Consider the following 71,278-nt stretch of genomic DNA (forward strand, 5'->3'; position numbering starts at 1 on the left):
GAAATTTTGTTTTCAAAATTTTTTTATTTTTTTTTTCCAAATTTTCTTTTTATAATTCAAAAATACATTTTGAAACTGTTTTTTAAATTTTTATTTTTAATTTTTTAGTATTTATTTTTTATTTTATAAAATTTTAAACCCTAATTCCAAAACCCCACCCCTTAACTTCTAAACCCTAAGGTTTGGATTAATTAATCTAATGGGTATAAGTGTATATTTACATCTTTAATGAAACCTATTTTTGTGACTTTGAGCCTTGAGTGCTAGTTTGGGAACAAAAACTTGGATTGGTGATATCCTAGTCTTTTTCTCATTTATATATGGTATATATTTAATATTTTTAACTTTAAAATAGTAATTAATTATATATATATATTTAAATATGACAAATACAGAGAAAAGGTAGTCTGTTTATAGTAGTTAATTTATAATAAAAATAGTTACATCTATTTGTAAGTTGATGTTAAAAATCTATATATGTGATATTATCCAATGTCCATACTATATAAAAATTAATTATCATATAATTTACTAACCTAAACTATAATTTTATTATTTTTATACATTAAACTATATTGTAAAACGTATAATATGATAGCTGACAAAAAAACATATAATGTGATAAACAAATATATTTATCTAAAGCGTGAACAGTTTTAAAATTAAATAACTATGCTTTCATTTCATTTATATGTGATGTATTATTACTTTATCTAAATGCATAAAATAATTATTAAATAATTATATTATCATTTCATTTCTTTTCTGAGCAAGATGTCTTGTTTTCTTTTTTCTTTTCTGAAATGGAATGGCTAAAACAGAACGAACAAACAAGATGAGAAACCAAGATTATACAATTTAAAATCACCTACCTCATGTATACTTGTGTTTGTCTTAAATATCCATACTATATAAAAATAAATTATCATATAATTTACATAATCTATACTATAATTTTATTCGTTTACATTCAGTAAACTATAGTTTTAAAACATATAATATGATAATCAAATATACTTTCTAAAGTATGCACATCTTTATAATTTAGTAACTATACTTTCACTTTGTTTTGATGTATTGTTAGTTTATTTAAATGCATAGGTTTATAATTAACTAACTATATTACCACTTAATTTAAATAGCTATATACTAAAATAATTACAGTTAAAAACTTATGTTCTTTCCGAGAAAATATTGGCAAAGTGGGTCACTTTCGAGTTTATAATTCGGGCTTTGGGCCGCGCCAAGTTTTTATTCGGCAAATGGGTCGCGTGTATTTGTGACCCTATGCAACTTGAAAGCAAAAGACGAAACGATCCTTTCTCCAGCTGCGGAATATCGGAAGTGCCACTCCCCTCTCGCACGTGAGAATTTTGGCGACTTTCCCGGTTCCCGAAAAACACGGGTCATTAACTTCGTCGTCTTACCTACACTGGGCGGTAAACGACCTTCTGGTAAATTCTTTTACTGTGAAAGTCTGAGAGGACTGTTCGACTTTCGACCTAGATCCACCTGTATTCTCTAGCCATCCGCAGCCGTTGGAGAATCTTCCCCGGCGATAATTAGACCCCAGACGACGCCTGCAGTGATGACGAAGTCCAAGCTAAGTGACACAACCGTTCGTCGTCGGACCAGATCCTCTGGCGAGGAGCTCCCGGAGCGCCCTCCTACGAAACAGCAGCGCTATCCGGGTATGTGTTTCGTCCACCTCCGTTCATGTGGATTCCGTCTTTGCATGTCATCGGACAGATTCTTTAATAATGATTAGTCGACACCGTTTTGTGTTCGAAGCCATTTATTTGAGTTATCGATTTTTGTTCTATTTGTAGATTCTGGATCTGAGGACGGCCCCGGTGGTGGTGATGCCTCAGGGGGACAATTATCTGATGGGGTGCCCTCATCTGTGTTGCCCCGGAGACTGTTCGCATATGGTGCGTACCCGACAAAGTTGCGAGTAAACATCTACTCAAAATCACACGTCATCGGTTATGTTGCTGCTGCTCTAAGGGGGACGGATGCGATGGACACTTTGATGGCTTCCCAGTTTTGGGGGCTGTTTGAGCATCCCGTTGTACGCTGCCAGAACTCTACGAAGCTCATCGGCTGCCTCCTCAGCCGACAGCTAGTTACAGCTCGCAGACACGAGTTCTGGTTCACCTTCGGGCCCAATCCACTCCGTTTCTCGCTGGATGAATTCCGAGACGTTGCAGGTTTAAACTGCGGAGCTTTCGATGTTCAGGATTCGGAAGCATCTGAATCTGTTCCTCCGACGATGTGGAACAACTCTTTGATACGGCTGTCGGTAAGTTAACAGTCCTGAGTGTACTGCGCATGTTGGAAAATGAATATCTAGCTGTGGAGAAACGGCTCCCTTTGGCTCTGATCGCGTTGGTTGATGGTGTTCTCTGCCCCAGTAGCAAAGATCTTAAACTAACGCTCAGGTACGTTGAGATGCTGTCAGACGTTGAGAGCTTTTTAGCGTATCCGTGGGGTCGAGAGTCGTTCTTGACGACCGTGCCGCGTTTCCTGCCTCCCCTTGTTGTCGCACCAGGTGAGAACCCACTGCAAGTGATGCGTGATCGGCTATCGCAAAAGACAACAGTTTGCTATGGGTTTCCACTTGCTCTGCAGTTATTCTTATTTGCTGATGTGCCTCTGCTTTTGGAAAAAATTCCCGACGCAGGGAACACCGCCACTTTCATTGATTCCCCCGGAGCTTGCTCTTCGCCGTCGACTATTCTCACATTCAACGAAATAGTGCTGTCGAGGAAGACCCAGACGTAAGTTTGTTTTCCCTTTGTTTTAAATACAGCGGATGCAAAAATACAGTTAAGCAAAATGGTTACGGCTTCTGGTGTTAACGTGGCTTCCATTGCTTTTTGCCTGTCTGCAGCTCTCTGTCCACTTCACCGTGATTCCTGATGAGGAACGGCTGCTGTTGGTGGACCAGAATGAAGATAGGCAAGTAACTTCTTTGCTGCAGAAGTTGCTTTGTGGGGAAACATTCAAACCTGAGGACTTTCCAGGTGGTGACGAGTCGTTTTTCCCCAAGTTAAAGGTTCTTGACGCTGCGCAGGAGGAGGGAGCTTGTCCCACTCCTGTACGCCAGAGAAATTTGCGACCGCGAAATACAGCGCCCTTTGAAGTTGAAAATATTTCTTCTTCTGGAAACAGCGGAGAAGAGAATCGTCAATGCTCAGAGAGGTGTAGGCATGAAAATTTAAAACATTGGATATCCCAGCGGTTTGAGGGGATGGAGAACAGTATTGAAGAGTTGCGGACACTGATTTGCAAGAGTTTGGGTCTGCCCGAGGGGAGCAAACGCAACGCTTGGAAGAGGAAAGCGATGGATGATCCGCAGGTGCGTCGCACTCCGTCTCCTGATGATAGTATTGTGAGTGAAACCGAGGGGCGAAACAGGAAGGGGAAAAAAAGGAAAACGGTTGGCACTCGGCTTGTTGGGAAAAAAACGTTGCCTCGACGTCGATCTGGAGGTGGAAAGGAGGTGACAAAGGTTGTACGCCGAGGTTCTTTTTTCGCATAATATACAAATTCGTGGTTATTTACTGTCCTGACACCTTTGCCGTTTTCCAGGAAGTGAGTAGAAAGAACCCACCCTCATCAGAGAGAGAAAGTGGTCACCAGAATGATGATGATCATGCAAAAGAAAACGAGTCTGACAATGCACGTTTTCCACCATCCGGCGGAAACAAAGGCGATCAGGTAATGTGATAGATAGTGTTATTGTTGTGTTATTGCTTAGACTTCTAACCCAGCGCTGGGGGGATGGTCAGCAGCAAGAAACACAATCGAATGCTCTCGTCCTGTTTGGAGATGTATTAGATGTTGAGCCTGAGTCCTATGTGTTACCAGCAGAGGTTCGTTTGCATCTTAATTAGTTGTGTAGTGTTTGGCTAAGTAGTGGTAATAACAATAGTTGTGAATATTTGCGGATTTCTTCTACCTTCCAGCATGCGGTAACCTCCCCGGGGGCATGGCAGAAAAGAAACCCAACGTACCGGTATGAGCAAGGCTCCCCAGTCGCATGGGAGAAAACAAAGCCGAACTGTTACAGTTCGGTTGGTAGTGTACGCTCCTTTCATCCTTCATGGGATGGAAACCCCTCCTCGAAATCTAAGGTTGCATCCACCGGAATTGAAACGTGTCCGCTGCTGTTTATATCATAGACAGTTGTTATATCTGTCACATTAAGTTTGGTCTGTTATTGTTGTACATTACATGAAGTGCGTTATTAACGGATTTGATGCAGGGAAAAAGTGCTCCCGAAGGTGGGGAGGGCCATCAAAAATGGGTAGGTGCTCCACCGGTGGGCTATGAGTCCGGTCAAACATCAAATCAGAATGATGGAGAGAGGCTTGAACAAGTCTCTGCTCCTATGGGGTTTGTTGAGGCACTTGTGAAGGAGATCAACTCTGAAATCCCGGGGGCGGACGAGGTAGTTATATCTTAGGCAATGGTTTAGGTCTGTTGTTGTTCGACAATTCTCAGAGAACGTAATTAACTGATTTGAAATTTCAGGAAATAAGGGCAACGAGGGGTGGGGAGGGTGCACAACCAAAAGAAAACGAGTCGGTGGCTGCCCGCATGACACCAACGACTGGGATTGACTTTGCGCAGGTGATGTGCATTTTATTATTGGTGTGCACATCCACATTTTATTTTTGGTGAACACCTGTTGACATAGGTTACTGACTCTATCTAGAAAACGGGTGCCGACAACGGTGGTGAGTCCGGTCAAACATCAAATTAGAATGATGGAGAGAGGCTTGAACAAGTCTCTGCTCCTATGGGGTTTGTTGAGGCACTTGTGAAGGAGATCAACTCTGAAATCCCGGGGGCGGACGAGGTAGTTATATCTTAGGCAATGGTTTAGGTCTGTTGTTGTTCGACAATTCTCAGAGAGCGTAATTAACTGATTTGAAATTTCAGGAAATAAGGGCAACGAGGGGTGGGGAGGGTGCACAGCCAAAAGAAAACGAGTCGGTGGCTGCCCGCATGACACCAACGGCCGGGATTGACTTTGCGCAGGTGGTGTGCATTTTATTATTGGTGTACACATCCATATTTTATTTTTGGTGTACACCTGTTGACATAGGTTACTGACTCCATCTAGAAAACGGGTGCCGACAACGGTGGTGAGTTCGTTGAGGAGGATCCTGACAGTGGTGAAGAAGCGAGGACGGCAGACAAACAGCCCCAATCTGTTGACTCCGTTGAAACATCAAATATGGAGTTTTCAAAGCCTGTGGAGGCGGTTGGAAAAGTTGCTCCTCCCAAGGCGGGTGTTGAGGCAAGTGTTAAGGAGATCAACGCTGAATTACAGGGGACGGAGGACGAAGAGAGATATGACAGTTGTAAAGACGACATGTCCACTGATAGCCAGATACAAGAGAACCCACGTGATCTGTGTGGTGAAACGGATGCGGACTCTGAAGATGTGGGCAGTGGTGGTAAACGGCATCGCATGAGATCCAGCAGGATTTCTGGAGTGTACACCCCTGACCCAAGGGTGAAAAAGTTGTTTAAGAGCGAGGAGAAGGTTGAGTATAAGCCCATTGCCAAAACGAATCGAACACAGTTTAAGAAGTTTCCCGAAATTTTGAGGGAAAACCCCGAGCAGTAAGTTACTAACTCTTTTTAAGGTTATATACATACACTCGTGCATAAGTTCCTGATTGTTGGTTAAATTTGCAGGATGTGGGATATCGCTACCGGTCACTCTGTGTGTAATCACTTCTTCTTTGAAATTGCTGAACCGGGGAAATTGATGTCTGACGAGGTACTATTAAGCTCTGCATCGTCGTCACATTATACCTTTGACAGTTACCTTATGTAACTAATATTTGTTACATATTTTTTTGGGACAGCACATGCATGTGATAATGAACATGTTGTGGAGGCGTCGCGGGATTTATCTACAGAAGGAGAGGATGGTGATCTTGGATCAGTACTTTATAAAAACCATTCAGTCAAACTGGAGTGCCTTTAGCGCAGACAATGATAAGCTGCAGTTCGAATGGGGGAAAAACGTAGCACAGTATGTGACAGGAAAGAGCAAGGGGCAGAAAATGAAGTTGGGACTTGGCCGCGATGTCGACACCGTGTACACCCCAATGAATTGGGGTGGAGATCACTGGGTTGGTCTCTGCATTAAGCTGATTGAAGGTCATGTGACGGTATTTGATTCCTATGTTCCTCATACTGAGATCGAGGTTGCGGAAGGACATATGTGTTCGGTTGTACAGTCGTTGCCTTATATATTAAAAAAATATGCAGGGCATAAATTCTATAAGGTGAAGGAAGGTCTTCGAATTTACTCTTGGAGCCGCGCAGAAGGCATTTATCACAACAAAAGGGGTGGCGACTGTGGGCCATGTGCTGCCAAGTTCATAGAAATGCATGCTGCCGGCTTAACGGAGGAAATGAGTCGGATTACCGACAAAGATGTTGACAGATTTCGAGAGCAGTATGCAATGGACTGCTATGAAGAATTCTTGGGCGATGCTAAAGTAAACAATGAGTAAACTTGAAGTTGTTTTCTTTGTCAGAATGTTGTTTGAACCCAATGGTACTTATGTTTGTGTGAACGAAATGGAACTTAATGGTATATTTATGGTGTGTTTGTGTGATTATGCGTTTATGATCATCGAGAAACAAAAAAGTTTATCGGTATTGACTTTGGTATTTCTAGATATGTACACCTGAGTTAAAACGCTGCACACCAACTACATGTGTTGACTTTGGTAGACCTTGTAACCTCGGACACCGTTGTTGTAATGTTGTTGTAACTACGTGAAGGTATACATCATTGAACAAAATGATTGCGAATGTTATTGTGTTATAATTAGAATTTTTCGTGATGTTTGATTGTATTATATAAAGTCACATCATTGAACAAAATGAACTACATGTATTGTCGGTAGTAGACCTTGTAACGTTTGGTGTACAATATTAAGTGAAACGTTTTGTTTGGTCTTTAAAAATCGTACACCATTGGCGTAATGGTGCACACCAAGTCTGACATTTCACATCAACCATATGTATTGACTTTCTTAGACCTTGTAACGGTTTTTGTATTATATTATGTAAAACGCATTGTTTTGTTTTTAAATCTTATACATCGTTGTTTTAATGTTGTACACCGAGTCTTATCTTTTCATAATAACTGTATAAGTAAAGAAACGATAGACCGATGTTGGAGTTTGTCTCCTTAGCTTTGATGGTATACATTACTTTCCAAAATAACAGCTAATGTTATACTCGACAACGGAATTAGAACAATGCTTAATGTGGTAAATGCATTACAACAAATAATAATAACTGCCAACTGTCGAAGGGCGGAAACTCGTGGCGCAACGAAAATCCCGGAGGAAAAGACCAACCTCTTTTATCCAGAAGCATCGGTTACACATGTCTTCAGTCTTGCTTAACTTCATCTGCCACAGATCCCAATCGAAATCCAACGTAGGTGCACAGGGGCAATTATAAAACAAGGGTCGATCTATTGACATGAACATGAACTTCTTTGTTAAGAACCCCTCGTTAACGACCGGCACCCACGGAACATCCTCCATTCTAACAAGCCATCCAATTGTACCAACTGCTTCTCTCGTAAAACTAGCGAAGTATTCCTCATCATCCCAGTAGATTTTGCGAGTCATTGCATAGGTATACAACGCTCGTTCGTATCCAGCATCCGCTGCTCTCTTCATCAAAGCAAGACCTTCTTCGTGGCGTTTTAGGGTGTAGAAATACTCAACACCCTTGATGTAAAGAGTACTTGGGTTTCCGACATCGTAGCATTTTCTCAACAACGTATCACGCAAGCCTGTCCACCAAGGGTATTTATACAGATCAAACGAATAATAGACGTCAGGCGTGTCTGCCAGCGCACGCATTGACTTACAAGTAGATCTGAGTCTATACAGATCTTGAAAGGAATTTTTTGCGACGCAGGAGACAATCAATTGTTGGATTTCTGAAGGGAGATCTAGAAAAGTCGTCTCTGCCATTATAGCCAGATTGTGTTTTCAGCGTTGTGCAAATGATGTCCAAAATTCAGTAATTATAGTGAGCGGACGGAGGCAAGCGAAGGGTTGTCTATTTACGATGGTCACGCCCATATAAGTCATTATATCGAGGAGACGCATTGACCCTATACCGAGACAAACAAATTAATGGATTTTTTATTGACCCTTTAAAACATGATTTGACAGTGTTAGGTTTCAAATGTAGGTGGGACAATAAATTCTCGTATTAACCTCATACGTTTTCTCTACAAACCTGTCTATTAAATTTCTATAATCCCTCTCATACCTACCATAAAACAGACCACAAAAAAACTCCAACAAGTGACCCAAATAGTATGGAAGCTCACGTACTCCCAAATCTTCCCCAGGAAATTGTGTGCAAAATCATTGAGCTTGTCGGAGATGAATCATTTTACAATCTTGGCCCTTTTCTGCGGGCTGAAAAACGCGGTTACGCCCTCGCACACGAACCCTCAGTCTTGAAGAAGTGCGATGTTGGTGAAATGGAGGACGGGTTCGTCACATGTCAAATACGCCAAGGTTGTCAGTTCCGGGAGTTTCATCTCAAGTGTGTCAGTGCTGGCAACAGAAAGGCAATCTACTATGAAGGTCTCCTTACAGCACCGAGCATAGGACTTGAGGAGAGTATTAAAATATTGGAACCAAATGTCCCAATGCATGGATTCTCAACCCTAGCTGTCGACATATTCAATGTTTGTCTTAGCAACGACAAGGAAGCGAGCAAAGTGTTTCAGCTATTCGCAGCATATCACCATGACCTTCGATCGGATGATACTTGTGAAATGGGAGAATCCATAGAGAACCAATTGAAAGCCTTTGGAGCAGAAGACCTGAACTGCAACAAATATGGGGAATCTTTCAAGTTCCCGGATGATGGTGTTATCAAGACACCCAGGTGCGTGTATGGCCATGATTACGCAGACAACTTAGAAGGTGATTGCAAAAACTGCAGGCTATTTTGGACTTGCGTCAACATTGCAAACATCCTTTAAATATTATTGACAGGGAAATCTCTCTGGTTTTCTCCTATGTCATTTATGTTTTAACATCTGTCGTTTCCTCCCAAATGTAGTTCCTCGATCCCAATACTACATATAATTTCTGTTGGAACAATACCTTTGCAAATTTAAATAACTAATTCATAACTAATTCATAGGTTATAACACGTTTACAGCAGATGTTGAGATACCAAAATACAAGCTTGCAGGACAAATTAAACATCTCTTCACATATTTAGAAACCCGTTAATGATTTCTTCCTCTATTTCTGCATTTTTGCCCAAATCACTCTGGAGGTGCGAGATGGTCTTTTTCAATTCCATGATAGTCCGCTTTTGTTCAGAAATTTCGTCTCTAGCTTTAATCAGAGCTTGCTTTTGCCATCCGAAAGGTTCTTCCTCATCGATCCATTGGAAAAACCCACAATCAAGTGGACTCTACAAGATAAACAAAATCAAACCCCTTCGATAAATAACAACACAATACTACTATTCTACCTTCCAGCGTTCACACCCGTAGAACCTCCGGCCAGGATTTTTGTCCGTCCAAGATTTACATTTCTTCGCCGGCAACGCACAGAAACAACGCACATCGGTTTCATTACCCTTTCCCTTTCCCTTTTCCTTATAGCTCGATCTGCCACCGAATTCCATATCTCTTCCCAGTTGGAGAAAAATAATGAACACCAAAAAAGGACTGAAATCGAATTGGAGAAAAGAATTTTGGGAAGAAATGTAAATGGGTCGGGTTTAGGGTTTTGAATGGGCTGGATTTTTGGGCAACCCGGACCGAAATTTCAATTTAGTTTAATTTAAATTTTGAAATAAAATGCACAGTGACGAGCACTTTCTCCAACTTCGACCTAATAATATCTCCCTTTCTCCTTTCTCCAACTTCGACCTAATAACATCTCCCTTTCTCCTTTACCAGCAAAATTCCCTCGATGTCGACTTCCAGCAGCTCGGATGGTGCCTTGTATGTGGACATGCTTTACGCTGTGAACGACTCTAACCTTGGAATCCCGGATCATTGTCCTTGCGGAAGCGCAATTATCATTCAGATCTCTACAGAAGCGGCAGCCATTCCGAAGAAATACTTTGTATGCAAAGATTTTAAGGTGAGTTGTAAGCTTTTATGTAATTGTTGGCTTTGCTTCCAAAGATTTAAAGGTAAGTTGTAATCCTATTTCCAGAATGACGGGTTGCACAGAAAGCAAGAATGGACCGCCGCTATCAAAGACGAAACCCGACGTTTGAAGAAAACAGTTGACGACCACGAATCCAGGATACGTAGCTTAGGTCGTGTTGAATATCGGATCGATCGAATTGACGAAGATGCCCAAAAAAACGACGGTGAGAATGCAAACCTTGGTTATCAGATCCATGAGATGGAGAAAGTCTTGAAGAAAAACACTGAGGAGATTGCATTACTCAAGGAAATTATTGAGAAACTTTAATATAATATCTTGTTGCATCTATTTTGTAGTATCTATTCCGGCAGACATATGGTGTGCAACTTTTATATATGGTGTGCAAGTTTTATATTGATGTAATTGTATCCAACGTTTCAATTGACATAATAGTATCCTACGTTTCAATTGACATAATAGTATTCTCTTCAAAAGATTAGAAATATTTGTTGGTGTGCAACAATTTAACAACGGTGTACGTAGGATTGAGCAGTGTGCATGCAGATTACCACCATCCAACAAGTCTTAACGCCACGTTGCAAAGTTTGGATAACCGGTGGATGCCATGAAGTCGCGTAGAAAAATTCCAACCTCTTTTATCCAGAAGCACGGTTACACATGTCTTCGGCCTTCCTATTGTCGATGTCCCATAATGCCCAATGTCCCTCCAATAGAGGAGAACAAGGACAGCTGTAAAATATCGGTGCGACTGTTGATATAAAGACGTGCCTCCTTATGTGGAAGTAGTCGTTATGGTCCCAATTCCACAATCCAGCCGAGGATCTTACCAGCAGTCCGATCTTAGCGACGTAGTCTCTTGAAAATCCCCTGAAGTGGTCGCCATCATCATCCCATAATTTGCTTGTCATGGCGTAGGTATACGAGGCTCGCTCGAATCCAGCATCGGCTGCTCTCTTCGTCAAATCAAGACCCTCAACGTACATATTTCGCCTGTAAAAATACTCAACGCCCTTGATGTAAAGTGTACTTGGGTTTCCCTGGGCATAGCATCTTCTCAATAGGTAACGGAGCCTAAACCCGCCGAGCCTCCACGGGTATTTAAACAAATCGAACGAAGCATAAACGTCTTCATCGTCTGCCAACGAACGCATAGCCTTGCAAGTAGCGCGGAGTCTGAAAAGATCTTCGAAGGAGTTATGTGCCACGCGTTTAACGACTAACCCCTGGACCTCAGTCGGGAGGCTGAGTATAGGGAATTGTTTCATTTTTAGGAGATTTCTGTTTATATGTTACGACTAGAATGTGTCACCGCTTCCAAAAATTGAATAGGGTCAACCCTATTTATAATCGAGGTTTACATAACAAACACAGATGAAATGATGTGACTAGCAAAGGAGTATCATGGGGACGAAACGAAATGATGCAAGATAAAAATACTTAACCGTTTAACGGGTATGAGGACAATTAACCGTTTAACGGGTATGCCAATTGTTTACACCAACTTTCATTCTTCAATACCAGTTACATTGGGCCGAATGATGCGTCGGTCTTACAACAGAAAGAGTTCAGATACATTATTGTGGACTAAAACTGTATTTCCGTTTGACTTTCTTATTAAAGTCTATCCATGTATACCACATACTTTAAATAACTAAACGTGTACAACTTATTCTAAAGGGTGTACAATTCATTGTGTAGCTAAATTGCAGACACTATCTTTTTGTGTTTATATATTATATTTATTTCAGTATATGGTTAATGTTGATAGAGGTACGTTATGTAAGGATATAAGCGGCAGGTGTACGAGTTTATGATTGAAATCTATGCAGGTATACCCATCTCGGTAATATGGTTAATTATGATTGCTTTTAAAATTTATAGTTAATTATGATTGCTTTTAAAATCTATGCAGGTATACCCATCTCAGTAATATGTAATACATAATTTAGTTCATATTATCAAAGGTGTACATTTTTTTGTTGTTAAAGTGTAGAACATATTGTAGCACACATATAAATCTAATACATATAAATCTATTGCCATATTTCTGATCACTTGGATTCTCGACTTGACTCGGACTCGCTCCTGTGATGTTCCTCAAGATACTCCTTATAGTCTTCAAGATCAACCTTACTATCGGATTCCTCATCGCTCCCTCCGACCCCCTGCGGAACAGACCCGTCACTGTCGTTAAAAGCATCATTGTCATCCGCCTGGTCGGGATCTTCTTCCTCTCCGTCTAAGTTCTCAAGAAAATCTTCTCCAGTTCGGGCTTTCTTCTTCGGCCGGTTCCCCGATTTGTCAGATTCGGTTGTAGAGCCATCGGTATCACCCGACGTCTCACATTCTCCGCTTCGGGATTTCTCCTCCGACCGGTTCCCTGATTCATCAGATTCATCACCCTCTTCAACATCTAAAGCTGCCTGCATTATGTCGTCAATGGTTGAGAACACGTGAACCCCAAGCTCTGCCCGTATCTCCTCGCGTAACCTATCTCGATACATCATTACCAAGGTCTCCTGTTGGTGTATTTCAAGGAGTCCGAATTTTAGGAACAATGTATTGTATTCTCTAACTGTAAAATCTCCTTGCTTCATATTAAGGTTGTGTGTTCATAAACAACCGAACCATTCGTTCTATTTATATGTTTCTGCGAAATAAGTTAAACATAGTTAGGCACTGTTTCGTGTTATACAACTGTTGTATATTGGATCCCACATACATTACAAATCACCCACCGTAAATGACACAATTGTTCCCTCAGGGAGTGCCTAGGTTCTCTTTTATAACTTGGCTTGCTGTGAAGAATAGACTATCTACGGGGGATCATATGAGGACTTGGGGTCACACCCAGGGCTGTATCTTTTGCGGTGAAACGAATGAGACTCGGGACCACCTCTTTTTTGCTTGCCCTTACACGTTTACGGTTTGGATTGAAGTGGTAGGCACGCTGTTGGGAAGAGACCCGGACCCGGACTGGGAGAACACGCTGGATCACTTGACACACCACCGGTTTGATTTCCTTACCTCAATCCTCATACGGCTAGTGTTCCAAGTTACTATCTATATGGTTTGGAGGGAGAGGAATGATAGGAAGCATATGAAGAATCCGAGACAGGCCGGCCAATTGGAAAAGGTCATCGACAAGACTGTGAGGAACAGGATCACATCCACAAAGTACACTCAGAAGCCACGCTTGAGAGGCCTACTTCAGCTCTGGTTCACAGCCCACATGTAGATTCATAGCTCCGAATTAATTTTTTTTTTCTGATTCTTTTTAAACAAATATGTAAAAAAATTCCAAAGCTTGTTTCCCCTTTTTGTTGCTCACCAAAAATAGGTGTGAGAAAACATTACCACAATCTTGTGTAAATATTACATAAAAAAATATAATATATTTTTATTTGTTTTATAAATTAGATTCAATTAAGTAAACACATGTACAGTACACATACCATACCTTTTTTCCTTCTACTGTGTTTGATGTGTGTTCCTTTCTTCCCACACCTTTTTTTTTTGTCAACTTGTTCATTTCATTAGTCCAACAGGACAAATTGGATCGGTTTACAAACATAATTTAAGCCCATACAGAAATATGAGAAAGGCCCAACATCATACTTAAATAAAAGAAGCGATCCAGAAAAGCTTTGTCTTCCACGTATCTTTATCGAAGCTTCAGAACGCACAAAACAATAACACGTCTCTCACACGTGTCGTTCATGCATTGAACGGCAATCACTGCCGCCGAGAAGCTTCACCGCCGCAATTCTCTCTGTAACCGCTCCTCCATCTCTGTCTCTCCACCGCCGTAAAGGTTGAAAGCCTCACTGTAATGGACGTAGATGCCCCATTCACCGACTCCAAAGCTCCTAACTTTCGCCCAAGCCGTTTCGTTTGGTCAGAATTTCTATCCACCATCAGATGATAAAACTGGGAAGAACTCAGATGCTTCAAGAGGAGACCTTATCAGACCATCTTCACTATAAAAGATGCTGACTTTTCTAAATCTCCAACTAAACAACTGAGATTAATCCACTACCACATATTCCTTTCGTAAAGGGTACTTCACTCCAAGCCGATCTACTGGCCCCACCTCAAAGGAGGGTGAAGGTTGATTCCCATAAAAGGAGTTAGTGCGTATCTGAGAAGAAGAAGATAACCCAACGCTAAACAAAACGGGATATGAAATAGTTTGCGAAAGAGGAGAGTTTTATTTAAAACTGAACCCAAAAAATCAAAGAAAAGCGAACATCCATGAAGAACAGCTTTGATTTTGAGTTTGGAGACACAACAAAAATCGCCTATGCGAAACATCAAAATCGCCAAAGCGAAGACTGATCCGCTAATCGGAAAACATAATCGCCTAAGCGAACAAAACAAATCGATCTTTCGATCGAAGAGTTATTTTATATCAAAACATAAGGCATATCTCTTTTTCCCTGTGAAAGATATGTGTTTGTGAACAGGGAAAGAAAGAGAGAATTATCTCTCTCTACAGAAAAGAGAGAGAGAGCCTCGTTACATATTCCCCACACCTTTTATATTTATTTTTTATATACAATTTATCAACTCAAAATTATGTTGAATGGAAACACATATTTGGACCACTATGTGCGTATTGGTGATCCGCAGTTGACATTCATAGCCATCATAACAAAAAAAGTCAAGACATTAATATGTGAGGGCACGTGCCTCTCAGCTTTGCATGCTGAGATAGAATAATTAATTTTGGCAGCCTCATATATGAGAGGCAGAAAGATCACTTCAGTAAGGTTCGAGACGGACTGCTCAAACTTAGTGGACATGACTACAAACATGATGGACTGGCCAGCATTCACGACAGAGATCGTGGAGTTCCAGAGGTTACATGATGACTACGAAGATGTGAGATTGTCTCGTATTTTTCGAAGTCGGAATGACCGGGCAGACGCGTTAGCAAAAGATGCAAAGACCAGAGGCTATATTTTCTCCCTTATATATCAAACCCAGACAGATGGAGATGCTGTTCGGAAAATCGGCTCGCCTGTTCTCCACTTGATCTAGATGGGTAGACGACAAAAAAAAATATGTGGGCACCTGCCCCGCCATTTAAACAAGTAGATTCGAACCAATTATCGACGAAATTAACGGGCAATCTATATATAATACTAGCGAACATGTTTTTCTTTTCCGCTGATGTCGTCATTTTGTATAGGAAAAAATGGTTAGATCCGACAGATGAGTTTATCACAATTTTGTGATTTAATGGGCAATATTAATCTATATTATCTATATTATTAAAGTTGAAGTACACATTGAGATTGTTTGGTAATATGAATAGTAGTTAAAAATAGTACTGTTTGGAAACATGAATAGTAGTAAGTTAGAAAAAAAAATAATGGGCTTATGTTACTAAAAATTTGGAAGTCCATTACATTATATTAAAAAGTAATGGGTCTATATTACTTGATAATATATATATTAAAATCAAAATAATAATTTAAAATTGATTTATATCAAAAATTCATTCAAAAATAAACATATATTCAAAACTTGATTTTTACTAACATATTTTTCAATAACTATTATAAAAATATTTTCAATATATATAAGAAAAATATAATACAAAGCCCAATTTCAAACACCAACTTAAATTATGGTTTTATATTTCACATTAAATTTAATAATATAATTTATGTGATTATTTATATGATTGTACGTATAAAATATTATTAATTATAAGAAAACTGATTTGATGGTACGTATAAAATATGATTAATTATATGATAACACATATTTTGTAACCTATGATGACACATATAGGATATATATATAGGATATATATATATATAATAGTGATTAGGGGTGAGCGTTCGGGTTCGTTTTCGGGTCTTTTTGGGATTTCGTGTTCATTTCAGATCTTTGAGGATTTGGTTCGGATTTGGATAATCAATTTAAATAGGTTTGGTTTAAATATTTGGTAGAGAATTAATAATTATTTAAGTATTTTTGGAGTTTTGAGTATATTTTAACTATTTAAGATATTTACGTTTGATTATTTGTATATATTTTCAAGCATTTAAGCAAACTTAAAAGTATCATATATATTTTGGATGTTTTTATATATATAAAATCTAAAAATAATTAATATATATATGTATATAAATATATTTTGGATATCCAAAATACTTCAGTTCGGATCGGATTAGATTTCAGTTCTTCAAATACCAAAATTTTGAATAATTTGGATATTTAATCAATTTCGGTTCGGATTTAGTACTACTTATTCGGATTGAGATCGGTTCAATTTTTCGAATTCGAGTTTTTTGTCAAATCCTAAATAGTGACATAAAAATCAAATAGCATCATATTTTCTTTAAAAAAAATACACCCGCACGGGCGTGCGGGTCAAAACCTAGTTTGTTTTTATAAAATCTGACATCACCAAGACATCAACTATATTATTAAAGGACATGTCCTTTCGACGCATACCTTAACCTGTTTCTTTTAATTTCTAAGCGATGTACCCTTTAGTATGTTTTTAAAAATTTCTGAGCAACGCAATTTTCACATGTGCATCCCCTATATATTAAATGAGAATTCATTTTAGTGATTTCTGGTGACGTGTCGCTCATAAGTGAAGTTTCAAAAAATTGTTATAATTTGATTGGTTGATTATTTTTAATTTTTATTTATTTAAATTAGATCTAAAAATTTAAGGTAAGTCTAAAAGTATTTAACATTACTTGCCATATAATCTAAAGAATATTACAAATAATAATTTATGGCAACTAATTCTCGAAATTATAGAAAGATTAATAATGTTTTATTTATTACTTTTAATATTTATAAACTATAAAATATAATGAATGAATTTTTTATATAAGATAATTATAATAGTTTTATACTCTAGTTGATGAATTGTATTCGAATATAATTATATAATAACTATTTTAAATGTTACAAAATCCAAACATGTCTATTAATATGATTTTTAAATTATTTATCTTTGTTTATAGAATTAATTTATCAGAATTTTAAAATTATTTATATAATATTATAAATTATTTATAAAAATATAAATCCTACTATATATTGATTGAGAAGTCACATAAGTCATTTTTTATTACGTGTTGATCATAAATGAACTCTTCAAATTGTTATAATTTGATTGGCCGATGATTTTTAATTTTATTTATTATAATTATATCTAAAAGGAAAGGATAATTCAATTACCACTTTCCAAATAATCTACATAATATTAGAAATAATTATTTATGGTAACTAAATGTTGAAACTATGAAAGAGTAATAATGCGATCAATTTTTATATATATATTTATAAATTACATAAAATAATAAACAAAAATGTTTATTTGAATTGATATAATGATTTTATATTTGTATAGAAAGAATTATATTTGTATATAAAGTATCATAATAACTATTAATGTCTAATAATTCAATGCATGCTTTATAAATCATTTATAAAATTATAAATATATTTATAAAATTATTTATATTGGCTTATCAGATGTTTTAAATTATTATAAGAGGTTCTAAGCCATTTATAGAAGCTTATACATTAATTTATAAAATGTATTTTGAAAATTTACCTCTTATTACAATATTTTGAATTTTTTTCATTTTTAATGGTAAAATTCCTCAACTATGTTAACTTAGTGTAGAAACCCCTAAACTAAAGATTTACTGGTAGTAATGGTAATTATGATCTAAAGAGTTTAATTCATTAAATAAAGTTAGTTTATGGGCTTTTTTTTGTTAAATACTTAGTTTGGAGGTTTTTACCCAAAACAAACTTAGTTGAGGGGTTTATACATTAAAATTCCTTATTCATTCCTTATTATCTATTATTTAAATTCTTATAGTGGGATTTGTTTTATCAAAAACCAGTTGTAATCAACTGACGAGATATTTTCTTTTCTAATATCATGCATTTAATATTTAAATATATATATAGCAAGATTTGAGTTACCAAAATTATGTATATATTATAACCTGAATATCTTTAAAAATTTATTAGAAAATATTCTATCTCATAGCTGAATTAAATTTTATTAGAGGATATTTTATCTCATAGCTTCTCTTGAAAGCTAGGTCATTTAGAAACTTAAACTAATTTGCTATATAAATATCACACCACCCCATTAGTTTCACGCATCTATCTTTTAAGTTTTCATTTGTTTTTGATCGTTCTAATTTAAATTCTACTTTTGTGATCTTGCGCATGTGTATGATAATCAATAAGTAACTCATAGACGGGAACACCATTATTGGTAATTTTATGAGGAATTCGTCTTCTCCGTTTATTTTTGTTATCTTCCTCTCCATGTTGTATGTCATCAATATTTTTGCATCAGTAGTGATTCAACTAACAAAAAGAGACGACTCTGTTTATCCAGGAACTGATCATCCCTTTCGAAAAAGATAATTCTTTTTTTTTATAAAGTTAAATCACTTAGCAAGAATATAATATAAGATGTGTATGCTAATCAAGTGTAATTTATTTATTGTGTGTGATCCTCTTCAGGTACATCAGAGAGCCAAAGGTAATCTCAAAGCTTTTTAAAACTTTGAAACTCATTGACGTTGACCTATCAATTATATAATCTGTTATCTTTTGGGGATTATTTACATCTTTAAATATTTTTTGTTAGAATTAATTCTTTTCTGACTCAAGGCTTAGAGAAGGAAACCGTAAATCATCTATGCTATTACAATGAAACCAATGATAATAAATCTTAGGTAATTCAAATCTTTCTTTTATATTTCATGGCTGATTTTTTATTGGGGTTATGCGTGAAATATTTGTTTTTTTTCTCAATTATATTTTTCTGATGTTTTAAGATTAGTGTTAAATGTGATCGTTTGAAGCATAATACATTCTCATAACACACCTCCATGATAAACACTTCTATGTAAATTGTGTCAATTATATTAGTGATTTTGCATCTGAGTATTGTGATTGATGTTCCAAGAGAGAAAACGTATCATCTCAAACCGAGATTGTTGAGAAAGGTAATTGGTTTATAGATGCAATTGGATAATTGACATCTAAAGGATACATTTTATTAGATAGTACCAAGCAGTCCTTTTAAACCTTTTGAACTCTAACTTTTTGAACTAACAGAATAATCATGCTTAACCTATAAGCAGTTCAAAGAGTTATGTATCTAAAGGATACGCTTTATCAGATATAAATGATACGTTTTATTAGATAGTACCAAGCAGTCCTTTTAAACTCAAACAATGCCATGTTCTGAGTTGTACACATTGTATTGACTGTTTTTTTCCTTGCGGTGTGTATTCAAATAGCAGTAGTGAAGTACAGATATGAAGTAATATCAACCAAAATTAAGAAAAGTCTTTTAAAAGCAGAGATAATCACATGGGCCTCTCTTGAACATGGCAAACAACCAGCAGTTTTGTCAGACCCGAATTTCTTAAACAGGTTTTCTACTTTTTATTTTCTTATTATTTAGTTTCACCTGGTGAGAAGTTTGAATCACAGACTCTTGACATTTTAAAATTTATATTATTTGTTTGTGTAATGGTGCCGAGGTTTCAATGAGACCGGCTTATCATTATTACAAGAAAGTAAAGGACTATGACAAGCTTGAAGCTGAAGTGAAGAAGAATAGAAGGATGATAAGCTTGAAGGAGACACTGCTTTGAACAAGTTCTTCCGTGAGATATATTTGAATTCTGATGAGGATATGAGGAGTGCTAGAGCAAATCATTTGTGAGTATCTATCTATCTATATTCCTATTTAGTCTTTCTTCTCTCATGGAGATTACAATGTTTTTGGCATTTTGATTGACTTTTTTTTAGTTTTGCACAATCAACAGGGGGAATCTATTGGGACAGTTCTTTCAATTGATTGGAAGATGTTGGTGCTAAGAAAATCGAGAGCACTCTTCATGATAATCTGGCGCTCAAGACATAGGAAATATGATCTTATATGATGTGTGGGTTTTATCTTAATATAGACAGAACTCGAAGCCTTGGTCTTAAGGTCTGGTTTCTCTACTTTATGGACTTAAGGTACTTTGTATTTTCTATAACTCATATTGTTTATACGAAACACTGAAATTTTTAATCTAAACGTTCTAATGTATTCTTTGTTCATATGAACATAGTATAAATATCAATATGTAACATCGAATCTTTCATATTAACCACATACATGTAACATAAGTATTATATAGTTGTAAATATGTAATTATCAATTTAATATTAATGTTAATGCCCGCACATTCGTGCGGACGGTCCACCTAGTTTTAATTTAAAAGCAATGCATCTTTTCACACATTTCTTTAATTTCTAAGTGAAATACCTTTTAGTATATCCTAAAATTTCTGGAGAAAGAGTGTTTCACAATAATATAAATGTGTGATCTCTTAAAACTCAATGTAATTTTAATATGAAAAGACATATTTTGTAAAAAAAAATATCTTTATGATCTTTTAAAACTAATGCAATGTTTGAGATGAAATTTGTATTTCCATGTTTATTGAGATTCTTATTATTAATAAAAGATACATCTCTTAAAAACTGATGCAATGTTTAGGATAAAAAGTTGCATCTTTTTAAATTTTTGAGATTTTACTATTAATAGAAAACACATCTTAATCCCCTATATATTAATTGAGGAACATTTGAAAAGATGTAACCTCAATTTTGTAATAATTAAAAAAGACACATTACTTATGTGTCAATTAATTAGGTAGTTAATTAGTCATACATGTCAGCCTCACATTGAAATTGAAAAACATGTTGGTCCAATTCAATTCTTATATCTCACTAGAAACATTTAATACCAACTATATGATATTAACTAAAGCAAGGTGGCTATTTATTATATATTATTTCCTTAAATAAAACCTACGGAATTACCTAATATGATTATGATATATATAGTAATTAATGATTTTAAATAATGAAGATTTACTAATAATCTGTATATTTTTTATCATTTTTGTTTAATTATTTACTATTAAAATAAATTACACAATTACATTAATCATATATTAAAAATTTAGATTTTTTTGTATATATTGTATTTTTAATTTTTCAAAACGACTAAAAATTTTGTGATCAATGTTTAAATTTTTTTCTATAATAAGATAAAATGATAATAAAATTATATAAATAAATAATTTTATTTTAATAGGTGTTTATGTTACTATATATGTTAATATATATATATATATATATATATATATACTTCATATCGTTTAATTTTAAGTATATATCATATACGATAGATAATATTGATTGTTTTGATTTATTTATTCTAAAATGATTGCGAATAAACAAGAGCAGTCATTTGATTTATATGTGAAAGCCAATTTATTACATAATAGTAACTGTTTTCTTTGTTATTTAATATATAATTATTATTTTATTATTTCATAATATGCAGAAAAATATAAAATAATTATTTATTCTACACAAAAGGCGCATATCTTAAACTAAGTATGTATCTCTTTAATAGTTTTGAATCTTAAACATTTTCTAAATCTAAGGCCAAAATAAAAGAAAGAAATGAGAATAAACTCAAAAATCAATTTTTATATCGAGCAATAACCAAAATGACACAAAATAGAGAAAAAAAATCGAAGATAGATAGGAATGACACGTGAACGTAAACTTCTCATAACCATAATTAACTTTTAAATTTTTAAATCATAATATAAAACCGAGCTGACATAGTTTCCTTGTAAATTTTTTCTCTTTTACTTGTATTATGTCACTGTAACCTTTTAGCTTATGGAGTTAATGATTGACATTATTGTGTAGGGATTAACCATTTTCACAATACACCTGATCGGGAATGGTTTGAGACTGATGCTGTCTTGCGTGTCAGCTTAGGGAACTTCGTTTTTTTTCTCGATTTTATAGGTTATGATGATTGGTGTGAAGACTCAGAAAGACCCTCGTGATGGCATACACCACGGTGGTTGGATGATGAAAGTCATCTGAAGAACTGATTTTGGGTCTTGCTTAGAGTTATATAATTTGGTTGTAAGGTCTTTCGAGTCCCTCCAAGCTTGAAGCCCCTTTAGTCTTTCCTCAAATGCAGCCATCACAGTTGGCCCGTGCTTGCTTCTTAGTTCCTGCAATCTACTTTCGTTTAAATCTTGGTAACCCATGCAAGCCGTGAAAACTAGCTGGCTGCTATCAAACGTTGAGCCAGTCATTGATTGAAGCAAAGTAATCGCATCTCCAGTGTAGGACCTGTGTTTACTGGGTTTGTTTAGTAAGTCCATAAGACTTAATCACATTATATATCAATATGGACACTGACTGAGGTTTAACCGAGTACCATAAAACTCCAAGTGCTGTTCTGAAAAGCATTACACGGTTTCCTTCAAACAGAAGCACATCCCACACTCTGAGAACTGTTATAGCAAAAAGAAACGTTAGAAAAAAATAAAGAACTGATCAATAAAAAATCTGGCAAGATCAAGTTTGGAACCTGACCACTTTCCCATGGAAGCATATTGATGAAGTTGGAAAGAAACCATGGCGCTGTAACACAAGAGTTTATAAAGAAATTTATTAGTTTTTATAAGACAATTTATAGATTATATATAACGGTTTATAAATCTTTTATTAAGAAATTTATAAGATTTTATAAAACAATTTAAAGATTATATATAGGGATTTATAAAACCATTTATTAGGTTCATAAATCTATTTATAATTGGTTATCAAAACAATTTATAAGGCTTTCTAAATATCTTTTAAAGTATAATTCATTTATAAGACTTTATAAGATCAGTCTATAAGGATATGTATAACAAACTTGAACTTAGTTTTCTATAAGGCTATATAAAGATTATAAATAATTTATAAATGTTTATGAATCATTTATGAAGATTTATAAATCATTTATAGATGATTTTTAACTTATTTATAAGGGTTTATAAATCATTTATAAAAATATATTTATAAACTGATTTATAATGGCTTATAAGTTGGTGTTTCTAAAACCTCTCAGAAAGACTATGCACACAAAAAAGCTTTGCAAAACATATACGTTTGTATCATCCCATGTGAGAAAAATTCTGTGAAAATCTCAATGCACGTTTCCATGTATTTAAACACAATCATCTGTACGACCATAAGATAAATTAACTATAACTTCGTTATCATTATTTTGTTCTAAAAAGATAACACATAAGCACTTTCTAGTTTCTTTGGCATTAGTGCAAGCCAATCTGAGCACACGACAAAAATTTATAAAATTTATAAATCAGTTTATGGACACTTACAAATCGATTTAAAACCATTATAAATCAATTCATAAACGCTTATAAATAAGTACATATAACTTTTATAAATTAGTTCATAAGCCTTATAAACCGGTTCACAAACCCTAATAAACATTCATAAACCTTTATACTCATTTATGATTTATAAGCCTTTCTAAATATTTATAACTAATTTATAAACTTTTATAAAATTATTTATAAATTATTATAACTGAATTCTAAGCTCTTATAAATGATTTATAAATATGTATAAACCCTTATCAAATAATTTATAAACTCTCATAACTAATTTATAAACTCTCATAACTAATTTATAAACTCTTATAAATTAATTATAAACATTTATCAACTCTTATAATATTATTTTTAAACGCTTATAAAATTATCAATGAGCACTTGTAAATGATTTATAAGACTTACTAGATCATTATAAATTTTCTTAAAGGCTTATAAATTATTTATAAGACTCATTTTAAATATTTATAATTGATTTATAAATCATTACAAAATGATGTATAAACATTTATAGCTGAGTATTAAAATATTTTAAATGATTTAAAACTCTTATAAATAATTTCTAAGTCTGTATAAATAATTTATAAGCATTTATAAATATTTATAGCTAATTTATAAATCTTTATAAAAAAAGTTATAAACCCTTACAAATTGATTTATGAATCCTGAGAAATGATTTATAAACCTTTATAAATCATTTTATGGTTTCTTTTGAATTTAAATTACCCAAATCCCTCACATATGTGCAATTCCCAGCTATTCTGTACTTGAAAACAAAAAATTCTAGTTCTACTTTCAAGTAAATGGATGCTCGTTATTATATCTCTGATAATCAAAATGATTTGTTCATAACCTAAAAATATATTAGATTACGCACCAAAAAACTATTTCATAAAGAAGCATATGAATACAATAACTACTAAATATTCCAAGGCCACATGTTCCAGTGCATAACCAAAAGTTCGGTTTCATCTGCAAGCTTAGTCGTTTTCTCCTACTCTTCCACTGCTGCTTTGGCAATGTTTATTTTATTCTCCGCCTCTACAACTTTACATGCACCGGTTATTGCTGCTTCGTCGATCATCTCTTGAGAAACCAAAGGGGGTTGATTAATGTATGAATGCCGGGGTTTTGTGTTTGTCTCCTTTGGTTTTGGGGTTGGGGCAGGTGTTGTTCTATTTGTTGTTTCTGATCCATCTGGTAGCTTGTAGAAGTTCAGTAACTGTTAAACAAGATATATTTTAGAAGATGTAGACAAGGCATGAAAGAAACAAGAAGTCTTAAAAGAAACATGTGACAGAGAAGAAAGAGAGGAGGCGTGCTTCAAAGACTTACAGGTTTTGAGTTGCTAACCTTTGGAAGTTTTCCCTGAGCTGCAAGCCTCCTCAGTCTTGAGCTAAGGACTCTTCTAAAAGTTGGCGGCACTTCATGACTTGGCTGCTCTTTCCACAAATAAACCACAAGCTCCGTTAGGAAAGGTTGTAGCAACCAACTTAAAAGTAGAATCAAGAGAACTATAACAATGTGAAAATAACATAACTAGCTCTCCCTTATATGTAGATGATTAAGTCTCTACCAAACTGTTTATCAGTTTATGAGGTTCTGACTTCTGATCAATGCAAAAAAGAAGCGCAAAGAGAAACTTGTCTCTACCTCGATGAAGCTGAAGATGGAACCGACATCAGATCCATTTGGATCCGCTAACTCAGAGATAGCTTCAAATATCATTGCATCATACCTGAAAATAGCAACTCATTCAGAAGATTAGCAATGCATGAATTAATCTATTTTAGGATTGATAGGGTATATCATCTGAGGACAAACCTGAGAGCGTTCTTGTTATCCACAACAAAGTTATCAATGCTAAAGTCAGAAGAAGCACTGTGTGGAAGGGAAGTAGCTGGCGAAGAAGAAGAAGAGTTAGCATAAGGAGGTGGAGTAGCGGTAGCAGCAGTAGGTGAAACATAAGCCAAAGTAAAGAACATCTTGAAACTGCTTTGTAACCTGGAAGACCATTGACAAACAATTCAAATAACCTGATCTCACAGTAAGAACATCTTGAAACTGCTTTGTAGCTCCCATAAGTTTTGTTTTCAAGTCATCACAAAATGTTTAAAATGTTTATAATGATTTATAAGAATTTATAAAAGGGTTTACAAAATCACTTACAGGTGTTTATAAATTTTATATATAATTTATAAGGGTTTATAAAGGGTTTAAATAAGTTTATAAAAAGTTTATATAAGATTTGTAAGGGTTTATAAAAGGTATTAATGGGTTTTGAAGAGTTTATATAGGGTTTATAAAAAATTATAAAGGTTTATAAAACCATATAAATATTTATATAACTATTTCTAATGGTTTATAAAACCATTTATGAACCATTAATAAATTTTATAAGAGCTTATAAAGGTTCCCAATGTGCTTTGATAGTAGTCCCACAAGTATATCCATGTTTGTTATAAACTGCAATTGCGACCATGAACGTGAGATATGTACTGAAACTAAATTTTTCTTCACGTCAAGTTTGAAATTCCTAGCCAAATGCTCAAGTGAGAAGCATAGGGATGAACTTATAAGCACATCATGAACATATCTCAGTTGAAATTAGATTTCCAGAATACAATGTGCACAGAGGGAGTAACAAACCTCTTCGGCACGAATCAGGACATCACTGGCAGGCATCAACCCAGAAGAAGGCACACGAGGCTGCTGGATCATTGCTGCAACATATCGTTCCAAACATTTGAGAATCTCTTATTATCAAGAGTGAGCAATCCAGTCATCCAGAATACACTCGCATATACCTTTAGAATGTGGCATCATGAACCGTTTACCCTTTGTGCCCACTGAAAGTAACAGACATGCGTGACCTATGGCTGCTCCCATACACACTGTATGCACCTGCACAAGTAAGAACCATCAACCAGCTTACACAAAAACACTTCGGAGACAAAATAAACTGTTCAAGTCTGTTTACTTATATGCTTGCATTTCACGAGCAGTTTAAAGATTAAAGTTACCTCATTTTTAAGTTGCATCAAAGAGTCATAGATCGCAAAACCTTCTGATTCCATTCCAACCTGCTCAGTCAACCTCATTCACCAATATTACAAATACTGAGAAAAAAGATCTTAAATCATTCACAAAGAGTTCAAAAACTAACAGTCTCGCCATCGTCACGAGTAGTCCCAGTGGAGTTGATGTAAATGTATACAGGCTCCTTGGGATCCAGCCACTGAAGCTACATTAGCTCTGCCACAACCATCTCAGTAACCACCAGCACCAGCTGAATAAAACACACAAAAATTTCAATCAGCACCACAACACCAGTTTAAGTCTACGCAGTCCAAAGAATCAATTACAGACATTCCAATGTAAACAATTCTCCCGTCAAGAAGCATAGATGGTAAGTCTGGTGGAGGAGTTCTTGGCATGTGCTAGTTATACGCCATTGATCTTTCAACCTAATTTCAAACCAACAGATATGATGAAACAATGAATCAATTGATGTGTCAACTATAAAACTCAATAAATCATAGTTTTGCTCAAGTCAATTTTGAATACATCACCGTTAAACTTCCAAACTCAAGAACATAACGAAGTTAAGGCTTAATACTTGACGATCCTTTAAATAGCCAAGGAATCCATCATCTAGGGATTGGAATTGGAAGGGATGAGTTCACCTGAGCAGGCGAAGACATGAGCTGAGGCGAATCGAAGATGTCAATATACGGCGGCGGACTCGTAAGAGGAGGTGTTTGATCACCAAAGGCTTAAGCTGCTCGACACGTTACGAGCTGCCGGAGCCATCGGATCTTCACCAGACGAGCATGACGATGCAGCCGATGAGAACAACTATGGAGGTGGATATAACAATGGCGAATTGACGATTCTCGATGAGCATCGAGCTCAATTCGGCGGCGACGGACTCATAAGAGGAGGCGTTGGCCAGGTTGGAGACGATGATGGGTTCTCCATTTCTTTTAATTAGTTAGGGTACAATAATCTTTTACCTATTAAAATTTTAATGGTAAAATTGAAAAGTGTAAAGTTGAAAAGTGGTATTAGGAAAGTGGTATTAGTGGCAATTCTCCTATATAAAATCTTAAAATTATCTAAATATTCATAAAATCAATTACTGGGTAATTTAATCTATTCTATTAAATTAGAGTCTTACTTTTTATCTACTTAAAAATAATGTTGTTATTCAAGTTTTGAACCTATTAGACATAAATATAACATCCTTTAAAATTCAGTTATACAATATACATCATGTTTGTTTTCGTGTGAATATTTTGTTGCAAGGATTTAGGAAGTTAGGTTTGTTATAGTTTAATAAGAGAATACTAATGGAGACATTTTTATACGTATATACATTTTAAGGAAAGCTAATATAAATAAAAGGTTTGATATGCATGTATTAATGTAGTATATCTATGATATCGAAATTTTCCATAGCTACATATTATGCTCCTATTATTTATTTTGGTCTGTTCGTAACATTTGCGTATGGTTTTCTAAATCATATATGATGCAACTATACCAGTGCTAAATATGATATATGAAATTCATTCAATCGTTCATATAGAAAAACATGGAATCCTTAATATATATTTTTAGAAACTCATTCGGTTCAAATTATCAATATTTAGATATATATATATATATATATTATGTATTCATGAAAAGTTTTTGAGCATTTCTAATTTATTTAAAACTAAATAAAATTTTAGTATGTTGTTACATTTTTAAATAAAAATACAAAAACAAGTGGTTAATATATGATTATTAAAATTTCATCAAAACAAATTTTACAAAATATAAATATAAAATAATAGTAACTGGTATAAAAATATATTTTATAATTTAAATAAAGATATATCCGCGGGTTCAAATTCTAGTTACTCATTAAAATCGAGTTCTAGAATTAAATCTATAAACCATTAGCATCCATGAATTGTAGTTTTGAATCTCTTGATTGATAAATCCCTAGGTCTAGCTATTTCTCTTAATTGTTTACAACTTCAATCGACCAATCGAACAACTATTTTATTCACCTTGCTTTCATTGATTTACTGTTTTATCAATTGTTCGCCTAGTTTAATTTTGATTTCTATAGTCTATTGTGTGCCCTAACTTTCTGTGGATTTGATTCCTAAGTACTACAATTGAACTTCTTATTTGAGAGAGAGTAAAATCACTCTTTTAGAGTAATTTGAGTGATATCAATAGTGTATTTTGGCTGTCTATATATATATATATATATATGAGACATTGTAAAAAATATTTGACATGGCAAATATCTTCTAAAACCTGATTTTCTTTTCCTGATGAAGTCGTCATTATTAATAGCAAGCATGCTTTTGTGTTTTTAAGGTCATCATTTGTTTATAAGAAAAAAAAATCTTAATCCAACGATTTAGTTTATCACAATTTTAAATCTGACAGATAAGCGCTTTTTTTTTTCTTTTACATCATTAAAATGTTTTAGTAAAGAGCTCGTCTTTCTCCAATGCACCGTTTTAACTGCAACTTTTAGGGCCTGATCAGTAAAAGCTGTAGTTTTATTTTTTTGCTGTAGAATTAAAGTTGTACATTTTTTGTTGTAGCTGTAAGAAAGTTGTAGTTTTTCTTATAAAGCATGATTGATATAAATTAGCTATATATTAATATTATATACATATATTAAACAATATATAGACATATATGAATAAAAGTTTATAATAATTTTTACTTTGATGAATAAATAACAAATAATAATTCTAAAATTTCCGTAAAGTAGATTAAACATCCTTTAAAAAAATAAAAAATAAAAAATAAGTTTTTGCATAACAGAAAATTAATAAAATGTATACGAGGTTTTGTATTTTAACCATCTCTTTAATTTTTTTTGTTGGTTTTGGTTGGCAAAAGACCTTTTTGTCAGGATTGTTATTCTTGTTATATACTACGATATGTGTGTGTTTACGAGGGTAAAAACATTGTTACTAGGATTTTTGTTATTTATCATATTCTTTAATAAATGCTAAATGAAAATATTACATCTTTTTCTAAAGCCCATAAAACTAGGCTATAGATATTTGGCTTTATAAATCAATTCTACAGACGTTTTTCTCCAAAGCTGCTTTGAACAGATTTTTGTAAATAAAGTTAGATTGCTTTATAAATACAGCTGTAGATTTAATTAGTGTCGTAGAGAGCACTCACAGCAAAACCATTCACCCTCTTAATTTCTGAGCAATACACTTTTTCACATGCTTTTTCAATTTCTGAATGATTCACTCTTTTAATTAATACATTGAAGTGTTTAACTAAATCATATGGTTACGTTTATTTTGGTTATGCAATCTAACTTATGAATTTATTAGATTGATAAAATTATGTGTGTATCAAACTACTAATGCAAAAAGGTGTATTTATGTTTCTTTTGTGAGCCAACACTTCTCTAAATACACATCCTTTTGGAAATTACATCTTCTTTTAGATATGAATATATGCATTTATTAGTAAGAGAAAGAGTGGCAAGAGTCAGTAGAAAAAATATCATTTTGGAATACACCATATTATGTCGTCACTAAGTTACAAAGCCAATAAATTTATGAATTTTGTACTAAAACATCATCACAATACTAAAAGCACAATATACTCAATAGTGAGGCTGCCACGTTCTCAAAAAAAAACCAGCCAATGAGAAGCATTTAAATAGACACATAAGACAGGTCTTCGATTTTTTTAATAATGGGGGGCCCACTTTTTTCGGTCTGGCTGGTCATTAAGTGTGTTTGGTTTGATAATTTATGCCATCTGATTTCGGTACCCTGATTATTAAGTCAACTTGGTTTTAAAAGAAAGTTGGTTAATAAACTAAACTCTGTGTTTTGTCTGAAACTAAACTATGTGTTTTGAGATTTACTAGATTAGGGCTTCGTTGTTATCGTTCTTGACTATGTAACTTTGCCGCCTCCGCTAATCTTACTCTGCAACACACAATGGTTACCTATCAACGCTTGGTTTTCCCCATCGTTCAACATATTCATCTTAATTCCACCAATAAATGTTATTCTCATTTAACCCAATAACGATGCCGACCTATCTGTTTCCTTCACGTTAAACCTATACTTAAGAGATGGTTGAGAGTAGGATGAGTCTTCACAACCCGGCTGGATCTTTGTTCGGTGCCCAAGCTTAATAAGGTTCTCATTGGATTGGATTTGCCATTGATGAAGGTAAAGACGAAGCTCCTTAATGATGGTGATGATGATCTTGTGGTCTTTGCTCCTCTCGGGTGTGGGAAACCCACATTGGCTACTAAGCTTTGCCATGATGAAGAGATCAAAGGTTTTGAAAGTCTTCTTTTTTTTTCACTATTTCTCTTGAATTTGTATTTCTGGTTTTTCATTTAGTTTCCATTAATTTGCAGAGAAGTTCACGTATATCTTCTTCTGCGTCGTTTTAAGTGTTCTACCTTTAGGACCATTGTACAGACTTTACTCCATCACGGAGGTTACGAAGCACCAGAAGGATTCTGAAGCAGTTGATGGCTTAAGGAAGCTGATTGCGGAAGTTAAAGAAGATGGCCCTATATTGTTGTGCTGGATGATGTGTGGCTTGGAGCAGATTCCTTTCTTCAGAAGGTTCAGATTAACATACAGGATTTCAAGATTTTGGTGATTTCTAGGTTTGAGTTTCCGAGTTTTGGTCCCGCTTATCATTTTGAAACCTTTCGGAGAGGTGCTAGGTCCCTTCTCATTGAGCGGGCATCTCCACGTTTTTTTTTTTTGCAGGATATCACGTAAGCATGAAGATCTTATACAAAAGGTATAATAACAAACACACTTAGCTGTATCGGCAGATTCACATCTGCACTATCCAATGTTGTATGAAGAGAAGCAAATCCAAGAGATCCATGATGATGCAGATCCACAACGTCACTATAGTTTTTGCCAAATCTGCACTTAATCCTCCTTAGTCCAATATCATGCCGCACATTTAGACACATAAAAAGAAGGAGGTGCTTCTCTTTCTCTCTGTTTATACACTTGAATATGCAATAGGAGGAATAAAAAATGCCTCTTTGTTTCTATGTTATCAGAAAAGACAGAACCGTGAGCAAGTAGAGGAACAAGATCCACTTATTACTTGTTGTTCTTCTTTGATGTAGTTGAACACAGTTTTGTATGCTGGAAATGACTTTGACAGCCAGTTTCATATACACAACTTGCAAAGATTATCCAGGATTAGTTCCCACCTTGGATCATGGTAAGCTTTTGCTCTTATTCTCTGCCATTGAACCACTCTTCTAGTTAAAATTGTAGATGTATTTGGCTGTCCACTGAAAGGAATTTATTTTTATTTTGAGGGTTTACTGATTCTCATAACCTTTACAATATCTCTATGTGCTTGATGTTGGTATGTAACAGTGGCATCAAGGCTTTCGATTGCTTAATTTGTCTCTTGATATCGAAATCAAGAAAATGGTTGTTAGTTTGTCGCTATAGAAACGGGTGTATGGTCCAAAGTAGTAGCCATGGAAGAAGGGTCGTCTGCTAAATTTTATGCTGCAGTTGTTTCTTTAGGTTCTTACAAGACTGGTTTTTTTTAATTCCGGTGTTGGTGGCTGAAATAAGAATCTAAAGACCTTGGATGACATCTGCTACCTACACATTGGTTTGTTTTGGTTGGTTATAGCAGATTTGCTAATTACTTCCTACTCTTATTTTCTTATGGCTAACAGATGGTGGATACAATGCACAATTTGAACAAACTCCAGGGAGATTGTCTTTAAGAAAAAAAATTGAAGCTCAAATGCGAGTAGAAACTAGCTGTGACCGAAAGCAGAATCAATCAAGGTTTGTTAACACATAAGTCCTAGGATTGTATTGGAATCAAGTAGCATTTATTTTGTAAATATGAAATCACTCAGTTGTTGTATATGGTTTTATTGTAGGAAGAAAGATTATCCATGTGTGCTTTGGCTAGATTGATGCAGGAAAATGGGTCTTCGAAGCCAGGGTAACTGAAAAAGTCCTATAGGTTGCACTATAGAAATGATCATTGATGGAAAGGTACGTGGTGGTATTTTGTTTCTAACAGACAAATCTCTGTTCAAACGGAAGACTCAAGCTTTCGTAGTAGGCAAGTGTGATTATTGTTCTTTTTCTTTTAATTTCTTTGAGGATATAGTTTCTCCTTAAGCTCATTTTTTCTAAAGCATGTTTGATTTATTAATTGTGGGTAGGTAAAGGCCTACTAAGTGGTATTTTAAGCTGATACAATTGATCCTTCTGATGATGCTAACAAGAAGGTTGATTCAAACAATATGGACACACCCAAAGTTGCCGCTGCTGATTACAAATAAAATCCCCACGCTTGCGCGCCAATAGCAGTGTATGATTTACACCTGAATTACACTTGCTTGACAAGGTCATTGGGACAGAATCAAGTGACAAACTTATAATTGTCGACATTATTCTTATTAGTTATTAACTTTTATTTATTTATTTTTTCTTCTGAAAATTTGTATCATGTTTCCATACTAATAAGTTGTAAAAGGGTTTCTTCTGAAAATTTACGTTTGTTAGTTGTATAAACATGTTTTGGCAGCTAACAAACACTCATGAAAGGAGGAAAATGGAATCTAATGGAATTTTCTTAATCTTTTCTTTCGAATATGTTTTGCTACATGTTTAAAAAAGTATTTGACATAAGAACATATTCATATAAATTTTTTATAACCAAATAATAAATTATCGAAAGTTAAAAATGCATGTTGATTGATTTTAACGTTAAAACAAAGTTTGAACTATACATTAATTTAACCATATTCATATAAAAATCTCAAGTAAAAGAGAAAAGAATAACAGAACTTTATATAAGAATTAATTTAATTTTTTTTTATAAACTTGCTTACCAGTTTATATGTCTTTTTTATTTTGAAAAGAAAAACTGTGAATTTTAATAATTTCTAATTTGTAGTCACCAAAAACAACACCAAAGTACAATAATATCTAATAATTTATATAGTATTATCAGTCTAAGTATAAAATATGTAAACTCAAATATAAATTCTAAACTAACCTAAATTTAATTAAAATATATAGGAAAAAACCCGGGCGTAGCCCGGAAAAATCTCTAGTCTTACTAAAGACAGGGAATTCTAGGAAAATAAGTATTTTAACTTCAGTAACAAAATTTATAACAAACGCGTTGTTCCTTTCATAGCATATTATGTATTCTATGAATTTATTAATCTTAGCCTCAATTTCAGAGATTTTATCAATTTAAATTTTTATTTTGTATATTATTATCAGTCTAAATATAAATATAATTATTAGTCTTAAGTTACACTTAAATTTAGTATCATTTTCAGAAAACTGCGAACCATCACTATAAGAAAAACGACTTTTCTTAACGGACGAAAAACGTTATCTAACGATACGATAGTGGTTTATGAAGCATTGTATCATAAACATTAGATAACGGTTTTTCACACTCCTATTTTATTGTTATATATTATAGGGTTTTTTGTATGCAATTAAATATTCTTTAATAGCATGTTTTTATTGTTATTATTACATTACTGAAAAATTAAAAAAAATAGAAAAAAATATTTTTAAATTGAATTATTCATAAGCTAAAAACGATTTACATATAAAAAATAAACCAAAACTAAACCAAGCTTAAACCTAAACCTATTTGCTAACTAAACCTAATAACAAAACAACGCCGCTTTCAACCAGCTATAGACAGCAAGCTCTCCAACTAATATAATAAGCTAGATGTGCCCTTGGCATTTGCTCAGAAGAAGCCCCGGACTAAGAAGATCAAGAATAGTGGCTAATAAGAAGAAGTTATGAGGATGAGGAGAGACTCCTTCTGAGAAGGAGGGTTAGAGAAGTATGAGATTATAATAAGGTATGATGCGGTGTCGTTTTATTCATCATACTCTATTTAAGGGGGAGTGTCCCTTTAATGACGTTATCAAAGATAAGAATGAGTAGCTGCAGACCTGGATGTAATCCGAATCAGCAGCTAAAACCAATCAAATGACGTCTTGGCTTATGGGCTTTTAAATGAGGATTTGGGCTTGTGTTTGATCAAGAAAATGGCTTAAGAAGAGTGAAGAAGAAGCCTGGTCAAAATTCATAAAGAGAAGGCTGCAACCACCATTGTCTCAAACACCACCTACTTCATTTTAGTCTTTTCTTTTATGCGTTTATCTATTTCCAAGGATGTCATGCAAGCCTTGTGTCGTTGATATACCATGGATTTTACTCATTATTAGCCATGGTATATAGGTGTTTTAAGATATATTTACTACGATATAGAGTCTATTTAGAGTATTTACAGGTTCAGGGACGATTTGGAGGAAAGTGGTGATTTTGGTGTCTTTTGGAGCCCTTTGAATGCAGAGGTGCACATACGTGTCAGATGTTTAGCTATGGATGGAGACCTTACCATAGTTAAATTGAGGCTATATTTTGACACAATATAGATTTTTGAGTTAGATTTCCAATACCACTGGTCTGAGGTCAATCAGCATCATGTAGCAGAAGTTATGCTCGTTTTACTGAAGAGTGGTCAGTCTGCCTCGTGAAAGGAAGCTGTCGAGGAGATGAAAGACTGTCGATCGACGGTGCACCCTTGCCGTCGATCGATGGTGATGCCAGAACGTGGGCCAAGCATATTTCAAGACCGACTAAAGCTCAGAAGCTATACAAAGTTACCAAAATACCCATGGACGACCAGAAATCCTATTTATGTATTTCTAAGTCATTGTTGACGGCTACAAACTTTCTATTATCCTATTCTATTGTTTTCTCTTAGGTTTGGATAGAACATTAATTCTCCTTCAGAAATTGATTGGAACTCCATTAGTTTTATCACTGATTTCTTTATCTATTATATTATTCAGACTATGATTTGTGTTACTGCTTGCATGTTTGAGTAATTCATCTTGTTAGGTTTAGGTATTTCATGAGATTAATGTCAAACTTATAATCAATTAGGATTGCTAGAATATCTATAGATCTCTACATCAGGGTGATTTGTAATACTAGGATTTGGAATAGTTAGAATAGCACGACAGTGTGACTAATTGTTTGAACCTAGAATCATCGGATAGTTGAGAGGCACGAAAGTGCAATCAATTAACCGAACCCAAACTCTGATGGATTAGATACCTAGGCGCATACGAGAGTTGGTCTAGGAATCTAGTTGAACTTAATTGATTATGTCGTTAATGCTTGTCTAAGGAAGCATCGATCAACGCTTTGGCTATAGCATCGTCGACGCTCGATCCATGTCAACAAGCGACAGCTGAGACTGGACTTAGACATCTGATTAGTAATTACCTGCGAAAGCTGGATTGCTTACTTATTAAAATCGAGTTCTAGAATTGAATCTATAAACCATTAGCATCGTTGAATTGTAGTTTTGAATCTCTTGATTGATAAATCCCTAAGTCTAGTGCTTTCATCTTATTGTTTACAAACCTCAATCCCCGAACAACTGCCTTGTTCAACCCTGTTCTATTTATTTAGTGCTTATTAAACTATTTGCCTAGCTTAACCTCTTATTTGAGTGAGTAAAATCACTCCTTAGGGTAATTTAAGTGATATCAGTCATTTCCAAGATAGACATGCAAGCCTTGTTTGTTTCTTATTTAAATCCATTGTATGTTTCATTTCAGATCATTTAACCATTTTAAATAAAATCATCTTTTATCTTGTTGAGTCTTTTGTTCGTACGAACATCGTATTTCTGTTGCGAGGTGTGTGAACCCGAGCAACAAATCCTCCTAGGTCATCTTGGTGCGTCATATCCTCGGGCTTAGGAGCGGGCAAATCAAAGCCCTTCTACAACCGTTGTGTGACCCTTCGTTCCACCTTCCTTTGATCGAGTATTCGATTCAAAGTCTATCCATTTACCAACCATCAAGTGCCGATTCCCGGGAGGGTTTTCGTTAGGCATAGACAAGGATCCTACAGAACTAGTCAGCTATGCGGAAAGCGAATGTCACGTTTGTTTCAATGCAAATGAAATGATACCTTCATCTCCAAAAGAACAACTTAGCGAGGAACCACAAGTCTTAAGCTTGGATAATATATGTATGGTGGATGGATCATGGACCTATACAGACCAGTTTAGTGAATGCCGATGGATTGAACTTATGGGGACGTGAAATTTAAGAAGTCGAAAGGCTGCTTTGAAAACATAATTAGAAGCAATGTGATGGCTATGGTAAGCATGATCCAATATTCGACATGTCAGAATTTTAGGATATATTGTAAAAACATGATTGCAATGATAAAGAAGCCTCAAGCATAGCCAACTTTGCAACAGAATTGGAGGCCGCAATAAAAACTCTTTAGCTATGTTTCTCGGACTTTAAGATCTCTCAAATCCCAAAAGCGCAAAATAGAATTTCTGATTCTTTAGCTAAAACTGCAAGGTGTTTTCATAAAGAGAGCCATGTTTATTATTGATCCAAAAAAAAACCATGTTTTATTAGTTGTTTTATTCTGGTATGATTATTCAGCCCACCTCAAATTTGAGTAATATAGTAGCATGTTGTTGTAAAAAAATTACCTATATAATTTAGTTTAATAAAGCTAATATTATCATCCACCTTTGAGCATTTGTTTTGATTAATGAGAATATGAGACCATGGGTTTCTTTTTTTTTCTACTAAAATAGTCAGTTTCACAGCAACTTTAAGGAAAAATAGAAAATTTGACAGCAACTTAATAATCATATTCAAATATATATAAATATTCAAGGAACACAAACCCGACCACGTACAACCACATTAAGGAGGAAAATACAATAAACTTTCTTTCATTAATAATTTCATTTAAATAGCTTGAAAAACGAAGAGTATCTTTCAGATATAAATTCCATTTCAATCTGCATATAATTCAAGGATCCAAAAAGAGTAAGCGCCGTAAATGATATTTGGGATGTTAAAACCTGCTTTCATAGCCAAAACTTCGAATTCTTCTTTGGTTCTCTCTTTGCCTCCCTGTGTTGCACACATTATTCCCACGTCGTAGAACAGTGAATTTTTGGTTGCTAGATCGGTTTCAGATATTTCTCGCGGCATTATATATTCAATTATAATGACTTTGCCATTTTTTGGTAATGCTTTCTTACAGTTTTTTAATATCGCCACACATTGGTCATCGTTCCAATCGTGAAGTATCCACTTAATCATGCAAAATAAAAATACTTTGATTAGTATTGTTATATTTCAATTATTGATAATTTATTCTATGATTTTCTTCTGATTTTGTTATCGAAGAGCTTTAAACGTATTTATTGCGAAATAGTTAGGTTTTACCTTCATGAATATGGCTTGACCCCGTGGAATTGCATCAAACATGTCACCACCAACGTGTTCTACACCTGCAAATAGTTGACTTTGTCACCATGGGGATTCAACGTAGCCTTCTTAAATTCCAGCGATCGTTTTTAGAATCAAAAAGGTCGGTAAGTTGTTTTTAAGTGGTTGTGAACTATATAAATACTTTTACTTCAAATTATCTAGTCAAATTGTCTATGTGGTATTTATTTTAGTTTTATTCTACGTAATCTTTTTAAAATTGATACTTTATTGAATAATTAAAGTGCGTTATTTGTTTACCTAATGATTTACAAAAAAAATGTTTTGAGAAATTCCCTATGATAACTATTTTTAGTTTATTTTCAGAAAATAACCCTCAAAAAGAAAAATGATCAAAAAAGTTTTATTAAAGGGTAAAACAATATTTATACCCTATAATTAATTAATCTAGACGTAGGGTTTAGAGTTAATGTGTGACATTTTGAGGATAAGGTTTCAAATTTTTGAAAAATTAAAAAAATGTTAAAATTTTAAAATAAAAATTGGTTATTTTGATCATTTTTTCTCTTTGAAAGCTATTTTTGTGACAAATTTTTTTAAAAAAAAAACTATTTGAGAGAATTATCCGATTGTTTTTCTCTTTTAGTTTTAATTTACTGTTATATCTTATTAAAAAAATTAATACACAGTACTCATTAAATTATATATCGCTATGGTAACAATGAGTTAATAATAAATAAAAATAACTAAATTCGTGGCTTATAATTATAGAAAATAGTTACCTTTGATTTTGGGAGCTTCTGAAACGACGTGAGGCAAGTCAAAGTTAACACCTTTAAGTTGTGGGAGCCTGGAGAGAATTAAAGCAAGATTTGCACCTAAGCCACCTCCAACATCTACCAAAACTCCACCACTAAGACTATTGAACCCGTTGTAAGTCTTTAGTATCTTCTTCATTACTATTGATGTGTGGTTAAGCATTGCCTCGTGAAACTCAGCCCGTATATTTTCATTCTTCTCCATATCCTTAAAGATCAAATCCCCATATACTCTCTCGTACGGCCGTGCTCCACCCTCCAGTATTGACGCCGTGAGTTGAGAGCTTTTCTCGCCAAAAAATAACCAAGAAAATTACTAATAAGTTTACCAGATTTTTCTTCTTGCCTTTTACCATACGTATATAGAGCATGTCACAGTGTGGGTTTCTTTAACCAGTACAAAGCCGAATTTAAAAGTTGGGAACATGTCACTGGCAACTAAATTTCGATAGAATTGCATGCAGACATGTTTGCCTAGCTATAGCATGTGACTAAATGAAGAAAAAATTGTATACGTAATTATTTTCGCTCTATCTTTGTGTAAATATTGATATTTATTATCTTTAACTGAATATTTTTTTTCTCAAATACTATAGAAACTTATAACTTAAATCGAAATCCACAAGGACCACAACCAGAGAGATATTATTCAACTTTGGTAAGTAAAATTTTATGTGTATAATACTTGTTAAATAAGATATTACGTGTCTAATTCTTTCATCAGCTTCATGAATTTGTCTATCATCAAAAAGTAGTGTTTTCTACCTTTATAACATAAATAGTGAAAATAATATCAAATGATAGGTTGAATAAATTTTTCATATTATTGTTAGTATCTATTTTAAAGAGATAAAAAATAAAAACAACGATTTGACTGATAAAATAAAATTTCCATTTATCCAAATAAACACAATAATGAGGACGTAGGGACAAAAACTCGACTAACCGGTGCTTATTACTCCTAAGCAATCTCTCATCTCAAATCATATTAGGTGTTTTCCTGCACCATGTGCAGTGATAATTTTTTTAAAGTTAAATTATATTTAAAATAAAATTTATTAATATTATATATTTTATTATTTTTGACTAATATTTAATATAAAATTGATTATTTAAGCATAAAATTAAGAAAAAAAATAATTTTGTTTATTTTAAATTACATTTAGTAATATATATGTAATATATTTAAAATTCGAATCTTAGATAAATTTTTTATCTATTTATTTTGGTTAAATGCATTAAATCAACGTGTATAAAATTACTAAAAAATCATATAAAAATTGTATAGTTATTAAAAATTATAACTAAATAATATTTATAAAATTTGTAGATATTTATAAAAAGAAACTAATAAAATTACGATTAACAATTTATTAATATTTTTAAAAACATGTAGAAAATTTTGAAAATATTAGTAATAAAAATTATATAATTATAAAAATACAATTAAATAATATATTTCGAAACTATAATGCATATTTTAATATATTTATTTTAGTGATGATTTATGAATTATTACCATATTTTAAGAAGTTTACCAAAAATATAAATCAACATTAAATGTAATGTATTAATTATTGCTATATTCTATAAAGTTTACCAAAAAATATATGTCTGTAATATAAGTCATGTCATCAATCTTGTTAGTCATGTCATCATTGTTTTTGTAAAAATGATTATAGAGAACACATGTAGCAAAATTACTTCGCAAATATAGTCTAGGGGATGATCCCACTTGCAATTTCGGAAAAGAGCACTTCAAAAACAGAAATATGTTCTATATGGACCGACAATACGTTTACGATGTTGGAAATTATTCAAGAAAATATAATTTTGGATGTTCGTTCATATGTGAAAGATGTTTTCTTGGAATTTTAAGATATTTTCTCTCAAAAGTAAGTCAAGTTTTGTGTAGAAAATATAAACCCCATGGTAGTTTAGATTTTTTTTAATTCGAATATGTAACATAAAATTTGAGTAAGTGCTAATTATTCTTGCCAAAATAAACTTTGTATTCTAACACTATGTTGCTTTATAGCAAGGATAAACCACCCCACCCATATCTAGTTTTTTTTAATGAGATTTTTTTAAAAAAATCCAGGGTGGTTTTTGCAAATTTTGTAATTCGCATCCGTGACACAAAAGAAAACCATATATAAGAGTTTATTTAATATACTCATACCACATATCGCCTTCAAATTTGGGGTTGGTAAAACGCACAGTAGACGCCAAAGAAAATCTATCTTCATCTTTAATAAGTTTCCTTCCGGCTTTTCCCAGTCCGTAAACTCTAAATTCTCTTTCTTCTTTGTCATTCACCAATCTACAAGTACATACCGAATAAGCAGAAAGGAGACGTAGTAACCGATCAATCATCATGGGAGCATCAGGATTTCTTGCAGCGACTTTGGAAGCTAAATCCAAGGGTGAGAGATGGGTTCCCAAAGGTCCGGCCTTGGCAATAATCTCCAATAAATCCAGTTCTATTGCAGTTTTTATAGCGTAAGGGACGATACGAAGACCGATTAGTTGCATGGCTAGTAACATATCTTCTTCATCTTCATCTAGGGGAATTTGTGTTGAATTCATATTTAGGATATTCTTTGAATGAGGATTGTGATGTAAAATGAAGGAGAGGAGAAAGGTTATTTATTTTGTGCAAATCGCTTCGTAACGGCCTTTTAAAGAGTACTGCAATTAAGAAATCTTAAACATGCTGACACATGTATTTTAATTTAAGAGTATGAAGTATTTTGGCAGATTCGCTATCAACGGCGTGGAAGGTGATCTCTATGATGTTATTGTTTTTTTTTTGCGAAATTTGCCAAAACAGAATTTAAATTCAGCTTTTTTTTTGGTATAAAACTTTTTTTGTCCATTTTTTATCTCTTTTACTTTTTTTTCATTTTTACAACTTAATGAAATAAATAATTTTATGACTCAAAAAATTATAAAAAAAATCGAAACAATTGATGAAACACCCATATACACTAACTGGTATTTTTTTAGTTGAAAACTTATTAAATTAAATTTTAAATTATATTCTACGAAAAATAAATTTTATCTTCTACGAAAAATTGGTTAGAAGAAATTGAATTTCAGATTAAACAAATTCATTTATATTTTTTAGAATGTACAATTTACTTTTAATTAAATTTGTAAACATGATAAATGTGAATTCTACCAGTTGTAAAGATAGCTATATTTTTGGTAAATGCAGTTTCTACTTTATGAGATATTCTAAAATTTCATGAATGTGAAATCTAGATTCAATTCAGACGGCTACATGTGGTAAAATCTGCTTATGAAACTTTTTGTCTTGCTTCTATGCATGCATTGTATAAGGCACATTGTACGAATAAGAATAACAATATTTTTGAAAATATGGTAAGTTCAGTTACAATATATTCTAAGAATATTTGGAAATCTTTTTACTTTCCTAAAACGTGTTTCAGCTATTTTTCATGCCAAACCTAAAATTAAAAATAATTTTCAATTATTTATTTTGATTTATTTTCTAAAATTCGATTTTTTTTTAAAAAAGTTGTTTTATTTTAAATTATTTTTTAATAATATATGTAGATATTTAAAATTATAATCTTAGATATATTTTCATTTATTTATTTTTATTATGATATATTAAATCCGAATGTACAAAATTAAAAAAATGATAATTTTTTTTATAATCATCAAAAAAGAAAACTAAACAGAATTGATATATTATATTGATTTGGGGATTATTTATTTATTTTTCTTTGTTTTATTTTAAATTTTTTTAATTAGATTTTAATTCAATTTTTTTGTTTTCTTTTTCTTTTTGGGTCAAAATTTGTTTTTGTTTTTAATTGATATATAAAAGTGAGTTTTAATAGTTAATTGATAAAGTAAGAGTAAGATTGGGGATTTTAAAAAGTATTATTTTAAATGGACTGATTTAGGTTGCTTTCATACTAAAGGCACAAAGAGATTGTTGTTTTGTTTTATTTTGGCAAATTTTCCTTGTTTTTATTCTAAACAGCTTGTAGGTTTGGTTTAACCATATATATTTAACTATACGGTTATCGTTGACAAAAAAAAAATTATACGATATTATCATGATTTTTAACTTAAAATGATTGGTGGTATCGTCCCAGATTTAACTATCAATATTGATCGATTTTCAATATTAACTAAAGAAGTAACTGTAGTGCTGACTAGTATTACTATTATCTGATCAATAGAAAAATCATATCTTGTCTGGGTTTTCAATTTTTAAATGTAAAAAAAAAAAGAAAAAAAAAACAAGCGGACGCGTTTGTTTTGTTTGGATCATATAAGTTCACAAGAAAATCGAGTATTAAAAAGTACTTTGTCAGCGTAGCATGGGGGAACTTTCATCTTTATGCAGGTTTTGAAATAGCTAGGAGGTGTGATTCTCGACTATTCGAGAAAAAAACATGATTTCAGTGACATCCTTGATTCTGTCAAACAAAGTGTCAATACTCTGTGGCTTGGTAACCAAGAGAATGATAAATGAATTAATGAGTGGGAATAATGATTTTCTTATCATTATTTACAATTTACACTATTTATAAGAAATATTTGTTCTTATGATTCCTTTACATTCCTTAACATTTAAGGAATAATAGACTACAATTATTCTTTATCAAATTAGAAGATGAATAGTTTTTCCTTTTATTTTATTCTTTTCATCTTTTTCCTTCTTATATTTCATATTTTTTTAATGGTTACTAGTTTGTTTTGCAAAAATGTTATTTTAGAATTTTTTTTGTTTTAACAAACAGTATTATTTTGTATTTATAATGCAAAATGTCAAATAAAAAATGGAAAATTTTAAGTTTAGCACCATTTTTTGTACCTCAATTCATGTTTATCTTTATTAAAGAAATATTTTCACAAATATTTTCTCCATTGAAGAGGGAATGACCCTTCTATCATTCTTTTAAAGATATTTAAATATGAATAATTATTTAAATAAATAATACTAAAATTAAAAAAAAAGTTTTTTATAATTTTCGAATTATACGTCTTCGAACAGGAACATTTTTTTCAAAAAAAAATTCAATTTATTTTTGAAATTCGAAACAAATCCATAAAAAATATTTTGACTAAATATTATAGTAATTTTAGAAAAATACATAAAAAGTCCCCCCAAACTGGTTTTAGTTTTCAAACCCAAAATAAAAAAAAAAACTCCAGTGATTATGGCCTTTAAAAAGTTGAAATGTCATATTTGTTTTTTTTTTTTGTATCCTTTCCTTGTTGGCCAACCAGACAAGTATTCTTTATACCAGAACGTATCTAACTGGTTTATGTTTGAACTTGAGCATGTCAACCAAACATAAACATGTAAACTGTAAACACTTTTTCCATCGGATTTTTCAAACAATTAAAAATATTGAAAACGGTGATTACTTTCTTTTTGTATACACTAAAATTTTTATACATCACTTATCCTCTAAATCGTATTTGGTTCTTTTCGATATGATTTGTTTATAAAATTTACTTTGTAACTAAATCAGGGTGATGGAAGATGAATACTATTGCATTTGCGCGCTTATTACTGGTTATTCCGCATCCGCAGTCATCACTTCAGTCTCCACTGCGAGCTCTATCAAAGTAACAAATTATATTAACAAATTAAAAGTAAATTTTACAAAAATCATAATTTGCATGACTCTATCAAAGAGATCTTCAAGATCTATGGAAATTATATAAACAAAGACAAAAGAGAAAAGTAAACAGAGCAAAAATTTCTTATGTCGAGTTTCTATTTTATCGAATATCTAGAATTCTGTAAAGTTACAAATTAAAAATTTTATTTAATTGGCCGTAAATAAAACCTACATTTCTCACCAAAGACTCGCTCAAAAGTTACAACACATACCTTACCTTTCTCCTTGTTTCTCTCTTCCCCACTGACATTACCTTTCCCACACGCAACCTAAGAACAAATCCTTTTTTTATTCCTCAAGCAATCTACGAAACCAATCACAATATTGCTAATACGACCGTTTTAACTCCACAGTCTTCAACATGTCTATGTCTATGCCCACGACCGAAACAAACAATATTAAACCAGTCCGCAATCTCGTTTCAACGCCGGTCACAATTTTTTTGACCGGTGGTCTTCTCATCATTCTCACCAGTTTCTTCTCCTTCTTCTTCTGTGGATCTTTTCTCAAGAAACTCTTAAACATTTGGAACAACCTTAGAAACCGAAACCGTCCTAGTAACCTAATCCAACCCTCTATTCCCCCTGAACATGTTGGCCTTGGCTCCAAGATCATTCAATCCTTCCCTGAGTTTCCATATTCGGTGAAAGATCGTGGGATGGATCAGTGTTCTATTTGTTTGATAGACTTTATAGATGATGACACCATGAGGCTCATTTCTACTTGTAATCACTTCTTTCACACAATTTGCATTGATCTTTGGTTTGAGTCACACAAGACTTGCCCGGTGTGCCGACGCCAGCTTGATGTAGAACAGACCACACAAGAAGAGCAGCCGGCTATTCCTGAAATTGACTTAGTTACATCTGAAAGCCATGAAGAGCGTTTGTCCCGCGACACTTTGACAATCATCGTTCACGAGGAGCATCCTACGACTACAACTATTGGTATTAATTTAGACCAAACAGACGAGATAGAAAACTATGAAAGGCGAGTGAAAGAGCCGAATTTGCGGTTTTGGAGGTCACATTCTACTGGACATTCTATTGTTGTTAAAACCGAAACCGAACAATCAGCAGAAGAAAAGGAAAAGGAAGAATTTAATATACATATTGAGATCTCTGGAGAATGTCAATTTGAAGATCACATGAGAAATTTACCGAACAGAAATCTGTATTGTGTTAGGGGAACTTATTCAGTAGGATAGAACCTAAGAATGTGAAATGGGTTGGCTAATATATCATTTACTGGATCCAACAATGAAATTGTGTTCTCTTGTCTTAAAGGTCCAATATTATAATTCTTTTGTATACCATAGGTTAAGGTATTATAGATTGTAGTAATGTCTATACTCAAATATATGTACTTGAAAACAAACCAGAGGTGTACTTGATAGAAAACCGGTGTTAATGCGATGGGTGTCAATTTTATAGATATTAATTATTTGGAAAATATGAGAGTATTCTAAAGTAGAGAGAGAGCAGTGACGATATATTTTTATTTACAAGTTGTCTAAATTTTGAAAATAGAACAGGCCAAAGCACATATGACGACGGCATCGGAAATGCAAGATGAATCGGCGGAGTTGATCGAAAGAAGAAAGCAGTCGTCGCTAGCCCTCTCCATCTGATGCGTCAAACCTCTTCTGCTCAGGTACATTATTGAAACCGTTAAATAAAGAAGCATCTGACAAGTTGTATTTGGGTGGGATCTTGATTACATTCACTTTCATCAGCTTCAACTTTGAATATTTGCTCGCTCTGTGCATGCCCAGTTGGAAAAGCTCCCAAAGAATATTTTGGGCATTAAACTACTTTTGGGTGTTTTCGTTTAAGTTAATACTAGATTTTGATCCGCGCTTTCAAAGCGCGGAATCGATTCTTTTTAAAATTTAATTTAAATTAATAAATATTTGTCTAATCTATATTTTAATAGATTTTTTATTTGTTTATAGTCAATTTTTATAATATTGTCTTCTTTATTTTTTTAATTATTATTAAAATCAAAATGTTTGTTTGTGAAATAATTAATTAGTTAAAAGATTATAAAATGGTAAACTCCTACTCAATAACTTTAATCATATTGTGATGATATATTTGGTAGGTTATTTATTTATAATTTTGACTTATTAAATAAATATTATATATTATATGAAAAATGTAATAGACATTACATTTTTCATTCTACATATTTTTAATTAATGCATAAATTTTAAATTATAATAACAGAAATATTTAATAATAGGAAACCGGTGCTGCCTATTTATAATATTGATCGGATTCAAAGCGAGGTGTTAGGTTTTAGGAGAAACTTGGGGGATCTTTTCCTTAAAATTGAATCTCTCTATATTTTAAGATTAATTTTGGGAAAATTCAGTTACCATGTCAAACAGTTAAAAAATTTTCTGCGTGTTCCTCAAGTTGGGGGATTTTCTTTTTATTTGATTTGATTCCGTAAATCTCTGAGTAAATGAGATTTAAAACGACTTAATGGGCTTAAAAATGACAATGTAAGTAGTAAATTGGTTGGGCTTTTCATTTTTGAAAAATATTTAAAGCAATTGAAAAAAGAAATTGAATGTTTTGTAATTAATAGAAAAATTCAGGGGTAGATTCATAAGAAGTATTCTGCTTTAATAGTATAGATGTCACACACCAAAGACCTAGCCACCTAGGTTTAAGTCCCAGAATGTTCGTTGGCACAAACTCGACTGAAAGGAGAGGTTGTGAACACAAACTCGTAACGTAATTGGTTAATGGGGAGAAAGCGGGCCGATCAAATTCTATTGAGCCTGACTCATAGTGATCATTTATCAAAGAATGACATATTATTTTTCCAAAAAGTAGATCCGACGTTTTTCTCTGAATCGATTTTTTGATTTATTTTTCGAACTACTTTGGCTCTTCTGGGTGAGATCATTTGGCGTGTCGATGATGATAGCTCTCCAATAGTTGCATTTTCCTTTGTTAATTTTTGGTTTTTAGTTTTTGTTAATCTGTTTAAGGTTCGGTTGTTCGGTTTAAGATCGTTTTTTACATCAGTTTAGGATCGGCTTTATTTTTTTACGTCAAATAGCCATTTTATTATTTAACTTTGAAGTTGTCTAGATAGCAAGACCAGAATAAAACAACCAACAAAACATAGAACCAACAAAACATAGGTTCTATGACAAGATCTACTTATCTTAGCTAAAAATATGCAGTTCTATTTTGTCTCCTTAGCTTGGAATATGACAAATCCTGGAAGCTTGGAATCTTTTCTTCAGTCTTTGTATCTCTTCCAGTTTAGTTGAGAAATTCAGACATGTCTCTGGATCTCTTAATATCGCTATTACATTCATGCAGTCTATCGTAAATTACTGACAAGTTGAATTGTGCAACATGCTTTTTATATATCTCCATTTCACTAGATCTATTCTATTAAAAAAAAAAATTAGGTCTCCTTAGTTTGAAAAATATTTACCATAGTGCCATTTCATTTAAAGTTTAATTAAAAATATATAGTAATTATTTGAAATATCCATACACGATGTTTCCCTTTTTCTTCATTGAATATTGCTGTGGTAAAGTCTGAGATTTGTGGAATTCTTTTGGTACAGTGGTTTGACCAAGAGTTTATTAATACTTCTACTCTAAGATGTTTGAGTTGTTCAGGGGATGCAGTCATACGTGAATCTTCGTAAAGCAGGTAGAACTGTCGGTTGTAGAACCGTGTGAAAAAATTTTCATACTAATTTGAAATAACGTAATTATCAATTGTTAAAAAAGTCTGAGACTTATGAAATCATACTTTAGTAAGGAAACATTATATATGTGGGAACCAAAATTCACACCACTTTCGTCCCTTCCTTTCTTCATTTGTTTTTTGGTTGGTCAAGGTAGTTGCTTGTTTCGCCTCTTATTCGGAGAAAGATGATCAAACACAAGTAGTAAGTTTCACTAATAAGATACAAAGACTTACTGCCTCGCTCGTTGTCACCTATATATATATTGAAGTTCTATTTCCGTGATTGGAGAAAAGTCAAGAAACCCTAACTTTCTCTGAGGTCCCGGATTTTCTGCGAGAGCCAACGACAAGTGACAAATAAATGCGGAAATTATGAAAACACAATAAAACAAATATATAGAAAAAGCAAATCTTATTTTGAATCCACGTAAAGGCGTTAAGATCATTACAAAAGATTATAAAAGCTTTGGCCGCAAGAGATGTCAGCGAGTTACCTAGTTCTAGCCACCTAAAGCCTTAAACCTAGTTATGTTGCAGCTTGATAACAACAAACGAAAAAACATGAAAAAAGGTTTTGTTGATTTTCTGACTGAACCTTATGAAAGGCTGCCTGCATACCCTTTCGAGGATCAACCCGAACGTAGTTCAACTGAAAGAGTCGAACAAGAGATTGAACTGCATGTGCGAGTTCGTCTAGTGATTGAGTGCCAGTCATAGAAACATAACATGTCGAGAATAATGCCTAAAGTTTCTAAGTGCAGAGAGGTATAAGAGTCTCAAAAAACTTGTCCTTGCGCCTCTTGTCTTCGCGTCCCTTATATACTCCTCCCAGGTCGGTTTGAGCTTTTCTTTTTCTGCCCTTGGGTCGAGTTTACCTTCTCGCCAAAATATTTCATTTTCCAATCTTTATGATTATCCATTGAAACTTGACATTTATCTTCAAACTTGACATTTATCTCTTCTCGCGAATATTTGATAAACCACCATAGTGACTTTTGGCCGATTCTCGTAAAAAAATGTAAGTGGGATTTTGCCGCGTTTTAGACCTTTTGGGTCGTTTTCGACTAAAACATTTTTACGATTTCTTTCGGAAGAATTGTGTTTAGTACACCGTCTGTTTTACGAAATAACGTAAATCAATCGTATAGCAAAGATAACAATGGCGTTAAGTTAACTGTTATCGTTTTATACGATCGATCCAAACTTTATACAAGAAAATAAGTCTTCGTCGTTTTTATCGTAAAGTTTCAATGGTAATTCCGATCGAGACAAAACAAGAGACAGTTTGACCGAGATTCAAAGGAGGGAGTTCCGGAGACAAGAATGCATGGTGTTGGACTGATACAAATCGCCTGATGAATAATTGGACAAGACTGATCCAACTCGCCATTGGGCGAGTTGGATGTCGTCTAACTTGCCCGATGGCGGGTCGGACAAGTCTGGTTTGGTTTCTTCGGTGCTCAAGAATCTTATGTCCGTATTTTTATTTTCTTTTTAGAAACTGTTTTCGGGAACTTTTCGACATTGATTTCGTCGTTACCCTTTTTGACCCCAACAGTTATCCCCCTAACACGTAAGTTTCGAGTTTGATTCTTGCGTGAGGTTAGGCAAGTTAGGAAAGTTAGGCGGAACTAATGGTAGAAAATGGTCTGCTCACTCTACTAAGAGTGGAAGGCGATAAGATTGGGGCTGCGCCTTGTCAAGGCTTCCTACGTACTCTTGTCAAAGAGATCAAGCCTTTCATAGTTCGTCTTAGAGTTAAGGTTCTTATAACCTGTTTTCTAGTAAGACCTTTGTGGTCTAGTTGTGTGTCATGTAGAGATTATCGGGTATGTTGCTGCCAATGCATTTTATGCTGAACCTTTGTCGGCCTCGTGACTAGCCTTCATGGCCGTTTGCTTTGGCCTAGTGTCGCTGCATTTATGTTTTTGGGACTAGCCACATGTGGCTTGAAATCCATGCCGCTTGGCGGCTTCTTTTTATTGAGTTGAGTTTTCCTTTTTAAGAGCATGTTTGTATTCGTATGAATGTAAAGGGAAGATTCTGAGTTTTCATCTCATATTCTAACTCTTTGATAGATCATCGTATTCGTTGTTTGTTTTAGGCAAATAAATTCAAAACTTTTAATTTTGCGAAGATTCGTAAACGTTGGAATATACGAAGAGACAACTTTTGGGATATCTTATCGTTAAATACCATGCCTTAAGATGTTAGAGACCAATGTGATGGGTTTAGGATAAGACCTAGGTTTACCGTCTGTGTTAGGGTGTGCGATGACCACTTTGAATTATGTATCCCATATGCGATTTCAAACTGATGCATACCAATTTAAAATCCACGATAGGTTCTCGGCTTGTATGACTTGTCTGGTAAGAATCGAGCATCTCTCCAACGACAATTTTTTAACTCAAGAGAATGCTGACTAAAATTTCAGATTTCTTTTATAGCGCTATTATCCTTGTGTCAGATGTCAAAGAGCTATCTCTATGAGATTGCTAAGTCTGTTTAGGACGTTAAGAGTTTGTTGTGATCAGCAACAAACGTAATGGTAGATATTAACATTTTTGAGTCTTCGCGAAGAATATGTGTTTGAGGAGATGTTAGTGCGTATGACTGTTTGGTCTTCTAAGAAGGTGTCTTTATCGAGGAATGTAATTTTGTCGAAAAACGGTTCTTCAGGCGTCTGCGACGTCTCGTGATGCTGAAGATTGTTTTTTTTGTATGCCGCATTTCATTCTTGAAATGTTTGCGGGCTTGAAGATGTTTCACGATATTGCAAGGGTTTAGTATTAACCCTGCATCGGATGTTCGCAGCCAAAATTTGAGTTCATGTTTGGATGTTAAGGATTTTGATTTATGATAGAGGAATTAGGACCAAGGGGTCGCTTAGATCTTTCCCTGGGAAGAAGCGTTTTCCTTCACTATGCTTTGTGAAGAGTTAGCCTCCAGAGATTTATTTCGTGTATTTTTAAGGATGCTTCGTATAGCTCTTGAAGTTTTGTTACGAATGTTTCCTTACATGCCGCGTTTTTTGGATAAAACGTTGCGGGCTTAAAGTGAATCGTAGAGTATATGGAACTTGATCGATTGTTGACGAGTTCAAGTTTTCGTTAACCGTTTGGTTGTTAGGACTGAATCTCGTTGTAAAGTCTTTATCATATGATTTCCGTTTCTGGGTTATACGATAATAATTTGCGTAATTATCACTTGGTGTTTTAGACAAATCGCGGATTGTTATTTAGCGTTTAAGTGATCGGATGGAGCGGTGGTTGCTCAAATGTTTTAGCTTGGCATGAAGGATGTGTTCAGCCGCATAGCCGATGACGTAGCAGGTCAATGATTAGCCAATTGCACTTTCGGGTTAACACGAAGGTCATGTTAGAGTAGAATTGTCCTAAAGGGGACCCCAAATTCTGGTTCAGACTTTTACTGGAAGGCGTAATTGGCCGAGGGCCAAAGAGCGTTAGTCGAGATTGATAGGTCAAGTATGCCGGGGTTGTTCGATTTTCCGCTTTAGGATTAAGTTACGATGAATGTTTCGTATAATTTTATCTATAGTCGTATGAAAATTGTTTCGTTTTTGTCTGAGGAATATGAAGCCTAAGAGGTTTGATACAGAGTATGTGCGGAGTCAGTTGTGGGATTATTGCCTGCTCAGATGTGACCGAGGAGAATGAAAGGCAGAAGCCAGCGAGCCGTAGGGCTAAAAATAAGATCTATAAGATTATAGTGCGAAGAGATACAGTTTATATTGGTTGTCCAATTTTGGATCATACAGCTTTGTTTTTGCGATACGAAAAATACTTTTTTGTAAAATCTTGTTTGTTTACTTTCGAAAGTTACTTCGTATGACTTGATCTGATTGTACGAAGGATTTTTCGAGTAAGTAACGGGCAACCGGTTTTATGAAGATAATAAACTGATGCTATGTATGGACATGTCAAAGTAGTGTTGTTTCCGCAGATTTTACGAGAAACGTTTCTACTCTGATTTCGATCTTTGGTGAAAGTTGCTTGGAGTTACTCATGGAGTGTTACCAAAGTTTATTTCGCTATGATCAAGTCGCAGGATGTTTTTCGTAGGCTTCTGAGAGGATTCTCATGACACATTAGTTTCTGGAACAAATTGGTCAACCAACGGTAGATCTAGTCAATGAGCGGGGAGAAAGCGTTCCCTTTGTTGTGCTCCCTGCTACTTTTATTCTCGATTTTTCTTTGTTGCAAATGTTTTCGATTCCTTTTCGTGACTCACTTGGTTAAACAGAAACTGAAAGCAATGCTTTGATGCTTGAAGATTTCTCGTATGATTTTTTATTTTTATACGAAACTCATTTAATTAAGGCGAAAAGGTCTTCAAGACTTTGGCTAATCGTCGAGTTTTAGTTTGATATTTGTACAGGTTTGCTAAACGCATTATTGTGACAAGAAATGCTGTAAAGTCCTCGAGATTATGTTCATGATGGTTTCGATATGTTGCTAGCGTTTAGACGAATCTTAGATTGTCGCTTGCCCTTTTAAGACGATTTTAATGAGGCATCGCATTGCCTAAGTGTTTTTCTGCTTGTTGCAGCGAGAGTTTTCTTTGTCAAAATCCGTTTTTGTTTTCCTGATGCTGAGGTAAAAAGTTTTTGAAGTATGGAAGTATACGAGTATAGTATACGTATACTGGTTTGGTTGCTTCAGTGCTCGGGAATTGTCTGTTCGAGAGATTGAATGATCCCTTCCGAGGAGCTTGTCGTGTAATAGTCTTAAAATACAAAGTTTTAGTTTTCCGTGTTCTCAGAAACTTTCCGACATTGATTTCGTCGTTATCGATTTTGACCCCAACCAAATAGCATAGGCAACACATGATATAATATGCTACCTATACAAAATCACATGCTTAGTAACATATTTTATATATCTTCTCTAGACATCATATTATTTTAGAACACACTTAAGTGAAAACGTTATAATTTAATTGGTTCACTATTTCACAATGCTGACTCAGCTATTTCACAATGGTGACATGGCTTTTATTATTAACCATCCCTAAACCGTTTATAATTTTGCGCAATTACCTTCCTTAAACTGTTTTTAATTACAGCTTTAAATCAATCTTGGTTTCTCATTAATCTATTCTCTAGTTATGCTAATCAAACCTCTCTCGGTTAGTATCCTCGAATATCGGTTTTATACCTAATGTTGGGGTCAAAATCGGTTACGACGGAATCAACGTCGGAAACTTTCCCGGAAATATCGTATTTGAAAAAGAGAAATAAAATTCAAAAGAATAGAGAAGTGTGAAAACCAAAAATCAAGTTCGTAAAAATTCCGAAAAGGGTTCACACAATAAGTCTTTGAGAAAGCTTACTCGAGGCCTCAGATAATGGATCCCAGACAACGAAACACCCATGGACCGGATGCACCGACCAACTCGCCCGTTCGGCGAGTTGGATTGAGCAAGCCGTCCAACTCGCCAAATGGGCGAGTTGGACAGACCATGCCGTCTAACTCGCCGAACGGGCGAGTTGGATCAAGAAAGCTGTCCAACTCACCCGTTCGGCTAGTTGGACCAAACATGCAGTCCAACTCACCCGTTTGGCGAGTTGGATCAATCTGCCTGCCTTCGTCCCGTCCTTGTAGCTACCCCCTTCAGGATTAGATCAAACCTGCTCTTGTTGCATCTCGATCGGAGTCACCGTTGGAAATTTGCGATTTGAAAACCGCAAGAACTCAATCTCTTGATTAATATTCGGATTGATCGTATAAAACGGCATCGTTTAGCTGAACACCCCGAATCCACTTGTATTCAATCCACTTGTATTCTTATCCATCTTATTGTTCATCATTATATCAACGTTTATTATCAATAAAAACACTTTTTTTATCTTCAGATCACTACTTGTTTAACACATTTGCGATTCTAACCTTAATTTGGATCCCATGTTCTATGACCCTTTATCTTGTCGCATCAGCCTAATATTTCAAGGCAAGTGAGTTCCAAAAACGAAATCAAACTAATTTTTGTCTGGTTAAATTAGGCGAGAGTTTAACCGACCTAAAGAAACCGACAATTGAATAACCTAATAACTAGGCCCAACCTAAATGATCGCGTGTAGTTAAGGAAGAATGGTTTAATAAGAGAACTGTAGAAGACCTTTATTCTAATAAAATTGTTATTCTAACATATTGTTGCCTAACTGGTGCGTAGTGGTAAGAACTAAACAAGTCGAGTACATTTCCATTTCTTAATTTACTTTTCCTTTGCTATAATATCACCGTCGTTGCTTCTACGAAAGATAGATACATATCACAAGTGGTCAAAGTGCACATCATTGCAAAGTAGTAGTTTGAACGCCATGTTGAATGGCATGATTATGCATTGTTTCGGTCCTCCTTTTTGCCATATATTTGATTAACTTTCGCTTATTACTTCTAAGATATAGATTTACTATTTCTTATAGAAATTTAGATTCTCAAAACTACATCAGGAAACCTACATTTTTTTCTTTTTACGTATTCTATCTTTTCAAACTTATTTGCTTGCTATAAAATTATGCATTTTCTAACAATAACCATCTTTTATTTTCATTTTAATAACTTTAATACTAACTGGTGACCCTCCCCTGAATACGTCATAGTTGGGTCGTGTTGGTTTGATGGTCGCTAGCGTCAGCGACCAACTTCAGCGACCAAACGCTGTTCGTTTATCGGTCGTGAGTTCAGCGACTGATCTCAGCGACCAAACGCTTGCGATCAGCGATTTAAAATTTTGAACGCTAGAAATTTCAGCGGCGCGACCAAAATCGTGCGACTAGAAAAAAAAAATTCAAAAAGATAAAACTACCCTAAATATATTTACAGAAATACATTGCCACTAACCCTAAGACAAACTCAGGCAAAAAAAAAAAATCACAAGAAACTTCTCTCTCCGATCTATTTTCTGGCCACACATAAACACCTCTGCTCAAGCTCTCTCTCACTCCGATCTATTTCCGGCGGCTACAAGGAACTTCTCTGCTCAAGGTCCTCTCTCTGTCTCTCTGTCTCTCTGTCTGTCTCTCTCTCTCTCTCTCTCTCTCTCTCTCTCTCTGTCTCTCTGTCTCTCTCTCTCTGTCTCTCTCTCTCTCTCTCTCTCTCTCTCTCTCTCTCTCTCTCTCTCTCTCTCTCTTTCTCTCTCTCTCTCTCTCTCCGATCTATATCTCGGCGGCGGCTTCAGGGAACTTCTCTGCTCAAGGTCCTCTCTCTCTCTCTCTGTCTCTCTCGCTCTGTCTCTCTCTCTCTCTCTCTCTCTCTCTCTCTCTCTCTCTCTCTCTCTCTGTCTCTCTCGCTCTGTCTCTCGCTCTGTCTCTCTCTCTCTCTCTGTTCTCTCTCTGTCTCTCTCTCTCTCTCTCTCTCTCTCTCTTCTCTCTCTCTCTCTCTCTCTCTCTCTCTCTCTCTCTCTCTCTCTCTCTCTCTCTCTCTCTCTCTCTCTCTCTCTCTCTCTCTCTCTTTCTCTCTCCGATCTATTTCCGGCGGCTACAGGGAACTTCTCTACTCAAGGTCCTCTCTCGCTCTGTCTCTTCTCTCTCTCTCTCTCCTCCTTCTCTCTCTCTCTTCTCTCCTTCTCTTCTCTCTCTCTCTCTCTCTTCCTCTCTCTCTCTCTCTCTCTCCTCTCTCTCTCTCTCTCTCTCTCTCTCTCTCTCTCTCTGTGCGTTTTGTGTTACGCTAATAGAACCTTTAGATTAATTAAGTTGGCTGTTGGGTTTTTTTGATTCTGGATATGGGTTTGAGTTGGCTTTTGGGATTTTGATTATCAAATCTCTGTTTTTAATCAGATTATCTGACATGGGTTTGAGTTCCTGTGAATGTTTTCAGACATGGGTTTGAGTTCTTTTTGGTCTGTGACAAAGTGTTCTTGCATTTGCTTTCAAGTCTTTTATTGTTTGGTCTGAATAAAGCTTGGTTAAGTAACATATTTTTACGTTTGATGCATAGATGATAAGAAGACTAAGAAAATGATATATTACTACAAGACTCTTGTTAGTTCGTATGCTTATGAAATATTCCTTCCATATTATAATAATGATAATAGCTAGGTAGTTTAAATTGGTTGTCACATATCATGCACGCACCTTGGTTACGATAATCAAGTCGATATGAATTGTAGTTTTATGAATAATTAAACATTTCTATCCGACCACCAACGAACACTCGAGAGGTGTTTAACCGAAGACATTCAAGCTTGCGATCAGTGATTGAGCGGACATTTGGAGTGTGGAAAGCAAAATGGAGAATTTTTGACCGTAGGCATCCAAAATATGGTTTGATCAAATGGATAAAGCTAGTGACGGCAACGATGGCTCTACACAACTTCATACGTGATTCACATCGAGAAGATAATGATTTTATGCATTGGCAGAGAAGAGAGAATATCATACACATGGCGATAATGATGAAGAAGAAAGAGATGAAGAGGAAGATGATGAAGAAGAAGAAAGAGATGAAGAGGAAGATGATGAAGAAGAAGAAGATGGTGATGGTAATGATGGACATATTCCATATGAGCTGACTGGTGATAGAGCCATGGAAGAGTTAAGAGTTACGTGATCATATTGGTAATGAGTTGAGTAGAGGATATTGATTACGTTACTAGTTTATTTGATTTGAGTTTGTATTGATGTTTATTATTAGTTACTCGTATGACCACTTTCTTTATTATCTAGACTTTTTCAATATTCTAACTTACATGGAATGATATTCAAGTGTAGACGATTTTTTGTTGAGACATTTTCTTGAATCAGTTGAAGTGGAAAATAAGGTATAGAGTAAGCTTTATAATTTTAATGATTTAGCCACGTTTTTGAAGAAATTTAAGTACACAAGAGCAAATGTATGTCAAAAATAATATTTGGTCGCCAGCGATACCGAAACGAACAACATAGCGACAACCGCTGCGATCAATCGCGCGACATGGAAACGAACAACTCAGCGACAACCGCTGCGATCAATCGCGCGACGTTCAAACGAACAACTATCAGTGATATCATGTCGCAGTCGCTGGTCGCTGACGCTGGCAATCACGAAACGAACAGAGCATTCATCGTTAGAAAGGGGTGAAAATAAATAAAAGATGGATTATAAAATCTAGAAATGATAGAAAAATAGACGGCTGGAATTTTCAAAAAAAAAAAAAAACACTTGCTTATTGCATATGACTTGTCACGTGTGAATTAGCTGGCGAAAAAATATTATAAAAGTGACCAATACTAAACATTAAACCCCAATTATCCATCAGCGTACTAAGAAATCATCCACCACCCAGGTACATTTCTCTCTTCCTCGCACTCATCGTTCTCGTTTTCTGTGTTTCCCCTTCCTATTCTCCTTTTATTTTCTAGGAAAGACAAATTATTTCGGTGAGAAAAAGAGAGAAGTTACGTTGACTTGATGGAATTGAAAAAGAAGTTAAATGTTAGGGCTTTGGTTTGTTCGTGCTTTGACATCTGTTATTTTTTGTCATATATATAGAAACAATGTAATGATGGGTTTGTGTAAATAATATATGCAGAAATCGTGTAAAGGCATTGTTTGGTTGATGGAACAACATATCTCTCAAGATCAAGCTCGTGAGTCTCTCATCGCCATCATCTCTTACACCTCATCGCTGGAGCAAGAGCCTCTAACCACCTCAGATGTGAAACCTGTCATCACCATAAGAAACTCAGAAGATGCGGAAGAGCTCAGATCAGAGCTGATTTCCATCTCCGACCACGACTCACCGGATGAACCTATTTCCTCGACACCACCGGCCAACAGTATCTGTCGTGGATAGTAGTAAATGTACAGCACCAAGTCTTTGCTTTTGTTTGGTCTAAAAGTAGACCATTAATGTCACATATGTAAACGTCTCTCATCAATCAATATATCTTCTTTGTGTGCTTATTAGACCACTCTTATTTAAAATTTAATAAAGCTCAGCTGAGTCTCATAGCATGATCTTAATCAAATTGGTATATCACCACTGATACAAGCTGAGAGAGATGTAAAGAAACATTGACAAGTGAAAAAATAACTGAAACTTTAAGCATGATTTCTCTTGTTTTGCTCTGAATCCTCTAGTGAGCCGCGTCTTCCTCTTCGCAGAACTTTGTGTATTCCTTTGGACCCATCAAGGATTCCAACTCTGCTGGGTTGCTTGGTTTCACCTTTATCATCCAACCTTCTTCATAGGGGCTTGAGTTAATCTACACAAATGAAAAAAAAAAACCGACAATATCAGGCTTTGATAGGCACCACACCACACACTTGGTTGAATGCAAAAACTTACCAAACCAGGTGAATCGGCGAGCTTTGTGTTAACCTCAATGACTTCACCAGAGATTGGAGATATAATCTCACTTGTGGCCTTTACACTCTCCACTGCTCCAAAGTTTTTTTCTTTGCTCACTGAACTTTTCTCTTCTGGCAGCTCCACAAACACAACTTCTCCTAAATGGTCCTGCACAACATCAACATTTACATAATCTCCCTCTCTTTAAGTCTTATCTGATCTAAACTAGGTCAGATGAGCTCTGTTTTTGTAACCTGGGCATGGTCACTGATGCCAATGGTAGCCACTGAGCCTTCATGTTTGACCCACTCATGTGAATTTGCATACTTGAGTCCTTCCAACACTTTTAACCCAAAACAACCACTAAGAGTTTTCAGACGAGAGCAATTCAACACGCAGATTGTGTAAAAGGATGATGATGGTTTTACCTGAGGAGAAGCATCTGGAGATGGAGAAAGCTGGAAGGAGATGGGATTTGGAAGCAGAAGAGGAGAGCTTGAGAGCGTTTGCTGTGGAAGAAGCCCACATTCTCAGTGCCATGTCTTTCTTGTTTTCTCAAAGTAATGTGGGGAAAAATGGTAAAGAGAGCTCTTAATAGCTTTTGTGCTTTCTATCTTTAGATGTATGGCAGAAAACGAAGGCCTCATCTTAATGGTGTCGTCGATAAAAGTGTGACCCAAACCTTGTCCACGCGCCAGAAGGACTTGGAATTAGTCCATTTGGAGGGGAAATCTATCAATACTTGCTTTTTTATTAAAATATGGTCGGATTTGCCCTACAGACGGGTAAGCAGATAAGTGAAATAATATAAAATTATTTAAAAATTTAATGAAATTTTGGTTTATTTATATTATATTTTCACTATTTTTACTACAAAATTTACTTTTAATAGAAGTTACACATTTGTTACTATATTAAACAATATATAAAAATATAATTATTTTAATTAGTTCACAATATTTTCTTTTCTTGAATTTAATAGATTTTTAATACATTTCTTCTTAAAATTTATAATTTGAAAAATTTGAAAATGAAAAGCTAATTTATTATCGTTTTTTAAGAAAAAAATGACAAGTAGCATAAAATGTGATATTAATTGAAACTGTTTAATATTTATAAATAACATGTTAGGTTGTATATTTATGTATTATTATATTTGAAAAAAAAATATGTTGTTTATAATGTTTCTTCATACTCACATCAACAAAATTTTGAAAAATAATGTATTCCGCAATTGTTTTTTTTTACTACCAAAGTTTAGGCTAAACCAAAATGGTAACAGAAAACCATAACTATTTGATGTATTGTTAACTATAAAGATTTTTTATAAAGTAGAGATAAATAGAGATACCTACTTATGGTCACATATCAACAAAGCAACACTTTAATGCAAAAATGATAAAATCATAATATGGGGAAGAAAATATATATATATATATATATATATATATATATATATATATATATATATATATATATATATATATATATATAAAAATTTTAATCATTTAAAATTTGTTTTATACTCCTATATAACTTATAATCATTTAAATGATTAAACCTCACATCTATATATATATATAAAGATGTTGATGAGGGCTGTTCAATATGGTAAAACCGAACCGTACCGAACCGAACCAAAATAGACAATATGGTTTGGTTTTGGTATATACCATATAAACCGAATGGATATAATTTTATAAAAACCGTAGGATTTGGATATGGTTTGGTATATAACCGATTAAACCGAATAAACCGAACAAAACCGATTAAAAGTAGAAACATGTAAATATGTATCTATTTTATAACAATACATGAAAATCTATTTGTTACATAAGTTAAATTTGTGTTAATAACTATTACCATAATTTTATAGTAATAAAAAACCTTAATTTGTAAAACGTTTGAACTATAACTAAATAACAATACATCGCAATTCATACATCTTATTTTCTAAGTCTTTTTTTTATCTTTTTTGATTTATTTTAGTCTTCACTAAATTAATATGAAGATTATAAATTTGATGGACAATAATTAATGGAAAATTTTCAATTGAAAAAGTATAACTTTAATGAACACTAAATATGGAAGAGTGGGAAAACTTTTCTTTCATGTTTCTATTTTGTTTCATATTTTTATTTTCAAAATTTCAAGTTTTGATTTTAGTTATATATTTGATTATTTTATTTGATGGTAGAGGCATTTTTACTTTTTTGTTCATTTATTTGAACATGTAATATATTTTTAATAAATGACTGTATTGACAATATGACTCTAAAATTCATATAATATGATCTCAAACAAAATAATTATGTTTTTTGGTATAAAACCGAATAAAACAAAAACCGACGGTATATAAACCGAACCGAACCGAAGTAAATATGGATTTAGAATGGTAGTTATATTTTACTAACCGAAATACCCAAAACCGAAAAAAACCGCACCGAAACCGAACCGATATCTGGATTGAACACCCCTGATGACCCTCCTGTGATGCCACGTGGAAAGCCTTTTAATATAGGGGTGACGCGTGTCCACTAAGACTACGCGCTGCGTTTCATTAACTTTTTTCCGTGATTTATGTGGGCTTCGCTGTGTGTTGTTTGGGCTCAATAATGACCTCGAGGACACATGTCGTTATCGTGAAAAGCAAGACCCTTCATCCGCACCGTTTTAGGGTTCATCACAATCTTCGATCTCCGCCATTAGAGAGGCTGAGATGCAGAGGTCAGCGTGACAAGTCCGTTCATTGGGGTTTCAATCGTGTACATCTCCTCTATACTCACCGTTTCATTTAATCGATGGTGTCATGGGCTTTGTTCGGTTATTACGTGATGGGTTCTGAAGATGTGAGATTATCCGGCCCGAAGAGAGAAACGGTGTCCTTCTAAAACTAATACGGTGCAAGCGAAAAGACGAAGACGTTGATCCTACTTTTTGATCTCTGACGAAGACGTTGTTCTTACACCTTCTCTGACACCAACAATGGAGTTTTGGAGAGATTCAGTGGCTGAAATCGATTTGAAGTATCTCTTTCTGGATTTTCAATGGCGTCGTTTAATCTTCTTTTCTAATCGACCAAAACGTTTCGAGTTATAGATTCATTGCCTTTATGGCCTTCTTAACTCCATCCACCAAGATCTGTCTGACATTGAATGCAAGTTTCTCTTCTGTAAGGCAGTGTATCCGCAACTATAAAAGGTTAGCCTTCCTCCCTTGAAAACCATCCTCTCAATCCATGAAAACAACAATCGTTTATTGATTCATCGTATAGTTTCTATATAGTTAGATGAGTTCCAACGAGCGGTTGCATATAGCTACGACAATGGTTTGAAAGATAGACTTGAGACATGCATCATGAGTTTGGTTTCGCTATTTTTCTACCTCCCCTGAAAAGTTGAACTATGTCTGGTTCTAAAAACTCTGTTAGAAAGTGGAAAGTCTTAGATCACGGAGACTCTGATGATGTGTTGTTCGCTTTTGCTCCAAAAAGGTCAGTCTCGATCCCTGAACATCATACTCCCCCTCTTACTAATCTTACAAGAGAAACCTCTTCTCAGTATTATGGTTAACTCATAATCATTATAGTTTCATTTTTTTTTCTGTTTTCAGGCAACACTCATGCTCAGGCCTGCTCATGCTAGCCACCGTCAACGTCCACCGTCTCACCACTTATGTGACTCGGCGCAATCAGAATTTTATACTGCCCGAGTCTCCTCTATTGATTCGTTTCAACGATTCAACCACTTTGGATGAGATAACCGACTTACCTTACTAAGTTGAGTGCACTCCGCCTTTGGATGAGATAACCGACTTACCTTACTAAGTTGACTGCACTCCGCCATATCAGTTAGGTGATAGGCTTACTCTTCCACCATATATTGTTCATCATGTAAGCATAATCATTCTCATTCTGTGATTTTAGCTCTCTTTGCATTGATCAACAACAACATTTAGTAATCCACAAATCTAAAGTTGTCCTCTTTATGTAACACAGGAGAGTTGTTTAGTTGTTTAGATTTGTAGATTTTTAGAATCGTAGAATTCTTTTTGTGTCACTTGAAATAATCTTGGGTTGACTTTTGTATGGTAGCAGAGTTGTACAGTCATGAAGTATCACTTTTCATGAATGTTCATTTTGCCAATGCAACCCAAGTAAAATGGTCTGTGCAGGTGTGTTTCTTGCTGCAATATTCATATGGTCCTAGGCCCCAACCTTCGAGCAAGATCGTAGAGCTAGCTGAGCGTATAGCGGCATTGTCTCCGGAAGAGCGGAAACAAATTGGTCATGCACTCAGTAAACACCTGCGGCTTCAGGAACAACAAATGATTTCGTTCTAAGGCATGAGGGAGAGAGCAAAACAAGAGGCTGGAACCAAAAAAGCATAGGAAAAGGAAAAGCCTGTGTTCATAAAATACCAGTTTATCTGGTTACAAGGCACTTTGGTGATCAATGTTTCTCTCACAAAAAGTTAGTTTAAAATGCTCTGAAATACTGGTGGGATTCTACAGAATCAGCATCATACGTTTGTTTGTGAGAAATGCAGGGTTTTACAAAGCTTATGGAGGGTGGCTTTGAGATAAGGTTGATGATGATTTGTGATTGTACATTTGTACTCATATGAACAACGTAGCATAGCTTTCCACTAAGCCATTTCAAATTATTTGCTTATTTCCTTTTCACCTGTAAATCAGAGAGACAACTACCTACAATATATGAAGATGTTCCATATCTTTTAAAATATTATGTTGTAACTTTGGAAACCCACTTTGAGTATGATCGATTGCTCATCTACATATTTACGGCGGGTGAATAAATACTAAAAAAAAACCTTTGAATAAAATACATGTTTAATTTCATCAAATAATTGAAAGCTAAAATGTTATTCTTAAATAAAAGTTATGGTGTAGAGCGGAAAACAATTTTATTTACTTACAAACTATATTGTAAATTTTGATTAACATTTTAAATAATAGGCTAGTTTGAGTTAAAAGTAACATTAATATTCATCATTATCTTTTGTTAGAAATTAGGAGCACAGTCAAAATTCAAAAATGTAACGATTATAATTTTTGTTGACGTTATTCTTTTGTTAGAAATAATAATATATACTCGAAAGTATGTACACCATAAACTATTACAAGATTTTTATTTTATTTGAAATAGTTTAAAATATTAATCCAAAATTAAGATAATTAATATTATATTTTTGAAGGAGTTTCAAATATAAACATTTGTACGCTTATATATAGTAAACAAATAATGTTGTGTTCTTCGTCTTATGAATACGTCATAAAACAGTTCTTATGATATTGTTGATATTCATTCCAATCATTCCGGTATGAAAAATTAATATAAATCATCAGAACCGAGTATGATGATTTTAATTGCATTTACATGTATCGAAAATAAAATAAAATATTTTTTATTTATTTTAATATGTAAAATAGCCCGTAAAAACCAAAAAACTAGATGAACCAATAGGTTTATATTATATTAGTGAACATACATATAAAAGTATAATATTATATAGTGAATGAAAAATTGAATTTACTAATTTGATACACATATACTGAGCATTTAACATATGAATAATGTCTTAGCAAGAAAAAAAAATATAGGAACCATTATTTTTTTTACCCATTTACATCAATTAACTTTTTAAGGTCCATGATTTCATGATAAATAGTGCTCCTAACTTATTCTTTTTTTTTTCATACAATAGCGCACATGACATATTATTATATATTACTCCTACTTAGCTATTTGAATAAATGAACACTCTGATATTTGAAAATTTTGAACGATTCCCTTTTGTACGGTAAAAAGGTTTTATTTCAAAGTATTAATACACCATTGCAAAAAATATTTTGCAAGATAATTACATGCATTGCAACATAAGATCTTTATTACATACAATCATGGATTCTATAAAAACATCCATGCAATATTATCATTTAGTTTAAATATATTGTTAATTCATACCGCAAGTTTTCATAGTATTAATAACTTCTAAATTAATAGTAAAACCTATCTAATAAATTCTAAACTTATTTAATAACGACAGACTGTTTTCAATTGAGTGGCAGTCAAGTTGAAGTATGACTTTCATTAGGAGAAAACTATCACATTTTAATTAAAACATACATAGACCAAGCTATTCATACACTAACAAAATGTTGTTTTGGTTTAGATAATATAAACTTTTCCTTAACATATTTTTCTCGCATGATCATTGCATAATTATATGCACATGAAGGACATCATTAATCCTATTATATTAGATTGTTCTTCATAGAATAATGAAAGTTAATGTCATTTTAATTCGGTCCAAGAATATTTATTAAAAAATAATAACATGATCTCCGAATTCTATTTATTTATTTTTTGTTTATAATATTGTTTCAATCTACAATTTGTTTTAAAAAAATGCTTCATAAAATAAATGTAAATTCATATAAATAGTTTTTTTTCCGACTTCCCGCCCGCAGGGCGGGCCGACCCTAGTTTATTTATATAGAATTGTGAGCGAGATGATAAAAAGTCAATTAAATCTTAGTTATGATCGAAATATTCTTCTATGTTGGTTATTTAAGTTCTTAGGTAAAATAATCGTTAAGTTTACAATTGATTAAAATTCATTTTGGTTTTAGAATCATTAAGTTTCAAGATTAAAGAGTTTATTTATACCCTTTTAACTCTCTTCCAAGTTGGGCTAGAGTGTGAATTCCAAACAATATTTAAACCACACATTTGTGTTTCAAAAAAAAAAATTTAAACCACAAATATATACATATATAATTATGAAAAAGTGATTAATGTTAGTAATTTAGTTTGGAAATTTATTTTTGTACCACTATGACAGTTATGAAATTATGTGTATCTGAATATATCAAATTTAAATCCATTTTCACATTTGTGATACTTGAGAATAAGAGAAGGTGGATCACCCAAAACCCCTACATGTGCATCTTTTTGTTTTTACTTTGAAGGATCAAACGTCACTAAAACTTCCCAACACATAACTTCCCAACACATACCAATTACTTGTGTCCAAAGAAATCATTTAAGTGTTATATCTGGTGTGTCTCATTACTCTGTTTTCTCTTAAATTCCATCAGCCACTTCAATTGTAATCCCAAGTTTTGGTGAAAACTAAGGTTTGAAGCACTTTCTTTCTAGTCCGTCTGTTCGTATATATTTTCTAATGAGCATGTAACGCTGTGGTTCTCAAGAATATATTACAATATCGGTTTGCAAGAAAACAAAAGAAACCATCTAGTTCCAGGAATCAAGATCATAAGTTCCTGAAAGCAGTAAACCAAAAATAAGAACAGTCATGTCTTATTCAATTACCTTACCAATCTCCATGCAAGACACAAAAGAATCTCTGGTTTGCAGTATGTATTTGTCACCATCCGTTTTTTTATACTTCACTGGTATCTCTTGAGCCTCTTTTTTTTTTTCACTCATGATACTTGGCCAGCCAATGGTGTCTCTTTATCTCTGACCCGAATGTTCTATGGATCTGAATGAGTACCAGAAGAAGCGTTGATGAACAGCCTGCCTGCAATCAAAGAGGTTATGTGTCTGATGATTGTGCCGATTTTAAATGTGGCCAGGCGTCAACATATAGCAACTTAGCGTGAATCAAGAGCTTCCTCAAAATTAGGGTAGACTTTTTATAAAAACTTGTTCACTAATGTATTTAACACGACCACAACTTAACCCCAAGACCTTAGTGTACAAAGTTTAACATAGAGTTCGTTCTTACCTCCAAATATATTTGTTGCAACAACCATCTTTAGTTCTACATCAGAGTAGCGCCTTTAGTTGTCCTTCTGTGCAGCAATCCCATCAAATACACTCAGGCAGACAGTCAAGAACAAACGTGCAAGTCGCAAATGTGTGTAACGTAATTAAAAAACAGCAGAGTTGTCATCTACCTCCTTGTGATTGTCATGAGACGTTGAGTACTCTGGGTCTCTTCGTTGTAAATCGTTTTAATGCCCCTGACTTCACCAACGAAGTCTGCTAACCAAAACAACTATTAAGGCTACTTGGCAGTGAAATTTATAATCATTATATCGAGCCGTTGTAAAGTATGGTAAACAATTCAAACCTGGAAAACCAGTGTTGGTCTTGGCAAATAACATGAGGTGGTTGTAATTGCAGAACCAAAACCTTTCCATCGGCTCTCTCGTTTCCGAAAGCTCAACGAAGACGGTATGTTCCGTGAACCTAATAGAGACAGGCTCTGTTGCAGTAAGCTTGAAGAAAGCTTGAGTATCAAGCTATCCTAATCCTAAGTAGTTTAGGATCTTTATGATATAAGGATCAAAGTGTTTTTAGGAGTTATCTATTTACAAGTGTTTCCTTTTAGGATTAGGATATCTAAAGTCTTATATAAACACAATGTCATGAGATGACATTAGTGTGAGTTGTGTGATTGAGAGATTGTGGTTTTGAGTGAGATTCCACAAAGATTAATAAGAAGAGTTAGTTCTTGTTATTCATTGAGTTCATACAAACACCAAACGAGTTTAAGCAATATTGTGGTATCAGAGCTTACGGTACCAATATGACGGATCTTACGGTGGCGACAACGACTTCAACAAAGGAGGGAGGAATCTCTTCCATTAAGTGCCCTATACTAAACGCAACAAACTATACAGTGTGGGCCTTAAGAATGAGAATTCTCCTTAGGGTTCATAAGGTCTGGGAAGTTGTTGAGACCGAAGCAGAGGACAATGCCAAGAATGATATGGCTATGGCGCTTCTGTTTCAATCAGTACCCGAGACCCTTATCCTACAGGTAGGCGAGTTAAGGACGGCAAAGAAAGTATGGGACGCAATCAAAGCAAGATACGTCGGAGCAGAGAGAGTAAAGGAAGCTCGATTACAGACTCTAATGGCGGAGTTTGATTGTCTCAAGATGAAGGATACAGAGACGATCGATGACTTTGTTGGAAAGCTATCTGAGATATCATCAAAGTCATCTAGCCTAGGTGAAGAGATCGAAGAAACCAAGCTTGTTAAGAAGTTTCTTAAGTGTCTTCCCCGAAGAAAATACATTCATGTAGTGGCGGCTTTGGAGCAGGTACTAGATCTAAAAACAACTAGTTTTGAGGACATTGTAGGACGTCTCAAAGCTTATGAGGAGCGTGTTGCAGAGGAAGAAGAAGTTCCAGAAGAACAAGGCAAGTTGATGTATGCAAACAGCGACACACAATCAAACCGCGGTGGTTTCAATGGAGACAGTCGGTACAGAGGCCGTGGAGGAAGATATCAAAACAGGGGACGAGGTCGCGGGAGATACTACACTCCGCGTGATGCATCACGCGTCACCTGTTACCGCTGTGACAAATTGGGCCATTATGTGACGGATTGTCCCGACCTAAAACTGAAACTTCAGGAAGCACAAGAAGTAGAGAAAGATGATACTCAAGAGGCTGATGAGCTTATGCTTCATGAGGTTGTTTACTTGAATGAAGAAAAGGTGCTTCCAAGCAAGTATGAAGTAGGTAATGACGAAGATAACATCTGGTACCTCGACAACGGAGCTAGCAATCACATGAGTGGTGATAGGAGATATTTCTCAAACATTGATAAGACCATTACTGGAAAAGTCAGGTTTGGCGATGACTCTCGCATTGATATCAAAGGGAAGGGGTCTATCGAGTTCTTGGACAGAAACGGAGAACCACAAAAGATTCTAGACGTTTACTATATACCAGATCTCAAGAGTAATATTATATCTTTGGGACAGGCCACAGAGTCAGGCTGCGACATAAGAATGAAGGATGAATATCTCATAATGTATGATCGTGAGGGAAAGCTGATTGCTAAAGCTGCTAGGTCGAAAAATCGCTTGTACAAAGTTCGAATGAAGCTAAAAGAGACAATGAGCTTACTCACAACTGAAACAAGTAGCCCTCTGCGCTGGCATTCAAGGTTAGGACATATCAATTTGGAGACAATGCGATCAATGGTTCAACGAGGGCTGGTTGTTGGTGTTCCACAAATCAATATCGAGAAGAATGTATGCAGTTCCTGTTTGCTTGGCAAACAAGCTAGACAATCCTTCCCGCAAGCAACAACCTACAGAGCCGAGAAGCTACTTGAACTTATACATGGCGACTTATGTGGTCCCATAACACCAACTACAAGTGCTGGAAACAGGTATATTTTTGTCCTAATCGATGATCATTCAAGATATATGTGAACTATACTACTTAAAGAGAAGAGCGAGGCGTTTAGTAAGTTCAAAGTCTTTAAGAAAAGAGTAGAGCAGGAGACGAAAGGAAAGATACAAACCCTAAGAACGGATAGGGGAGGAGAGTTTGTATCAAACGAGTTCCATGAGTACTGCGAAGAATCAGGTATCAGGAGGCATCTGACAGCACCATATAGTCCTCAACAGAATGGTGTCGTCGAGAGACGCAACAGGACGCTACTAGAGATGACCAGAAGTTGCTTGAAGCACATGAATGTCCCAAACTACTTGTGGGGAGAAGGAATCAGACACTCCACCTATTTGCTGAATAGAATAGCTACAAGGGAATTAAAGGATGTTACTCCGTATGAGGCTTTCCGAGGAAGGAAGCCTAACATTGGTCATCTGCGAACTTTTGGATGTATCTGTTATGCAAAGATAGAGGCGAAGCTGTTAAAGAAACTCAACGACAGATCACGACTATTAGTTCACCTTGGCACAGAACCGGGATCAAAGGCGTATCGTTTACTTGATCCTCAAGCCAAACGAATAGTTGTCAGCCGAGATGTCGTATTCGATGAAACAAAAGGCTGGAATTGGAAGCAAGCTGACGCAGAAGATAGCCAAGTAGGTGACTTCAAAGTTGCTGTAGGAGCTTTCGGAAATCATGGCATTGAGGGAGAAGAAACAGAGCAAAGTAAGGTCGAGTTGGTGAAACCTAGCTCTGTTGAAAACCTTGAAACAGAGGAGAATGATAAAACCGATGAAGATGAAGAAGACAGTGATCCACCAGGGCTAAGGCGATCAGAGAGACAAAGCTTAAGACCAAAATATTTGGATGATTATGTGTTAGTAGCCGAGTATGAAGGAGATAAGCTACTTTTAACTCTAAATGATGAACCAAGCAACTTCGAGCAGGCAAAGGAGCTTAAAGAATGGATTCTCGCGTGTGAAGATGAGATAAAATCGATCACTAAACTAGACTGTTGGAGTCTGGTTGAGCTACCACAAGGAGTAAAGCCGATAGGCTTAAAGTGGGTGTTAAAAATTAAGCGAAACGCAGATGGCAGTATTCACAAATACAAAGCTCGGTTGGTCGCAAAAGGATATGTTCAGAAACACGGGATAGACTATGAAGAAGTGTTTGCTCCTGTGGCGCGAATCGAAACCATACGGCTATCGATCAACCTTGCAGCTTCTCATGGATGGGAAATTCATCATCTCGACGTGAAAACTGCGTTTCTACATGGAGACTTAAAAGAAACGGTATATGTTACACATCCAGAAGGGTTTGAGGTTAAAGGAAGTGAGAGGAAAGTTTATCTATTGAAAAAGGCGTTATACGGCCTCAAGCAGTCACCTAGAGCTTGGAACTACAAGATAAACAAAATCTTGTTAGGTCTTCGATTCGAGAGATGCTTGAAGGAACCGTCTGTGTATCGAAGGTCAGTGAGCGGAGATCTTCTAGTGGTTGCTGTGTATGTTGACGATTTGTTTGTGACAGGAACAAGTCTGAAACAGATTGAAGAGTTTAAATCTGAGATGGCGATGAAGTTCGAAATGAGTGATCTAGGCAGGCTTACTTACTATCTAGGGATTGAAGTGAATCAACATGCAGAGGGTATTTCTTTGTGCCAGAACCTGTACGCTCTAAAAATACTAGAAGAAGCCGGGATGAGCTCTTGCAATTCAGTTCAAACGCCAATGGAGATGGGGCTCAAGCTAGCCAAGTTTGAAAGGGAAAGAGATATCGATGCAACTAACTACAGGAAGATTATTGGATGTTTCCGTTATCTACTCCATACTAGACCAAACTTGTCGTATTGCATTGGGGTACTAAGCCGGTATATGGCAAACCCGAAGGAATCGCATGGCATAGCAATAAAACAGTGCCTACGGTACTTACAAGGTACTACTACGCTTGGTCTAAACTTCGGGAGGTCAAAGGATGAAGCAATGAAACTAGTTGGCTACAGCGACAGTTCTTATAATACAGATCCTGATGATGGAAGAAGCGTAACGGGACATATATTCTATCTTGGCCAGAGTCCTATCACTTGGTGTTCTCAAAAGCAGATGACCAATGTTAGGCTTCCTTCCTCGGAAAGCCTCATACGGAGTAACATCCTTTAATGCCCTTGTAGCTAGTCTATTCAGCAAATAGGTGGAGTGTCTGATTCCTTCTCCCCAAAAGTAGTTTGGGACATTCATGTGCTTCAAGCAACTTCAAGCAAACGAGTTTAAGCAATAGGCGCATCACCAAACTTGAAGTTCGGATTGCTTCTGGCGACATAAAAAACACTTACTCATGAACCGAGGCTTCATTGAAGGGGTTAAAATGGTACACGTTGATTGACCCTTGGATAAGCATAGCCTGCAAATTGAAACGATGGATCAGCGTACTTCAAATACTGGATTAGCCTCCCAGTATCTCAGCAGCCTAGCCTCCACAACCGATGAACACCTCCCGGACTTCGAATCAGAAAAAAAAACACCGTAGAGCTGGCCATTGAGAGAGATGAGTAAAAGATCGAGAATAAAAAAAGATGAGTAGCAGAGAGACGAATATCTCAAGGGGAATACTAACCTATTTATAGCGGAGATTATAGACTTTGCAGACAGAAACGACTCATTGAAGGGCTTTTAGTGGGTGTCGACATTCATGTGAATAAAGTCGTGATCCGTTA

The 71,278-nt window shown here is 34.6% G+C and overlaps 7 protein-coding genes and 1 long non-coding RNA gene across 9 annotated transcripts; 3 read left to right on the forward strand and 5 right to left on the reverse strand.

The window, feature by feature from the left end:
* Window positions 1-9,297: 9,297 nt before the first annotated feature.
* LOC125576902 lies at window positions 9,298-9,723 on the reverse strand. Its single transcript, XM_048737423.1, has 2 exons — window positions 9,568-9,723; window positions 9,298-9,507 (listed from the first exon to the last, which is right to left on the reverse strand). Exons 1-2 carry the CDS (start codon window positions 9,721-9,723, stop codon window positions 9,298-9,300), a joined length of 366 nt encoding a protein of 121 aa, XP_048593380.1.
* A 3,240-nt stretch (window positions 9,724-12,963) lies between these two features.
* LOC106418817 lies at window positions 12,964-13,458 on the forward strand. The gene has a single exon (XM_013859569.2). The coding sequence runs from the start codon at window positions 12,964-12,966 to the stop codon at window positions 13,456-13,458; it is 495 nt and encodes a 164-aa protein (XP_013715023.2).
* Window positions 13,459-24,132: 10,674 nt separating this feature from the next.
* On the reverse strand, window positions 24,133-27,641 carry LOC106418871 (telomere repeat-binding factor 4-like). 2 transcript variants are annotated; one of them, XM_048738547.1, is made up of 10 exons: window positions 27,202-27,641; window positions 26,885-26,982; window positions 26,682-26,804; window positions 26,539-26,598; window positions 26,323-26,419; window positions 26,165-26,238; window positions 25,340-25,519; window positions 25,169-25,253; window positions 24,869-24,952; window positions 24,133-24,737 (listed from the first exon to the last, which is right to left on the reverse strand). In XM_048738547.1, the coding sequence occupies exons 7-10, from the start codon at window positions 25,498-25,500 to the stop codon at window positions 24,510-24,512; spliced, it is 558 nt and encodes a 185-aa protein (XP_048594504.1). In that variant the 5' UTR covers window positions 25,501-25,519; window positions 26,165-26,238; window positions 26,323-26,419; window positions 26,539-26,598; window positions 26,682-26,804; window positions 26,885-26,982; window positions 27,202-27,641; the 3' UTR covers window positions 24,133-24,509. The 2 variants fall into 2 exon arrangements, with proteins under 2 accessions (XP_048594504.1, XP_013715067.1); XM_013859613.3 differs by having other exon boundaries at window positions 24,851-24,952; window positions 27,202-27,625.
* On the reverse strand, window positions 26,064-26,952 carry LOC111199918 (ATP-dependent Clp protease proteolytic subunit-related protein 3, chloroplastic-like). Its single transcript, XM_022690544.1, has 7 exons — window positions 26,881-26,952; window positions 26,802-26,804; window positions 26,682-26,759; window positions 26,539-26,598; window positions 26,323-26,419; window positions 26,165-26,238; window positions 26,064-26,087 (listed from the first exon to the last, which is right to left on the reverse strand). Exons 1-7 carry the CDS (start codon window positions 26,950-26,952, stop codon window positions 26,064-26,066), a joined length of 408 nt encoding a protein of 135 aa, XP_022546265.1.
* Window positions 27,642-37,251: 9,610 nt separating the features above from the next.
* On the reverse strand, window positions 37,252-41,296 carry LOC106418880 (caffeic acid 3-O-methyltransferase). The gene is made up of 4 exons (XM_013859618.3): window positions 40,863-41,296; window positions 38,645-38,964; window positions 37,860-37,924; window positions 37,252-37,724 (listed from the first exon to the last, which is right to left on the reverse strand). The coding sequence occupies exons 1-4, from the start codon at window positions 41,267-41,269 to the stop codon at window positions 37,422-37,424; spliced, it is 1,095 nt and encodes a 364-aa protein (XP_013715072.1). The 5' UTR covers window positions 41,270-41,296; the 3' UTR covers window positions 37,252-37,421.
* Window positions 41,297-44,133: 2,837 nt separating this feature from the next.
* Window positions 44,134-45,735, forward strand: LOC106418816 (RING-H2 finger protein ATL81). The gene has a single exon (XM_022690722.2). It carries the CDS (start codon window positions 44,717-44,719, stop codon window positions 45,560-45,562), a length of 846 nt encoding a protein of 281 aa, XP_022546443.2. The 5' UTR covers window positions 44,134-44,716; the 3' UTR covers window positions 45,563-45,735.
* A 9,964-nt stretch (window positions 45,736-55,699) lies between these two features.
* On the forward strand, window positions 55,700-57,986 carry LOC106418952. Its single transcript, XR_001283788.3, has 2 exons — window positions 55,700-57,366; window positions 57,613-57,986. It is a non-coding gene; the product is annotated as an uncharacterized LOC106418952 (long non-coding RNA).
* Window positions 57,987-58,000: 14 nt separating this feature from the next.
* On the reverse strand, window positions 58,001-59,093 carry LOC106418951 (glycine cleavage system H protein 3, mitochondrial-like). Its single transcript, XM_013859686.3, has 4 exons — window positions 58,803-59,093; window positions 58,629-58,717; window positions 58,372-58,542; window positions 58,001-58,288 (listed from the first exon to the last, which is right to left on the reverse strand). The coding sequence occupies exons 1-4, from the start codon at window positions 58,912-58,914 to the stop codon at window positions 58,160-58,162; spliced, it is 501 nt and encodes a 166-aa protein (XP_013715140.1). The 5' UTR covers window positions 58,915-59,093; the 3' UTR covers window positions 58,001-58,159.
* Window positions 59,094-71,278: the final 12,185 nt, after the last annotated feature.

Source organism: Brassica napus, chromosome A8, assembly GCF_020379485.1.
Source record: "Brassica napus cultivar Da-Ae chromosome A8, Da-Ae, whole genome shotgun sequence".
NCBI classification, from domain to species: Eukaryota; Viridiplantae; Streptophyta; class Magnoliopsida; order Brassicales; family Brassicaceae; genus Brassica; species Brassica napus.

What these genes read in the sequence shown, in the direction of transcription:
- LOC125576902 (XM_048737423.1), bottom strand. Translation starts at nt 9,723, where the DNA reads ATGGAATTCGGTGGCAGATCGAGCTATAAGGAAAAGGGAAAGGGAAAG. An exon ending in ACGGGTGTGAACGCTGGAAG is followed by an intron (nt 9,508 to 9,567) that starts GTAGAATAGTAG and finishes TTTATCTTGTAG; the next exon opens with AGTCCACTTGATTGTGGGTT.
- LOC106418817 (XM_013859569.2), top strand. Translation starts at nt 12,964, where the DNA reads ATGACACAATTGTTCCCTCAGGGAGTGCCTAGGTTCTCTTTTATAACT.
- LOC106418871 (XM_013859613.3), bottom strand. Translation starts at nt 25,500, where the DNA reads ATGTTCTTTACTTTGGCTTATGTTTCACCTACTGCTGCTACCGCTACT. An exon ending in GATAACAAGAACGCTCTCAG is followed by an intron (nt 25,254 to 25,339) that starts GTTTGTCCTCAG and finishes TGCTATTTTCAG; the next exon opens with GTATGATGCAATGATATTTG. An exon ending in CCATCTTCAGCTTCATCGAG is followed by an intron (nt 24,953 to 25,168) that starts GTAGAGACAAGT and finishes TGGAAAGAGCAG; the next exon opens with CCAAGTCATGAAGTGCCGCC.
- LOC111199918 (XM_022690544.1), bottom strand. Translation starts at nt 26,952, where the DNA reads ATGCCAAGAACTCCTCCACCAGACTTACCATCTATGCTTCTTGACGGG. An exon ending in CTCGTGACGATGGCGAGACT is followed by an intron (nt 26,599 to 26,681) that starts GTTAGTTTTTGA and finishes TTGACTGAGCAG; the next exon opens with GTTGGAATGGAATCAGAAGG. An exon ending in TGATGCAACTTAAAAATGAG is followed by an intron (nt 26,420 to 26,538) that starts GTAACTTTAATC and finishes TTACTTGTGCAG; the next exon opens with GTGCATACAGTGTGTATGGG.
- LOC106418880 (XM_013859618.3), bottom strand. Translation starts at nt 41,269, where the DNA reads ATGAATTCAACACAAATTCCCCTAGATGAAGATGAAGAAGATATGTTA. An exon ending in AAATTTGAAGGCGATATGTG is followed by an intron (nt 38,965 to 40,862) that starts GTATGAGTATAT and finishes TGGCGAGAAAAG; the next exon opens with CTCTCAACTCACGGCGTCAA. An exon ending in GTCAAGCCATATTCATGAAG is followed by an intron (nt 37,725 to 37,859) that starts GTAAAACCTAAC and finishes TGCATGATTAAG; the next exon opens with TGGATACTTCACGATTGGAA.
- LOC106418816 (XM_022690722.2), top strand. Translation starts at nt 44,717, where the DNA reads ATGTCTATGTCTATGCCCACGACCGAAACAAACAATATTAAACCAGTC.
- LOC106418951 (XM_013859686.3), bottom strand. Translation starts at nt 58,914, where the DNA reads ATGGCACTGAGAATGTGGGCTTCTTCCACAGCAAACGCTCTCAAGCTC. An exon ending in CTCCAGATGCTTCTCCTCAG is followed by an intron (nt 58,718 to 58,802) that starts GTAAAACCATCA and finishes TTGGGTTAAAAG; the next exon opens with TGTTGGAAGGACTCAAGTAT. An exon ending in GCATCAGTGACCATGCCCAG is followed by an intron (nt 58,543 to 58,628) that starts GTTACAAAAACA and finishes GATGTTGTGCAG; the next exon opens with GACCATTTAGGAGAAGTTGT.